Source organism: Schistocerca nitens, chromosome 11 (genome assembly GCF_023898315.1).
Source record: "Schistocerca nitens isolate TAMUIC-IGC-003100 chromosome 11, iqSchNite1.1, whole genome shotgun sequence".
NCBI classification, from domain to species: domain Eukaryota; kingdom Metazoa; phylum Arthropoda; class Insecta; order Orthoptera; family Acrididae; genus Schistocerca; species Schistocerca nitens.
The window spans coordinates 68745301-68817389 of NC_064624.1; the positions used below are offsets into that span (position 1 = coordinate 68745301).

Consider the following 72089-nt stretch of genomic DNA (forward strand, 5'->3'; position numbering starts at 1 on the left):
ACAATTATGTTGCAAAACAGTGATGTAACAAGTAAAAAAGGTACACTGTCCACAGTTGAGGAACTCAGTACTGAAGCTGTTGGGAAAATTACCAGGGAATGTGTGGTGTATCTACCTGCAGAGCGGATTGTATTTTCATAAATTTTAATTGTTACTAAGAATGCTGTTACTGGAAACTACAGTCAAATGAAGTGCACCTCAGGAATTCTGCACTAATGACACTAACAAGATCTTCATTGTTTCCATCATAATAGTTGCAATTGGAAGGTAGTGAATGGTGTTATCACTATTCTTCTTACTTTCATACTTAAATTTCCATACCTCTACCAAAATGGATACCTTTCTTGCTACAAAGATTTGTAATGTTTGATCAGAAAATGTAATGTCATGTTAACCTTAAATGCTGTGCTGTGTTTCTCTCAACAAAACAGATGACTGATACCTTATCACATGAGCAGAGCATCACACATAATGTTTAATTTAAATTAATCTTATGTTAGACATCTCTGACAGAGTTTGGAGCTGTTGAAAGTAAGATATATTCTAAATATTTTGTTAACACAATTTGGACATTTAAACTTAGTAACAAAGTTTCCCTGTAAGTCAAATTTTCAGGAACATTCAACAATGCATTTTCGAAAATATTCTGCATATAAAATTAAAAATTTATTCCCACAAACACATCTCAAATGAGAATGTAGTGATACTCTTCCAGAATCTATTGATCCCACTTCCACCTTTGTACACTGATTAGTATGCAAATTTGAGTGTGTTCAATGAAATCTCAGATCATGCGAACAGTCAGGGAAGAATTAAGCAACTTCGTTTTGCATCTCCATGTGTTCCTGCTCTAGTGTAAATCCCAAAGTAATTGTGAGGAGAGTATACATCACATGCCTCAGTTTTAATTTTACTGGAGATTGTGATTTTACACAATCATTTTCACAATTTCAAAGTTACTGATGTACTAATGCTATAGTGCTTTACATTCAGCTGTCGCTTGTACCCATGTGTCAACAGTTCTCAATGGTGGCAAACATGAAATTCAGTATGAAGTGGCACACACTGCATTACTCCGGAAGGAAGAACCACCACATCTGTTTCCTCGGATAATGCTCTACAAACTTTCATACATGCTACAGACAACCTTTTTAGCTCTGGAATTTGCCATGACTGTGCCAAGCACAGATTGTCCCATTCAATATATCACTGTTAATGTCTCAAGTATTATGTTGAATGCACTTGGACAACGACAACGATGTTTTTCAACACACTCACAGTGCTGTGCAATCATTGTCTGTGAGTACTGTGATCTTTAAGAAATGGATTCCTTATTCTCTCATCATCTCTCCCAAATGTGTCTCATAATAAATGTGTGATTATAGTCCATATCCCTGCCTATTACTATCTGATTCTTTGTACACCTACATCTACACTAGACTGGTCACCTAATGGTGCATGCCAGAGGGTACTTCTGATACCACTACATCCATTACTTTACCATTTCCTATTGTAATTGAAGGTGGTGTTTGGGGAGAACAACTGCAAGGAAGCATCTATATTAGCTCTAATGCCTCCTATTTTGTTGCCACAATTATTTTGCAAGATATACCCATCAAAAAAGCACTTCTTTATCTACTAGTTTAGAGTTGCCAGTGCTTGATGAGGCTCCACAATTGACTACATAACAAGATTAACTACACTCCATTTAAAGTTGCTATATGATGTGTGTAATAGTAGCATTTTTCCCCAAGTGAGAAAGAAACATCTGACTAGTTTACTACCTCATGTCTTAACACTTATCCTATCATCCTGTCCTTTCTTTTCGTCAGCATTTTCTGTACATTTCTTTCCTCGACTGTTCTGCTGAGGACTCCATATTCCCTCTAAGTTCACTTAATTTTCAGCAGCATTCTCTAATCCCACATCTGAAATGTGAGAGTTCTGTTCTTTTTCATTTTCCAATCACATCTACCCAGTAAAAATTCTAATACTCACCGCAACTGAACTTAGTCCACAGCGCTGGTTACCGTTAATAAAAATAGATTTCTACTAAGTATTACAAATTTTTGTAAATAGCATTACATTTAACTGTAGGCTTTCCCAGCGTAAACTGTTCATGAAGGTTTCTCGGGTCCCCAGTCGGGTGGTAGCATTGATATCTTGCAATGTTTTTGACAAAAAAGAAGATGAATGACACCAGAGCCATGGTCAATTTGACTGGAAAAGAACTGGCTGCTGCCGCAATCACAGTCTTCAAGAAAGGACTGAATTTTGCCCCCATCCCCAGAACAAACTCGAAATGAGACATTATCAGTGGCGTGGAAGGCTTCCCAAGGAGGAAGCAGAGGAAGTCACATGGGAAACTTCCAGAATAATCGACAGATTTCAATTGCCTAAAAATAACATCTGCGGAAGAACGAGCAGCTCTTTGGTCCCTTAGAGATGACCATGAAATAACGATCCTACCAGCAGACAAATGGAATGCTACAGTGCTATTAAGCACTGCCGAATACCAGCAGAAAACCTGCTGCAACAAGATGAGGCCTACAAGAGGCTGAAGATGGATCCAACCCTGACGATAAGTAGAAAGACGATAGCTCTGCTTAAGAAATCTGACTTACCTGGGCCAATGAAGAAGCGCCTGTACTCCAGAGCACCAGCAATACCAAGCCTCTATGGACTCCCTAAGATCCATAAGGAAGGGGTACGTCTGGACCAATTGTTGACTCCAACTCTCACTGTTACGGACTTGCTAAACGCCTAGAAACACTGCTCAAACCCCTTGTGGGGGACTGCAGCCACCATGTGAGAAACTCAGCCAAATTCGTAAAAATACTCAGGGACTTATGACTACAAATGGAGGACCTACTCGTTAGCTTCAATGTGACGTCGCTTTTCACAAAAGATCCCCTTCAACACTCCTTGGCAGTTTTAGCCCAGCACTTTGACCCACAAACAGTCAGGCTCTTCAAACAAGCACTAACAACCACCTACTTTCAGTGCCATGGGGAATTCTTCAAACAGATCGATGGTGTGGCCATGGGCTCCCCACAGGCTCCTGTTATTGCAAACCTCTATATAGAACATTTCGAGGTGGTGGCCCTTCAAACTGCCAAACAGAAACCAAAGCACTTCTTCGGCTATGTTGTTGACACTTCTGTCATGTGGGGACATGGCAAACAGGTGCTAGATGAGTTTCTGCAACACCTCAACAGCATCCATCCGGACATCAAATTTACAATGGAAATGGAGGAAAATGGCTGGCTCTCCATCCTTGATATTTTAATTAAGAGGAAGGCAGATGGTTCACTAGGCCATGCAGTACATAGGAAGAAGACACACAGACCTATACCTTCGTGTAACAAGCTGCCACCATCCTGCACAAAGACAAACAGTACTGACCATCCTGGTACACAGGGTGCATGCCATCTGTGACAAAGACAGCCTACCATCTGAGCATTAACACCTGAGGGAAGTCCTTCACCAAAATGGCTACAGTCAAACAAAGATCAACAGAGCACTTCAAAGGAAGAAGGGAGCAGTGAGAACCCCAGAAAAAGATGATGAAGAAGGAGGAGACTGTGTCGCATTCCTTCTGTACACGGTTCCGCTCCTGGTCAAAATTGCACAACTTTTGGGCAAATACAATATCAAAAGCATTCTCCGACCACTATCAAAGACCAGGGAGCTCCTAGGTTCTACCAAAGATCCGCTGAACCTTAACACACCAGGAGTATATATAGCATACCATGCGAATGCGGAAAACAATACATTGGGCAAACACAGCACTGTATATCTAAATGCCGGAGAGATCATATCAGATGTGTGCGACTAGGCCACACAGAAAAATCAGCCACAGCAGAACACACCTTCAACTTCGAAAACACGAAAGTACTGTGCTGAACATCTGGCTTCTGGGAAAGCATTATCAAACAATCCACAGAAATAAGGATTCACGACAATCTGGTCAACAGATATGATGGATAGCAACTCAGCGCACCATGGAACCCTGCGATAGTGGCAATCCATCGGGAGCACGACCGTCAACGCCCTCCGCTGTGGACACAGACATAATGCTTACACCGATAACCGAATGCGGCCACCATCCCCACCACTCCAGCCACCCGAGGTCTAGTGGAGGGGGATGCTGGCACATATAAATGGCCCATTCCCCACGAATCTCGACACTACGCCAGAAGATGGGTAATATGACTTCCTGAAACATCGCATTATACTAATGCTACCATGTGGCTGGAGATCTGACAAACCTTCGTCAGCATTAAATTTAGTACACTATGGTGATAGTTAATCAAATTAATATGGAATTTCACAGACTATCAGCATAATGTACTAAATTTAATGCGGTTTACAAAAATTCTTGCTATCACGTTTTCTCTTTGCAAGCAGTTTGGGATAAGCAATGTTCCATTACACTGCAAATTTTTGCCATACTTATTGGATAAACCCATTGTCTTTACACAGAGCAAACACAATTCCGGCAATGCAGTTGGTTTTTCATTAAATACTTCAGTGAAAAGAAATAGTATGACTAACACAATACTTATCTGATAACATACTGCTTACAGTTGTTTGCTTTACCTCTTACATCTTACATCTTTTCTATTATAGAACTCTGAAGAGACAAATAAATTGACAGCTGCTGCAAGGAAGTCATCTTTGGTACATTTGTTCCAAGAACGAATTTGAGGCATTCATTATTTACATGTACAATAAAATTACCATGGGTTACAGTTAGTAAACTTATGTTTCCTACAAGTTTCATTCAAATACCATTACACACAACCGAACAATATACCTACAGTCAATTGAAATTCTATGAACATTCTGGAGGAGTGCTAGTATCCTAGGTTTTAATGTTTCATCATTTATGATCACTGAAATTTACTGCACCCAATGCATTTCATGATATCCAAACAGTACTTCATGCACAATGCATCACCGATGTGAAAACTTACATCACGCTCAATGCCATCCTGTTTCAGTTCTAGGTCTTGCTTTATATGAAGACTAGGTGTTACAATCTTTAGCGGACCTTCAAGAAACTGAAAAAAGAAAGAATGGCATATTCAAAGCTTCTGTCCCTTGCCCTTGATTGGTGGTTACACATCATGTGGGGCTAAAAACCTATTGGTCATATGTATTCACTTACTGGCATTAGGTAACAAGAAACTGTGTCACGTTAAATTAGATTTACTTTCATTCCAATTGATCCACACATTTGAAATCAAGACTCTGTTTAATTTGGAGATACACACATCAGACATCAACCAAAGAACAAATTATTTCATCCTTGCCAAGCAGCTACTCCTATTACACACACACACACACACACACACACACACACACACACACACACACACACACACACACACACACACTATTTTTCTCAACTAAAATTTTGCTCATTTTGCAAGGGAGACATGTTGTTGTGGGTAGCTGGCTCAAAGAAAATTGCACTAATGCAATACCATCTCATTTCATGGAAAAAATTACACACGCCATGTAAAATATAATGGTAATTTTCTCCTTTTCACCAGTACCACTGTCATCCCATTTCATTCATTATTTAAACATTTAGATAGTGTGCAATCATTGTAATTTGATTTGAGGCAACTCTGCCAGGGATGGTCCCAGTCACCAGTATTGACGCAAGGCACTGAGCATATCAGGATTTGCGTAAGCAGGCAGACATTTCTGGTTATCATTAAGCAAATCATACTATGTGACAAATCTTAGAATTTCTACTGTTTTACTGCAACATTTATTCATTATTGTGAGGAATTGAATAAATTTATCTGCACAGAAATGCACTGTATTTGCTAATGAATGGAAGATGTTGATTACTCACAGTGTTTATGTAGGTGCCAACATCAATTATTATTATTATTATTTCTTTACTTTCTCAGACGTTAAGTCTGGTTGAGAATGGAAAGTGACACGGACCTTGATCAAGCGTCACTTCCTATTAACTGTACGGTATGTGTTATATTGCATTTAGGAACTTTCGGGTAATTGAACATGTATCAATAATTACGGATTTCTGTAGTTGTATATATGTGTTTGGATGTAGCTGTATTGCATTGATGTACTGGTGGATATTGTGTGGTATGACTCCTGTAGTTGATACTATAATTGGTATGATGTCAACTTTATCCTGATGCCACATGTCCTTGACTTCCTCAGCCAGTTGGATGTATTTTTCAATTTTTTCTCCTGTTTTCTTTTGTATATTTGTTGTATTGGGTATGGATATTTCGATTAGTTGTGTTAATTTCTTCTTTTTATTGGTGAGTATGATGTCAGGTTTGTTATGTGGCGTTGTTTTATCTGTTATAATGGTTCTGTTCCAGTATAATTTGTATTCATCATTCTCCAGTACATTTTGTGGTGCATACTTGTATGTAGGAACTTGTTGTTTTAAAAGTTTATGTTGTAAGGCAAGCTGTTGATGTATTATTTTTGCGACATTGTCATGTCTTCTGGGGTATTCTGTATTTGCTAGTATTGTACATCTGCTTGTGATGTGATCTACTGTTTCTATTTGTTGTTTACAAAGTCTGCATTTATCTGTTGTGGTATTGGGATCTTTAATAATATGCTTGCTGTAATACCTGGTGTTTATTGTTTGATCCTGTATTGCAATCATGAATCCTTCTGTCTCACTGTATATATTGCCTTTTCTTAGCCATGTGTTGGATGCGTCTTGATCGATGTGTGGCTGTGTTAGATGATACGGGTGCTTGCCATGAAGTGTTTTCTTTTTCCAATTTACTTTCTTCATATCTGTTGATGTTATGTGGTCTAAAGGGTTGTAGAGATGGTTATGAAATTGTAGTGGTGTAGCCGATGTATTTATATGAGTGATTGCTTTGTGTATTTTGCTAGTTTCTGCTCGTTCTATAAAGAATTTTCTTAAATTGTCTACCTGTCCATAATGTAGGTTTTTTATATCGATAAATCCCCTTCCTCCTTCCTTTCTGCTTAATGTGAATCTTTCTGTTGCTGAATGTATGTGATGTATTCTATATTTATGGCATTGTGATCGTGTAAGTGTATTGAGTGCTTCTAGGTCTGTGTTACTCCATTTCACTACTCCAAATGAGTAGGTCAATATTGGTATGGCATAAGTATCTATAGCTTTGGTCTTGTTTCTTGCTGTCAATTCTGTTTTCAGTATTTTTGTTAGTCTTTGTCTATATTTTTCTTTTAGTTCTTCTTTAATATTTGTATTATCTATTCCTATTTTTTGTCTGTATCCTAGATATTTATAGGCATCCGTTTTTTCCATCGCTTCTATGCAGTCGCTGTGGTTATCCAATATGTAATCATCTTGTTTAGTGTGTTTTCCCTTGACTATGCTATTTTTCTTACATTTGTCTGTTCCAAAAGCCATACTTATATCATTGCTGAATACTTCTGTTATCTTTAGTAATTGGTTGAGTTGTTGATTTGTTGCTGCCAGTAGTTTTAGATCATCCATGTATAGCAAATGTGTGATTTTGTGTGGGTATGTTCCAGTAATATTGTATCCATAATTTGTATTATTTAGCATGTTGGATAGTGGGTTCAGAGCAAGGCAGAACCAGAAAGGACTTAATGAGTCTCCTTGGTATATTCCACACTTAATCTGTATTGGCTGTGATGTGCTATTATTTGAATTTGTTTGGATATTAAGTGTGGTTTTCCAATTTTTCATTACTATGTTTAGGAACTGTATCAATTTAGGATCTACTTTGTATATTTCCAATATTTGTAGTAACCATGAGTGGGGTACACTATCAAAAGCTTTTTGGTAATCAATGTATGCGTAGTGTAGCGACCTTTGTTTAGTTTTAGCTTGATATGTCACCTCTGCATCTATTATCAGTTGCTCTTTACATCCTCGTGCTCCTTTGCAACAGCCTTTTTGTTCTTCATTTATAATTTTGTTCTGTGTTGTATGTGTCATTAATTTCTGTTTAATGATTGAAGTTAATATTTTGTATATTGTTGGTAGGCATGTTATGGGGTGATATTTAGCTGGGTTCGCTGTGTCTGCTTGATCTTTAGGTTTCAGATAAGTTATTCCATGTGTAAGTGTATCAGGGAATGTGTATGGGTCTGCAATGTAACTGTTAAATAATTTAGTTAGATGTGAATGTGTTGAGGTGAACTTCTTTAACCAGAAATTTGCTATTTTATCATTTCCAGCGGCTTTCCAATTGTGAGTAGAATTAATTGCTTGGGTGACTTCATGTTGCAAAATTATCACTTCAGGCATTTGTGGTATCATCTTGTATGTGTCTGTTTCTGCTTGTATCATTATTATTATTATTATTATTATTATTATTATTATTATTATTATTATTATTATTATTATTATCATTATCATTATTATTATATTTGCAATTGCATGACTTGAGAAACTCCAGTAACATTACTAAACTGAACTGTGTGCTGTATGAATGAAGCCAAATAGAGAACCTTTTGCGTTTGAAGTGTGCAGGAGTAGGAAAAACTGGTCAATTGCCTGCAAAATGCTTGGTGAAGTGTGATGTGGTCAATGGCTTCAAGCTTGTAATACAATTCTATTGAGCTCTCCACTCTCTTCATAAGTCCAAGATCAACTGCAAGCTCTCTTATTACATGTAAAATACTGGTTCAGATGCTAACTCCTTTATAAAGTAAAACACAAAATTTTACAAAACAAAAGTTAGATTTATGTAACCTAAGCTTTCTGTTATAGTATTTGATTAGCTTTAAATTCTACTCCTCTACCCTGCTATTTAACTTATTTTTACTGTGTAATGCAAATATTCACTTTTTGTTTCCTTTTTAGATACTGGACCCGATATTACTAATATTTATTGGAAGTCAGAAATATGACTTGTTCAAATGGAATTCACACTGAATCACTTGACACACCACAATAGCATTTTTAATTTTTATTTTGGAATTTAAGTTAATTTTATTTTTGGATGGTTCCAGTCCTTCCTGCCCCCTTTCAGCCTATTTCAATCAATATATTACAAATAGAATCTGCAAGAAAATAGAACTGGCCATTTCTGAGAAACTCCAAATATAATTTGGGCATTTGAATGTATCCATTACTATCGGCTGACAGCAGAACTTTCAATTACATGAAACGTAATTTGGTTCATATGACATTATAATTATGACATAGTGGTCTTTATACACCATGGAATAATGTCACAAACCACCACAATAAGGAAACTACTGTTGACAGTAGTGTGGGGTGAGTCATGGCACCATGTAGATGACTGCATTAAGTACATGCCTTGACAGCCACAAGTTTGAAGAAGGTACTTTGGATTTGCCCTGTGTGAATGTGGAAACACTGATGCAGCAAGCTAGTTAATACAATGCATCTAACTACTATTTTGCACATGGAAGCCACATAAGTTCTTTGCAAAGTTCTTTTTATTTGTAAAGTTAAAAAACCTCAGACAGGAAATGAAGTTATGCATCTGCAAGCCTGGAGGAAAATATGACCATCCAAGTTAAGCTGGTACAACTTTTTCATGGGCCATCCCCTTTCCAACGCCTAAGTGTATATTGGTAACACCTGTTGCAGGCTGTAATGGGAAGTTATGATGGCTGAACAGCCGATTTGTGTAGCCAATGACATTTTTTTAATTCAATGGAAAGACAAACACAGTGTTTAATCTAACAACTACCTTGACATATCAGATGTTAGAGTGGGATCAAAGCGAATTTTCAGGGAAAAAGCCTGTTTGCAGTGGCCAAACAAAAAAAAAACATGTAACACTTAATGTAAAACTGGGTTTTCATGATTTATTTTTGCACTCTTCTTACCGATATTGATTTGTATCCAGCAGGACTGTGGACAAAAACAGGAAATAAGGGCAAAGTGTCAGTTTTGAGGCTAACCTAAACCTCAGGGAAGGCTATATATCAAGTCTGCCACAACATAGATCCATCTCTGAGAGAAAGCTGTTAATAGTATTTGAAGAGAGGCAGTGAAACACTGCTCTACACCCCAATACAAGAACCTCTTGTAAGCAGCAGAAGAACACGAAGATACGACTATGCAGACAATACCACTCACCAAAACCAGGATTGTATATCAGATAAAATTAATAAAATTTCAAAATCAAAGTTGCACATGTGTTCTGTATACACACATATATGATTATATTACATGAACAGAATTGTCAACATGTATCAAAAGCATGCTGTGAAGTAAAGGCCATCCACAAATGATTAGTTTGTATCTTAATGGCAGGACTGAGATGGTTAACAGCTGTGCATTGTCTATGATGTAATATACTCCCATTGGCTGCCAACAAACCGGTCCAGAGACATGATGGAAATATCTACTTTCTACCATAAACTAGTGCAGTACGTGGAGCACTGTTTGTGAAGTTTAGCTAATAAACCTGTCCACAGGAGTTGTTGACTTGAGGAACTATGTTATTAATGGGGGCACATAAAAGCTATTTCAAGGTAACGTATGTCCATCTAAAGTACCTGCACTTATCAGGTCTCCATGGCAAGGACTAAGGAATGACAGAAGCCCCTGGTTCCAGTCAAGAAGCCACAGGCTCATAAGCTTTCCAGTGTTCTTGACTTTGCTGCTTTGTCTTCAGTCAAAAGGAAAGGGAGGGTACTGGCTCCATGATGTGCAGAGTACTGTTGATTGGACACCCAAACCAATGCAACTCGCTTATTTGGGCCTGAAGAATGCCTCACTGCAGCATCCAACCAAGCAGTGAGGGGTTGCTCTTCACTGTGAAATTCCATGTCAGAACAGTGAGACTCAGACACACAGCAGCCTTGTGTAGTATACACACCACTATGAAGAAATGTGGTGACACATACCACTGTGGAGAAGTTGATGCATATCCCTACATCATCTTTCCAACGAATGATACTAGCAACTCTGAGTTATTTATGTAACAAGATTAGAAAAATAAAATAATGATTTGAGTATAAAAGTACAAGGAATAAGATGCATGTCAACATCTTGTGTTCACCAAAATTCCATCTGAGATGTGGTATTCTGATGGTGAGTTTGAGTAATGTATAGTACAATTACTGGAATTTCTGATCCACCTGTTACGGAAACTTTTTGTTTATAAATGCCCAAAAATGGTTCACCATTTTTCTGCCATCATCAGTGAGTACTTTTATTCAGCTACATGTTTCAAGATCTCATAACAATTCATGTCTTTTCACTATTACCCAATTTTTGTATATTTCTAGTTTATATATGATCCTCTATATCTTTCTACGTACTGGTAGATTATCATCTGCAACTAAATTATGTTCCTGTGAGTTTGGTTGGCTAATCACCAAATCATTACCTATGAAGCAATTTTGTTGCACCACAAAATTTCATGTCCATTTCGTTGAACTCCACTCACAAGCTATAATTCTTTTCTTTACTGAGAACAATGTTTATATTCCTGTGTCAATCACTATTTATGATCACTTGGGTTTGACACTAATTTGGAACTTCTCTCTCTCTCCTCTGCCTGTGCCACAGTGAAGGCTCCAATAAGAATATTTTTTTATTTTATGATGATCTCAGCTCCCTATTTTCTGACCTGTGTTATTCAGTGGAAGATGATAGGGTACCTCTGCAAAGCCCATGAGGGCACTATGGTCAAGAAGGAACTAAACAAGTAGCAGGTTATAAGCAGAACGCATTTTTTAGATTATAAAACCACCCCTAAAGACAATAAGCAGGTAAATGCAGATCTAAGTGTGGGTCACGTAAGTTTGGTACCCAGGAAAATACATCTCAAATGTCACCAAAACTAATGCAAACCCAATGTAAAAATCAAGCTTTCAACAACTTGGAGGTAGTTGTGTGATTGGATTGAAGAGTTCTTAGATAACAAAACACATCACGTCATTCTCAATGGAGAGAAGTCTTCCGAAGTAAGAGCAATTTCAGGTGTGCCACAGGGGAGTGTTGTAGGACTGTTGCTTTTTCACAGTATACATAAATGACCTTGTGGATAACATGGGAAGATCCCTGAGGCTTTTTGCGGATGATACTGTAGTATATCGAGAGGTTCTAACAATGGAAAATTGTACTGAAATGCAGGAGGATGTGCAACGAATTGATGCATGGTGCAGGGAATGGCAATTGAATCTCAATGTCGACAAGTGAAATGTGCCGCGAATACATAGAGGATCCTTCATCATTGAGCTACAATACAGCAGGTCAGCAACTGGAAGCAGTTAATTCCATAAATTATCTGGGAGTAGGCATTAGGAGTGATTTAAAATGGAATGACCAGATAAAATTGATCGTCGGTAAAGCAGATGCCAGACAGATTCATTGGAAGAATCCTAAGGAAATGCAGTCCAAAAACAAAGTAAGTAGCTTACAACATACTTTTTCGCCCACTGCTTGAATACTGCTCACCGGCGTGGGATCCGTACCAGATAGGGTTGATAGAAGAGATAGAGAAGATCCAACGGAGAGCAGCACGCTTCGTTACAGGATCATTTAGTAATCGTGCAAGCGTTACGGAGATAACAGATAAACTTCAGTGGAAGACTCTGCAAGAGAGATGCTCAGTAGCTCGGTACAGGCTTTTGTTGATGTTTCGAGAACGTATCTTCAGGAGGAGTCAAGCAGGAAATTGCTTCCTCCTATGTATATCTCGTGAAGAGACCATGGGGATAGTATTAGAGAGATTAGAGCCCACACAGAGGCATACCGACAATCTTTCTTTCCACGAACAATACGAGACTGGAATAGAAGGGAGAACTGATAGAGGTACTCAAAGTACCCTCCGCCACACACCATCAGGTGGATTGTGGAGTATGGATGTAGAAGTAGAAGTAGTTATTGACATCTTAGTGCTCTATTAGGCATTGTCTTACTGGATGTGGTATGCCACTGGCTTCCTCCAACTTCTGAACTCACTGACATAGTAAGTTACATGAAGACCTAGAGCTTCACACTGGAATGGAAACTGTCATTTTCCACATAGAAAAAGTGACAGATGATGCTTGGGACTGAACCCAAAACACTTGAATTTGTAGCCTCACACCCATTCAAGAAGCAATCCTCGTACTCTTAGAAAAGTATGTAAGCATTCAAGACAAGATCCAGAGTTTCATTAACTAACAGTGGCATTATACACACAATGCTGGAAGGAAAACTAGAAATGATTAGCTACAAAATCTGATATTCCATACAAAGGACCCATTAGAAAGATGCACCACAGAATGTAGGCACTAATAGCTTTATTATCATGAAAAATCAGTACTGTACAATGAAATAAATCTGCATTTATCTCATTGCATGTTACTGAAGTTTGAAATCTGCATAAAGATAAGTATCAAATGTGAGGAAAAAATAATTTTAAAGTGTCAAATGTGATGTGGGGGGAAAAAAAGAACATTTGAGTTCCAACATCCATCCATCATAGTAGATTAATGCTTAAGATACAGTCTGGTAAATATTGTATACAATCGAATTTCTCTATCATACTGTAGTGACAGGATATATATACTTCTCAACTACATAACTGAAGATGCATGCCTTTAGATGGGGAGAAAGATGTGGAGGAAAATTACATCAATAAAGTACAACATGACATGAGGTTGGGCAAATATAGACAACATGAGCCATGTCATTTTATCAGGAGCTGTCCATCCACTTCTTTGAAGAAATTTAGAGAATCCATGGAAAACGTAGATCTAAATTTCCAGAGGACAATCTGAACTCATTCATCTCAAAATCACATCCTGTGACATTAGCTCAGCTGTGAGAACAAAAATTACTGTGAAAGTCTACAAAACATGTTTTCCAAAACATTAGCCTGTGCAACTGTTTAGAAAACACACACAACAGGAAAATATTTATTCTGTTAGCAAGAAACATGCCCAAAATAATAAATTCTCTAAATACAGAGATTGGAACATAAGCACTGGACTACTGAAGCATCACAGATTGCTACTGTTAAAAACAAATTCTGAAAGATAGGAACATACTTCTGCCTAACAAACCTGGTAAGGTGATCAAACATGATGTAACAGCCAATACACCCAGTATGGGAAATGTTGTGGAATACAGTGAGGACCTGCAAATGTTAACAACATTACATAGTTACATGACAGCAGAGATCTGTACAGCAAATTCAAATGAAGCTAAATCCCCTGAATCCCCATGGCCAACCAGAAGTTGAACATATGAGACCCACCAAGACAGCCTATATAAGAAGACTTCCATTAATTTATAAGCAAGATCATATCTTACAAAACATGAAACAAAAAACGAAAACCCCAGAACTTCTGAACAAAAATGTTAGAAAAGGGATCAAAGACAACTCTACAAGGGAAAGTTGACAATGATGCATGTGGTAGCAAAACAGATGACAGTAACAGAAAAGTTTCTCCATTACAGAACATAAAAATGTATTTCACATTTTTGGCTGCAGCATGGATACTAAAATGACAGATACATGATTGAGTAAGGTGGGGACCGGAGGGAGAAGGAAAAACCTAACTTTTTCTACACAGTAGACCACTAGACCTGACCTGGCAGTCATCAGATTAAATAAAACAAGTGGATTTGCAGAACTACCTCTAGCAATTTAAGTGTTACTCTATGGAACAGTGGCTTTTCATGGGAATAGAAAAATGCACAGGTCATTTCAGTTTGTAAGAAGAGACACAGGAAACTGTTTGGAGCTAAAGACCTGAACAGCAGATAATTTTGTTCTCCTATATGATGTTGGAAAGAAACCAGTTCCTCTGCAAGAATAAAAATGGATCCAACAGTCATTGATCAATTAAAATCAGTTGCTCTATTCACTCACAATTCTGCTGCAATGCAGTCAGCCAATACAATTTTGAATACCAGATAAATTATGCTAATCAGAAACATGCACAATTTGATCCAATGACTGCCTAATATTAGTGAATTGTCTATGAAACAGACGTAAAAATTAATTTTGGCTGCACTGATGAGTTAAACCTGGATTTCTTGCATTTTATGGGCTGTCACCTTAACCATTATGGACACATCCCTGCAATAATAAGAACTTGACTGAAAATGGTATCTTGCAAATCATCCTCTTCAATTTCCTTCAGATTTAGAGTATTCAGAGTTCAGTTCTGGAACATCAATTTCCTAAAGCAGCACTATGCAGTTACCATACAACTAAAAAAATTTCACTTTGATGATCAGAAGATTTCTGAGTGCTGTCAACTAAAAAATATTTCCTAATTATTAACACAATTGCTGGTAATTGAGACTATAGCACAAAAGTGCCTTAATGAAAAAGCTGCTGGTTCGAATCTTCTAGTTGGAACTACTAATTTTTGAAAACTTCCATGTCTACTAACAACTCGGAAATTTAACAAATACTGAATTGTAACGGTTTAGTAAAAATTACATTTTTTTCAACATTTGACATATTGAAACAAAAATTTTGATACATTTCCGCGAGATTTCTTTATTTTCAATTTGATGCTCTCCATTTTTGTACCAAATTGTAATTTTTCAACAATACTTGCATTTTATGTATAAATTTAAAAATAACTTTTTAATAAAGTACGGTTCAGCATGAATTAAAATTACCATTTGTTTTACATATGGAATGTAAATAAAACTAAAAGAACTGGTAGCAATCAGTGTTATCTGAACCACCAATTTTATGATTATTATATTGTTATCCTATGCACTCATCTACAGACAACTGTATAATAATTTTGTTATGTTTACCAGCACTCACAAATCACCCAACTGCCAAATGCATTTCTTGTTTCTACTTCTATGGAGAACTGTGTCATACTGCTTTACAAAATTATTGGCTGGTCGCTGACCTTAAAATCATGAACATAAGATGAAAATCTATGAGGACACGAAAGTGACATCCCCTTGGCAGCCCTGGAGGCATGCTTGGTTAGGGTAATTGTTAAAGTAACTGGTCCTGCAACCAGGAGTTACAGCCACAAATCTGAGACATAGCAATAGTTTTCATCTGTGGGTTTGTATGTGTACCAACGCAGTCTCACAGAATTGTTATTTGTGTTCATACAGATAATGAAGTAATTGTACAAATATACATGCTAAGACTATTTCTTCTGCTCCCAGACAGCACTTTAAACAATAGTGCACAGCCCCCACACCAAATGAACCATGGACACTGCCAAGGTAGGTTTGCTGGCATGTCAACGATACTGAAAACAGTTGAGTGCAAACACAAATAAGTATTATCTGAGTAGAAATCAAGCTAACACATGGTTCCTCAACAGAGGCAAAATCCTTTTCAGCAGTTGCAGGAGCAGTGGTCTGTATGATCAACTGACCTGGCCTTGTAGCATTAACCAACTTCCTGTGCCAATACTGCAAGTAGATGAAAGCAAAGGGAAACCGCAGCTATGTTTGTTTTTTTCTTCTCTAGAGGATGCAGCTCTACTGTACAAAATTATCTTAGGCAAAATATTCTGGAGGTAAAATAATCCCCCATTCAGATCTACAGGTGGAGGCTACTAAGTAGTATGTTATCAGGAAAAGCAGGACAGGCACTCTATATGTCTGAGTGTGGAGTATTACATACCTTAGTAGGGTAAGTATATATCACTAGGGGTAAGATAGATACTGCCTACAGGAAAATTAGAGAGACCTTTAGAGAAAAGAGAAGCACTTGGATGAATATCAAGAGCTCAGACAGAAAACCAGTTCTAAGCAAAGAAGAGAAAGCACAAATGTGGAAGGATTATATAGAGTGTCTATAGAAGGGTAATGTACTGGGGGGCAATATATGGAAATACAGCAGGATGTAGATGAAGATGAAATGGGAGAAATGATACCGTGTGACAAGTTTGACAAAGCCATGAGAGACCCAAGTCGAAACAAGGCCCTGCAAGTATACAACATTCCATTAGAACTACTGATAGACTTCGAAGAGCCAGACCTGACAGAACTCTACCATGTGGTGCATAGGATGTAAGAGATAGGTGAAATACCCTCAGACTTGAAGAAGAATATAATAATTCCAATCCCAAAGAAATAAGGTGTTGACAGACGTGAAAATTACCAAACTATCAGTTTGGTAAGTCATGGCTGCAAAGTACTAACATGAATACATTACAGATGAATGGAGAAACTGGTAGAAACTGACCCTGGCAAAAATCAGTTTGGATTCCATAGAAATGTTTGAAAACATGAGGCAATACTGACCCTACAACCTGTCTTAGAACACTGACTAAGGAAAGGCAAACCTACATTTCTAGCATTTGTAGAGTTAGAGAAACCTTTTGACAAAGTTGACTTGAATACTCTCTATCAAATTCTGAAGGTTGCAGAGGTCAAACACAGGGAAAAAAGGCTATTTACAATTTGTACAGTAACCAGATGGCAGTTATAAGAGTCAAAGGGCATGAAAGGGAAAGAGCGGCTGCGAAGGGAGTGAGACAGGGTTGTAGCCTATCCCTGATGGTATTGAATCTGTATACTGAGCAAGCAGTTCAAAAAACAAAAGAAAAATTTGAAGCAGAAATTGAAATCCATGGAGAAGAAATAAAAACTTTGAGGTTCGCTGATGACATTTTAATTCTGTCAGAGACAGTGTCTTGAAAGGAGAATAGAAGATGAACATCAACAAAAGCAAAATGAGGATAATGGAATGTAGTCGAATTAAATTAGTGATGCTGAGGGATTAAGATTAGGAAATAGGACACAAAGTAGTACATGAGTTTTCCTATTTGGGGAGCAAAAAAACTGATGATGGTCAATGTAGGACAGGATATAAAATGTAGGGTGGCAATGGCAAGTAATGCTTTCCTTGAGAAGACAAATTTGTTAACATTGAGTATAGATTTAAGTGTCAGTAAGTCTTTTCTGAAAGTATTTGTATGGAGTGCAGTCTTGTATGGAAGTGGACAACATGGACGACAAACAGTTTAAACACGAAGAGAATAGAAGCAAACATCAAACAATGGAAAATCCAGGATGGAATGTAACAATACCAGAGATGAAAAGTTGCTACTCACCATATAGCAGAGATGCTAAGTAGCGATAGGCACAATAAAAAGATTGACACAATTAAGGCTTTCAGCCATTAATTAAGGCCTTTGTCAGCAGTAGACACGTGCACCCTCTGCGCTCGCACGCACGCTCGCACACTCACACGATCGCAGTCTCAGCTCTCTGCATGTACGTACGTGTGTGTGTGTGTGTGTGTGTGTGTGTGTGTGTGTGTGTGTGTGTGTGTGTGTGTGTGTGTGTGTGTGTGTGTGTGTGTGCGCGCGCGCGCTCGCGCAAGAGAATAGAAGTTTTTGAAATGTGGTGCTGCTGAAGATTAGATGGGTAGATCATGTAACTAATGAGGAGGTACTGAATAGAATTGGGGAGATGAATTTATGGCACAACTTGACTAGAAGAAGGGATCTGTTGGTAGGACATGTTCTGAGGCATCAATGGATCCCCAATTTAGTATAGGAGGGCTGTGTGGAGTGTAAAAGTCAAAGAGGGTGACCAAGCAGATTCAGAAGGACGTAGACTGCAGTACATACTTTGAGATGAAGAAACTTGCACAGGATAGGGTAGTATGGAGAGTTGCACGAAACCAGTCTCTGGACTGAAAACAACAACAACAGCCTAGGAAGGTTAGAGACTTTAAATAGGAAAATTGGATAGGTTGTATTCAGTTGTAGTACGAACTGAAGTGCAGTGGCAGAAAGGACAGGACTTCTGGTCAGGCCAGTACAGGATTATCAGCAAAAAATCAAATAGGGGTCATGCAGGGAGAGCCCTAGTAATGAGCAAGAAAATAGGCACTCGAGTAAGCTGTTGTCAACAGCAATGTCACTGAATTACCATAGCTGAAATAAGCATGAAGAAAATACAACAGTGGTAGATATTTGTATGGCAACCAGACCAGCAGAGGAATGGAATAGGAAAAAGTTTGATGAGTAATTATTCAATAGCTAAGGAAGATGACAGCCAGTTCTAGAAGGTAATTAAATTAATAGTAGGAATAGGATGTAAAATAGTTAAGAGAACATCCAATGGCACAAATTACTGAAAGGGTGAAGCCGCCTGGTATAATTTTGCACATTGCATGAATTAGTCACTGCAAACACTTTTTTCAAGTATCATGAAAGAAGCTTGTGTATGTGGAATAACATGGAGAAACCAAAAGGTTTCAAACAGATTATGTAATGTCAAAAACAAAGATTTCGAAACAGGAATGTAAACTACAAAACATTTCCAGTGCTAGATGTGGACTCTGGCTAGAGTTGCTTTTATTAACTGCAGAGTAATGTTGAAGAAATGGTAAAAGTAGAATTTAAGTACATGGGATTTGGATGAACTTACATGAACCGAAACTCATTGATGGTTTGAAAATGAGCATTAGGCAACAAGTGATAAATAGAGGGTAAGTATACACTGGGTGATGAATAGGCAGCTTTGAGATGAAACAGTGAAGGCAGGACGAAACATAGGTAAAAAGTAAGGCCTAGTAGGAATACCTTCACAACTCATGAGATACTGAATTTAATTGATGAGAAGAGAAAATACAAATATGTAGCTATTTAAGCAGACAAAAGGGAATAGAGACATTACTGGAATGATGTTGACAGAACATGCAATATGGCTAAACAAGAATGGTTGTAAGGCAAAGGGGAACAAACTTGCGCAAGAAAGGGGAAAGGAAGTAGTTGTAGACAAGACTGGAAATATCATAATATGACCAGAATTTGATACAGCACTAAAAGAGCGAAGTAGTAACAAGGCCACTGCAGTTGATGACATTCCCTCAGAATGATTGGGATACATGGGAAAGCCATCCATGACAAAATTATTCCACGTTTGTGCAAGATATGAGATGGTTGACATCCAGTCATACATCAACCAGAATGTAATAATTCAAATTTGAAGAAAGGCAGGTGCTAACAGGTGTGAATATTATCAGATTAATATGACATGCTTGCAAGAATGGAAAAGCTTTTAGAGGGTTAACCTTACATAAGATCACTTTGGGTACCAGAAACATGTCACTGCTACTATGGCTTACCTTAGAAGAGGAGTTAAATGAAAACAAAATTGTGTTTACAGCTTTTGCAGATTTACTGAAATGCTTTTGAAAATGTGGAGTTGACTGCACTCTCTGGAATTTGGGCAGCAGCAGAATAAATAGACAGGAAACAAAAGTTTGTTTGCAACTTTCACAGAAACCAGGCACCAGTTGTAAGACTTTAAAGAAATGGAAGGGAAGCATTGAGTAGGAAATGAGACAGGCTTGTAGCCTCCATCTGATATGCACTCTGTATGACGAAGACACGAAGGAAATCTGGAAAAAAGTAAAGCAAACTGTGTGTTTACCAATGACAATGTAATTCTATCAAACGAAACAGGCATCTTGAAACTGTCAATGAAGGGATGTGTGGGAGGTAAAACTCTGAAGAGTACAATTGGATATCATCACTAAAGGAGATTGTATGACAAACATCAATAAAAGCAATGGAATCTAGCTGAAATAAATCAGGCTATGTTGAGTTTCGACTACAAAATGAGACATTAAAAGTAGTAGACAACTTTTGCTATTTGGGCATCGAAGTAACTGACAATGGCCGAAGTACAAAAGAAATAAAGTGAAGACTAGCAATATCAATGAACATGTGCCTAATAAAGAGGACTGTTCACATCTAATATAAATTTAAGTGTTAGGGAGTCTTTTCTGAAGATATTTGCATTGCAGCCCTGTATGGAAGTCAAACATAGATGATAGGCAATTCAGACAAGAAGAGAATGGAAGCATCTGAAATGTGATACAGAAGAATGCTGAAGATTTGATGGGTAAACGAAACAACAAATGAGGGAGGAACATAGGGACCAATTTCACTAACACAAGGAACCTGTTAATAGCACAAATTCTGAGGCTTTTAGGGATAGTCAAGTTGGTAATGGAGGGATATGTGAGGGTAAAAAGTGTGGAGGGAGACTATGGCATGAAGACAAGAAGCAAGTTCGAATGGATGTAGTAGGTGACTGTCATCAGAGAGTAAGAGGTTTGTGAAGGGTAGTCTAGCATGGTCAAGTGCATAAAGCCAATCTATATAATATTCACCAAAATTGAGCCATTACATAACACTGCTTAATTTCATACAGACACACAAATTCTAGAATTACCTGTTGATTCACTTGCTCATCCATTTAAAAAATCTGCCAGGAGTTCTTTTAAGAAGACAACTTTAGATATATTACAAAAAATTGTCACATATTTTAAGTCTATGACACTTCTAAAGAATAAATGACTCATTCTTTTCAGAGTGGCCTTCTCAGTGACAGTCAGTAAGGTGCATTTCAATGGTAGTGATCTAAAAGTTATATGAACGATCAGTGAAAAGAAATTTGAAAATTTCTTAGCATCTTGCACTTCATTTTCCTATGCTGCTACTTTGAATCATATTTCCTACTCCCATAATCTTTATTTACTTGTCGGTAACTATTTTATACGAAATGCGCTTGATCATATAAAAAAAAACAATAGTGTAGTGAAATCAGTGGGTACAACCAGTATCTTTAATATTGAAATCAACAATACCCACACCATACAACTAATTGTAACATGGATTTTCTATTAGCCAATCACACAGTTTTATTTTGAAATTTTAATATGATGTGGATGAAGCAGGGAGGGAATAATAAATAAAACTTTTGAGGTCATTCACTTTGTGAGACTTTCCTGTTCTTGCTAGTCCATGCCTTGGGATGTGGATGTTTGCAGTACTTACAGTATCTTGATTGTAAACTGCGTCCTGGCAACACATTCCTTACCATTCTTCCTGATGCCAACAGCAGAGTCATAGAGATATCAAAAACTATTAGTATTCTAAGCCTGGTAAACAAATACAGGCACCACTATATGCTCTGCCTAACATATTCCACAGATTTTTTTATGCCACTGATATCAGCAGAATAAACAGGTATCTGACAAAGGAACCAAAATATGACATACAGAGTGTGTTACAACCAAACACTACTCTCAGTTTACACATAAGGTACAACAATCTTGAGGGATTTTCTTCCAGATTTGGTTGTTGTGTTTTCCCCAGTTCACTTTCCCATCAACATGAAATTTGGCACATTTACTTTCTATACTGACTCACAGACATGTACAATGAAAGAGTGTTAAAAATTGAGATTCTGGACAAAGCCCTTCTTCTGAAATAGAAAACACACACACACACACACACACACACACACACACACACACACACGCACGCACACAGAGCCACTGTCTCTAAGAACTGAGACATGACCATCTGCTTTTGGCATGAGCAACAATCTGTTAGGGTGGGTTGTGAGGTGTGAGGTGGCACGGGGCAGGGAGAGAGGGATAGCAATGTAAAGGTGGGAGGAGGGGTGGGGGGGAAGATAACGTGTTCTCTGTGACACCATGCAAGGAAGTGGCAGAGATAGTATGGGTTGCTAATGGCAGTTTTCGGAAGCTGTACTGTGGGAGGGGAAGGGGAGGAGAGAAACTGAGAAAGGGAAAATAATAAGTGCACAGCAGTGCACTGGGAGTGTGTGTGTGTGTGTTTTTTTTTGGGTTTTTAATTGTATTTTCGTGTTAGTGGTCATGTTTACATACTGACGTCATAGGCGCCATATTGGAGTCTTAGTGTATGGTTGCTTCTGCCATATTTGTGATGTCATGGATCAAAGTAGATGGGTGTAATTGGACACTTCTGTATTTGTGACTGACAAGACAAGGCATGGGAGATCTGTTTCTGGGATAATGCTTGAAAGGAAATTTTAGGCTGTGCAGGCCTCAGTGTGACCCTTAGTATATTCCTTGCAACCACATTGTTTCCCAATATTCTTAGCTGGTGGAGTCTCCTTACATTTCCTTTCCCCATAACACACTGTATCAGAAAAAAATCTACCTTGCACTCCAAATTCTTTCATCACCACCACTACTAGCACCACTAGTGGTATCAACTGCAGTAGTAGAAGTACTGCCAGTATTAACTTTTAGTTCATAGTATTATTCACTGACATTGCTAATTGAGACACCCAAATCATTGTAATACTATTTGTCATATCAAAACTTAGTTTCAGGAAAATATGATATAAAAAGGATACAGTATTTGTGAAACCGTGGTCCAATTTAATAGAGGGCCTGATGGAACTAATCAGATCAGGTTCAATAAAAAAACCAATAAGATCATAAAAATGTCATCAACGAATCTTGATCTGGTTAAGGGTGTGTGATTCTGGATGGTTAGAAAGGAATCCTCTAGGTGGCATATGAATGAACTGGCAGAACATGGTTCCATACAAATGCCCTTTGATGTGCTGTAGATTTGTTTGTAGGCGGTGCCTTCAATGGAGAATTGTGGGTGAGAATCTAGTTGGTCATGGCGACCAGGAAGGGGCTGTAGGTTAGGAGAGAGTCAGACACTAGGAAAGGTACTGTTCAGTAACAGAAAGCCATGGGTGTTGGGGGATGTAATCGTAGAGGGTGATAGCACTGACAATGATGAGCAGCGTGCCAAATGGTAAAGGAGCGGGGACTGTGAAGCTCAGTGAAGGAAATGATTGGTGTCTTTTGTGGCAGGGTAGGTTGAAGATGAGCAAAGATTCCATCTTTGGGAGCACATTAAAAAAAACGCACGCATGTAACAAGCTTTTCTAAATTGCGCAAATGGAAACTCTTCGTACAACGTTCACTAGTCTGTATGCTCCACCCCACCTATTCCCTACCCTGCTCTCATTCTAGCACTGCACACACCTATCCCACAACTCCACCCGCCCCCCATGCCCCACACAGCATCCCAACACTGCACCTAGCAACCCTATTCTGTCCCCCCATGTCCTTGACCAATACCACAGGCAGCACAGCATCACCTCTACCCCTACCCTGATATCCCTCACTTCCCACCCCACAGCACCTCTTTACCTCTCACTCCAACAGATTTCTACTCACATTAGATGTGTTCATGGCCTAGTGTTGTTCTGTATTTCATATGAATTACTTTGTCCAAAAGCTTAAATATTTAGCAGTCAATTCATTCTACCTACCTGCAACCTAAAGTCTCCTCAATGTGTTGAGTTGGAACGCATGCTTTGTATATCATTACTCTATCCTGACATTTTCCGTGTTTGATTTTAATTTCTCTGTTCTTTGGAAAACACAACTGAAGCAACTGAGTTTTGCTTGTCACCATTGGTCCAGTTCAGATACAACCTCACATGAAAAGCTTGAACAGCAATTGCTCAGTTACACAGCTTTGAGCTAATGGAAAAACAGATACATTTACAATACAGTTGTAACACATGATATGAAGGTGCAATATAGTCCTCACTTCCATAGTTCCAAAAAGAAGTGATAAGAAGAATGGTACAGTGAAGGCATGTGTGCTATATCTACAACTACTTTCCTTTACCAACTGCTGACATTTTGATATCAATGCACGACTACACTACCACTAGAAGAATGAACAACCTGAATATGAGCACGACACTACACACACCGAGTTCATAGAAAGAAAGGTAAGTGATAAATTCGAAGCACAAAGGTTTTCTTCTTTTTTTGGGGGGGGGGGGGGAGGAAGGTCCTACTTGACGCAGACTTTGGCAGCTGACGCTAACAAAAACCTGACAAGGCTACTTTTATAACATGACATTGTCTAGCACGAGTGTACATTTGTGTTTTCACTGCTTCTAGAGAAACTCTCAAGATGAATGATTCAGAGCAGATGACATCTTTACAGTGTCACAGGAGTGTTTTGATCTAGCTACATGAAACAAATTACAGCACTTTGATGAAGAAAGAAATGAAGGAGATATTTTCAAAACCAGCTTGATGAGGAGTGAATTTTCCATAAAATGTTGATGGCCACACACTGGAAAATTCAAAATCCTGCTAATCTCAGAAAAAATGAATCAAGGAGTGAGCTCTAACAGTAACTTCAGCATGTTTTAATTTGCCTGAAGCTGACAGTGACATTCTGCTATAATTACTTGTTTTATGATCACTAAACCTGTAAGCATATGTTGTATGTTACAGGCGTGTCATACTTGAGCCCACACAGTTTATATTCAGATTTAAGTAATTTATTTGATACTAAATATTTAGAGTGGTAATGTGAAGATCTACTGGTTAAAGAGCACTGCAAACATTCCAACATTCTGTAGTTAAAACTATAACACTCCTTTTTTCCTTTTAGTTTCAGCATTACCACCATTTCTTTTTAGGGTTGTACATTACACTACCAACTGCTGTTTCATTTAATAGTATTTAAGCTCTTCAAAGGATTTCAACAACTCTTGGTCCCCTACCATTTCCCTATATTTAACAGATTCTGAATACCTACTGACAAAACAAAAACAGATCAAGAACGGTAGTATTGCTAACAATAACTTTGAGGGTATAAAACCAATTAGATGAACAACAGCAAAAATTATACACCAGGAAAGAAATATTGTAGGTCGTGAGTTTAGATTTCTCCATCAGGCACCATGACGAATAGACTGCCAAATATTGTCTTTACTATAAATCCACCTATATATTCCTCTTGTCTGAGAAAGCAACTCTGGCCACCTTTAAAATTAACTACAAATATAGCATATGATCAATTCGTCCAGCAAACCATACAACTGATCTACAGTAGTAGCTAAATCATCTGCACTCTAGTAAGTGGAGTCCACTCGTATATTACATTATCATATCCATTAATAATACCTCTTTCTAAAAAAGGAAGAGATCTAGACATTAACAACACACCGAACTAAATCTCAAAGCAGGAAATTTATTTGTAACAAGTGACTGCTAATGTCACAACTCAAGAACATTTGACAATTTCCTAGTAGACAGCAAACGTGATCATTGACTACTGGGATGCCAACATCACACTAGCAATAAGCTGCAGAAATTTTGAAACATATTAAATATTAGAGAGCAGAATCATATACTACAAGACACAAATCCATTGCAAATATGTTGCACAGCCAACACTCACAACTTCGTTTGGTCAAGAAGCAAAACCAACAACCAATACCAAATTTTTCATCTGACAAACAACAGGACATGTAATCTGCTTGTTTACACACCACACTGCACAAAGAAATTAATGAAACAATGGTAAAAAATACAAAAAGCTATTTACCAAGGATTCTGGTTCAGCATATATTTCATTCTTCTCTTTTTTCACCCAACTAATTCCCTTGCAGTCCATGATTGCCCTCCTAAGCCACTGAAAAACAAGAAAGCCAAAGTTATGTGTTTACATTGTTATTATTCAACATAGTGCACAGGCAGTATTTTCTGGCTGCAGCAAATGAGTCGATGCATATGAAAAATTTAAAAATGGCCGAGGGACAAAGAACCTGAAAAAATGAACTGATTTACAACTTGCTGGTTATGAGGACTCTGAATCCTCAGTGTCATTAATGGAAAACAAAACTCAATGTGAGAGAAAACGAAAATCCCCACACAATGGAAACAAATGACTTTCAGTTACTGCTGTTAGTAGCATTTGCTTGTGGTAATCAGTCTTTTTCTGAATATGGTAGCTGACTTTCTTTTTCCACATAAATTTCTAAGTGTTATGTGAAGCAACTAAGATAAAGTGAATTTACCAGACAAATCTATTTACTGTAGACAATTTTACATATGAAGAATAAAAGATTAAAATGAGTCTTGAGCTATATCGAAGCCTGTTAATGTATCCTGCAAATTCCTTAATATATAAAATAATGTAAGAGGTTTATAATTATGTTCTTAACAACGTATGCAAGAACAGAAAAGAATTATTTTTCAATCATACTGGCTGCATTTTCAATCAATCTATAAACCCATATTTGCTCATGGTATTCACAAAAGCAGAACATGAAAATCCACCCATACAGACAGAACTTTCTTCTTTTCAGTCAGTTTAGTATGTATTTTTAACAACTGTTTCCTTATACAGTAATCTATATTCAACGTTATCAACTCAATATAGAGCAATGCTGCAATCTTTACCCAGTCACTAAAAAACACACACTGCTGCCTGCACGTTGCATAGAAAAATAAATGATTCTTGACTGTCAAGATTTAACAACGATTAAATTCCTCTAACAAGACTTAGTGAAATTACTTTCTCATAAGCGTACCCATGACAATGTTCTGTGGTTTTCGGATGCTTTTGTCGGTGGCAATTACACATACCCCTTAGGCCTTACAGAGTCAATTACATTCCCATATCCTTCCATAGATTGAAACGTGCACATTACTACAAACAGCAGTTAACACTATTTACTAAACTATGGAGCACATAGGCACATTGAAAATCCATGGAAAACGCTACACAATGAATTACCTCTACAGCATTCTCTTTCATACCAACATAACCAATCCCTGATACTCTGTATTAACGTATGCTAACGAATCTGATGTATCGGCAGTACAACTGTTTGCGCTATAACCCGGGCGAACTACAGATCAGATTACAGTGAACTCTTACTGTCCCTATGCCTTCCTTCACAAATATTGTTACCGAACTTCGCATGCACAACACAAGTAAATAAAACAATACGAATGCAGCGTGTGTGTGAACTTCATGAGGGCCTTTTTTCGTCCATGACAAAGTATTTCACATTGACCTTCACTTTCTCTAACCATCACAGCATATAGACACTTTTCCCGTAATTACAGACAACACATCAAAATATCTGGCGGTTCTTTTGCTAAATCACGGGAAACATTTAGCAATTTTATCGGACAGTACGAAAACAGCAAGCACATTACATACCCACGCGTCGATCTGGTATTCTTCGTAATTGCCATACAGCACAGGTACGTAATGTGCGCTAATATGTTTGTCTAAACACTAGTCACCTCCTGCTCGCAATGCGGAAACACAAGCTCACTGAAAATAACAAGTGTTTGGTTCTGATACACATAACCCGAAATAATTACTTACGAAGTTCTAAGGCTATCTCAAACCATAACCAGAAGCGCCAAGGATGATACAAGAATTAAATGTGGAACAAACTTATCGTTCAAATGTGCCCAATAAATGAAATTAAACTAATTTAGTAATTGTACAAACAGTTACTATAGCATCAATACAAGGCATTGGCAAACTACTTCATTCGAGGCAGTTAGCTGTAATGATAATAAAAATTAAGTATTGTCTTAATACCACACTCAATATGTGTCTTTCCGTGATTTCCTGTCTCCACCATCAAATCACTTGCATATTACACACAAAACGCAACACAATACCGTACAAACGCATGACACGAACTACTAAACTCTACAGTCGTCTGCTGCTGTGGTCAAAGTCAATCAATGCGGAAGAAGGTACCTACCAAGGAGGTCGTTCTAAAAATCTTGGAAAATTGCCATCATGGTTGCTTTGAGTTTTTTGTCTATTGCAACGAATTTCTCATTAGCCTATTCTTTCGATATACTCTTAAATTTTCCCAAGAAATCTCACTGCCATTATTTTCAGGCTCAGCCATCTATAATTTAAGCAACCTATTTGTCTAAATTTCTGTATTTTTGGTGATGGTTCTTGTACTTCCAGAAAAAGAACGTTCCCTACAGCTAAGGATCTGTAATAATGCTGCTAACAACAGGTCTTTAAACGTTTTTGGTACTCCAGAATCTGCTAGGAAAAAAATTAAAGTCGTTTGTTGGTTAATTTGGGGGAGGGGACCAAACAGTGAGGTCATCGGTCCCGTTGCTGAAGGAAGTCGGCCGTGCCTTTTCAAAAGAAATGTCCTGGCATTTGCGTGAAGCGATTTAGGGAAGTCACTGAAAACCCAATCAGGAAGCCTGGACTCGGGTTTGAACCGTGGTCCTCCGGAATGCGAGTACATTATGCTATAACTGCGCCACCTCACTGTTTCATGAAAGTTGTACGGGAAACTATGTGCTTTTTACTAATTTTTTTTCGTAGTTGCAGGTATGGTTTCGAAATCTACAAATAATTCTACAGTATTTATGGATACTATGGTCACACAAATTAAAAAAAGAAAACATTGTTCACCCAATCGGCTATATAACAAAGCTTCAACTAAAACAATATTGCGAAAAATATATGCTGTACTTATTAAATTTTAAAAATAATACTACTGACGAAAACAGAGACTCTCATGGCTTGAAGTGTAATGTGGAATGTATGATTTGTCAGCTTAATACTGTCATAAGGAACCATCTACCAGATTTTAAACAAATTTAAATAAAGCAATGCTTTATACAAGTTTAGCATTCAGAGAATCCCTCATCCCTAACTTCAGAGCATATCAACATCAACAAAAGTGCATGTCTGAGAGTTTTCTTAAGTTAATAGTGCTGTACGTGAAATAGTTTGTAGTAAATCTTCGTTCATGAATTAAGCCCAGTGCACATGTGCAACTAATATGACACCCCAGATCATGGAATACTGGAATGACACCACAGTTAAATAAGTAAAGACACAGTTTTCAGTTACATCACAAAAATTAAGCAACATTTATCTTGCGACATAAAGTTCAACTCGAATCTACTTTGTGACTCCACTTACCATTCCCACCAGTGAATTGCGTCATTTGGCTGCGTCCTTTTGACCGAATTTCAAAGCACCATCACTGTAATTTGGTTTCCATTTCATAAAATTGTCTTGTGTATGATTCGCATTCTAGAGTACCAAAAACGTTTAAAGACCTGTTGTTAACAGCATTATTACAGATCCTTAGCTGTAGGGAACGTTCTTTTTCTGGAAGTACAAGAACCATCACCAGAAATACAGAAATTTAGACAAATAGGTTGCTTAAATTATAGATGGCTGAGCCTGAAAATTATGGCAGTGAGATTTCTGGGGAAAATTTAAGAGTATATCGAAAGAATAGGCTAATGAGAAATTCGTTGCAATAGACAAAAAACTCAAAGCCACCATGATGGCAATTGAAGCTGCATGTGAGAATGTTTCGCTTCAATGACAGTTTACAAATCGTACTGTACTCATTGGGGGAACTTTAGTAATTCAACAATTAATTAGGAACATTACAGTTTTGTTAGTGATGGGTGTGGTAAGACACCCTGTGAGACATTACTAAATGGCTTCTCTGAAAACTACCTAGAACAGACAGTTAGGAACCTCTCTCATGAGGAAAATATATTGTTTCTAATGGCAACAAGAAACAGACCTGACCTCTTTGAGGATGTCCATATCAGTGAACATGATATCGTTGTGACAGCAATGACTTTTTTTAATTTATTATTATTTTTTAATTTATCTGTTGTTCCAGTGATCCATGTTGTGACACTATCACAGGACATGGAATGTATCAATTTTATATGCTTTTGGCCAGAATTTATGGAAATACACAAAACAAAACAAAAACAGTGAACAGTCACTTAGGTACCACTACAAAAAAAATACATTTTAGAGATAGAGATTACAAATGAAAAACAGTAAACATTAACTTAAGTCCTACTACAAAAAATACATTTTAGAGACAGATAAAGATTACAAAATAATAAGTGTTACAGAGAAATAGATATTACAAAATATATGTTTGCAATAAAAATATTCGGTATTACAAATACAAATTTGGGCATACATTTGCAATTTACAGTACAAGAAATGTTAAACACTGTAGTTCAATGACTCTTCTATTGTATAAAATGATCCTTGCAATAGGAACTGCCTTAAGGTTTTTTGAACAAGAGATCTTCATCTACCAAACACTTAATTCTTGAAGGGAGGGCATTAAAAAATCTTACAGCAACAGAAATGGACTCCTTTCTGCACAATACTTAGATTTAGTTGTTCATAGTGGATATCATGTTTCTTTCTAGTATTGTGACTGTGATATGCACTATTCAGCTTAACAGAGTACTAACAAAGTAGAAAGAATAACTGAAACGAGCATATATGTACACTGCTTGTGTCTGTGTATATGCGGATGGATATGTGTGTGTGTGTGCGAGTGTATACCTGTCGTTTTTCCCCCCTAAGGTAAGTCTTTCCGCTCCCGGGATTGGAATGACTCCTTACCATCTCCCTTAAAACCCACGTCCTTTCGTATTTCCATCTCCTTCCCTCTTTCCTGATGAAGCAACCGTTTGTTGCGAAAGCTTGAATTTTGTGTGTATGTTTGTGTTTGTTTGTGTGTCTATCGACCTGCCAGCACTTTCGTTTGGTAAGTCACATCATCTTTGTTTTTAGATATATTTTTCCCACGTGGAATGTTTCCCTCTATATATATATATATATATATATATATATATATATATATATATATATATATATATATATATATATATATATATATATATGTATGTATGTGTGTGTGTGTGTGTGTGTGTTCAGTAAACTAGATAAAAAATCAATAGTGTCATATCTCAATGAGGAACTGAAAGTATAAGCACAGGGCAGCAGCATGTAGAGGAACACTGGCCCAAGTTTAAAAGAATAGCTGAGCATGCACTGGATAGATATGTACCCAATAGAACAGTTCATAATAGGAGGCACTCTCTACAGTATACAGTTACTGTAAAGAAACTGCTAAACAAACAGAGACTACTGTGTAATAGATGTAAAACAAAGCATAGAGCTATAGCTAGGGAATTGCCGAATAAAACGCATTTGTCTGTCAAGAGATCAATGTGTGAGGCTTTCAATGGCTGCCATAGCAGAACATTGTCAAGTGTTCTGTCAGCTGCCCACGTCGAATATCGATGCTGTGAGGCCGGCCGAAGTGGCCGTGCGGTTAAAGGCACTGCAGTCTGGAACCGCAGGACCGCTACGGTCGCAGGTTCGAATCCTGCCTCGGGCATGGATGTTTGTGATGTCCTTAGGTTAGTTAGGTTTAACTAGTTCTAAGTTCTAGGGGACTAATGACCTCAGCAGTTGAGTCCCATAGTGCTCAGAGCCATTTTTGATGCTGTGACTCTGAAGTGGAGCTGTGAAGGAATAAACATAGCTGAACCCAGACCAGGCAGACCTCACGTACTGATGGACAGGAATTACCAGGCATTGTTGTCAAATAATATTTCACAAAACCCAAAGCAATTCTGGTGGTATGTAAAGGCTGTTAGTGGCACAAAAGTTAGTGTCCAGTCCCTAGTGAATGAAACAAGAACTGAAACAGAGAGTAGCAAACCAAATTCTGAAATGCTTAACTTTGTTTTCAGATTTTCCATTGCAAAGAAAAACCAAGGAGAAATGCCCCAATTTACTCCTCATATCACTGGAAAGATGAGGGAATAAGTACTAGTGTCAGTGGTGCTGATAAATAGCTGAAATAGTTATACTTGAATAAAGCTCGAGGGTCCAATGGAATCCCTGCCAGATTCTATACCGAATTTACAGCTGAGTTAGCCCCACTTCTAACTAAAATCTGTTGCAGATGCCTCAAACAAAACATGGTGCTTTAATAGTTGGAAGAAAGCACAGGACACACCCTCTATAAGAGGCTGGTAGAAGTGAACCAGAAAATTACAGTCTCCAGTATTCTTGACATCGATTTGTTGTAGAATTTTAGAACATATTTTGAGCTCAAACAGGATGAGGTGTCTCTAACAGAATTACCTCCTCCATGCCAGCCAGTAATGATTCCAAAAATATCAGTCATGTGAAACCCAACTCATTCTTTTCTCACATAACATACTAAAATCTTTGAATCAAGGCAGTCAGGTAGATGCAGTATTTATTGATTTTCGAAAAGCATCAGACTCAGTACCGCACCTGTGCTTGTTATCAAAAGTACGTTTGTATGGGGTAAAAATTGAATTTTGCAACTGGATTGAAGAATTTGTGGTAGGGAGCGTGCAGCATGTTATTTGGATGGAGAGTCGTCGTTACGTGTAGTAATAACTTCACATGTGCCCCAGGAAAGTGTGTTAGGATCTTGCTGTTCATAGCGTATATTAATGACCTTGCAGACAATATTAACAGTAACTTCAGACTTTTTTCAGATAATGCAGTTATCCATAATGAAGTACTGCCTGAAAGAAGCTGCGTAAATTTTCAGTCAGACTTGCTTTAAATGATCAGAAACATAAAACTGTGCACTTCAACATGAAAAAGCGTAATACCCTATTACTATAATACCAGTGAGTCACAGTTAGAATAGGTAAACCATAAAAATACCTGGGTGTAACACTTTGTAGCGATATGAGATGGCTTAGTCGTTGGGAAACCAGAGGGTAGACTACAGTTTATTAGTAGAATACTGGGGAAGTGCAATCAGTCTACAAATGAAATTGCTTACACATCAGTCATGTGATCGGTTCTAGCATATTGGTCAAGTGTGTGGGACCCATACCAGATAGGACTAACAGGAGATATTGGAAGTACACAGAAAACAGCAGCACAAATGGTCACAGGTTTGTTTGATCTTTGTGAGAGTTTCACAGAAATACTGAAGAAGCTGAACTGCACATTTTGAAGATAGACATAAACTATCCTGAAAAAGGCTACTAACAAAGTGTCATGAACCGACTTTGAATGATGACTCTGTGAATACATTACAACCCCTTATGCATCGCTCACATAGGTATACTGAGGGCAAGATTACAATAATTACAGCACATGCAGAGGCGTTCAAACAGTCATGCTTCTCAAGATTCATGGGAATGAAATGGGAAGAAACACTAATAACTGGTATTTGGACATACCCTGTGCCACTGACTTCAGGCTGCCTTACAGAGCATAGATGTAGATGTAGGTGCACAGGAACTGTCTACAGTTGTCATTTACTTGTGCCAAAAGCTAAAATAAGAATTAATCACTATGTCTAAATCAATTAACATAAGAAATTGTTAAAATCTCAGAAGAGTGGCGTGTGTACAGATTTATCTGGCACCTAAAAAGATTGTTTTCTGAAAATGTTTGGCACTACATGAAAAAAATTATACTTTAGAAACCTGTTATTTTATTTTATGTGTGTTTACAAAAGCTGCTCACGGAAATTGGTAGGTTGGGTACAAGGTGAGTACGCAGCAATTCATACAACATGATCTGTGTGTTCTTAGTTAAATTATTTCAATAGAAGCATACATCAATTTCCTACTTTCGAAGCTGTTCATAGTCAAAGTTTTTGAGATAGCAGATATGAGCACAAATGGTTAATATATGTGGTGGAAATGTATCGTATCCATGCTCTCTGGTACATGGGTAGGTTCTGGTTGTGTGTAAATATGTGAAATTGAGTAATTAGTGGAAGGCGATTTGTAGTTTTACTGCAGCTCATTGAATTCTACAAATGTTGAAAATCAATGCAATATTGGAAAATGTATTCAGATCATAGTACTGGCGACATACATTTGAGCATCTATCCAGTGAATTTCAGAAAGGAAGCAACAAAGGTTACTGATGGCAATATATTTTCAACTTGACTCTAGCTTTTAATACAGCAACATGGATATTCAATGTTCAATTATATTATAGTGCACTTAAACAAAGCATAACTCCAAAATTTATTATAGAGTAACATTAATGTTTTGTCATTTTTAACTTACATTGGGTGCAAGGATGAAAAAATATTAGCTTTCAAATGTGTCTTCTGGTCATAGTAAACAGCATCCAACAGAACATGCTGGAATTAAAAAATTTGTATTTGGGGACATGATGTAAATATTGGGGAGATGACAGGTAAATGCCACATGTGAAATATCGAAGTGTCATTTGCAGTTTCACTAGAACTTATAATGCATCTTTAATATGAGTATCTGATTTTTAAATAGTGTCCAATATGCAGCTCCACAACTATGCAACATTTTTTCTTGTTATTCGAAATTGGTTCACAGATAGAAATTTTATTATGATTGCTACATCTGTAAACAGCATCCTTCATCTCATATAAGTACCCTAAAACTGTATTTCTGAGGACACTGTAGATGCACTATAACGCTGACATGCCAGTATCTATCACCTGCAGTTTCAGGCAAATTGGGTTTGCATCCAAATTTTGTGTTCCTCATCTTTAAATGGAGCTTGATACATGATTCAAGAAGTACTCAAAATTTGTTTTTGTAGTTCAGAAATGATTTATAAAACAGTTTTCATGTTTGAATGGCAATACTTTTAATGGTGAATTTGTAATTTCCATTTAATTCCTGTCTGAAATCTGTTTTGGTATCCTTTGCATATTCTTTCATGTGTAATTAATTCTTGACTCAATCAATTCGAATGCCACGCTCTGTACTACTACAAACCTATCTAAATAATTTCAGTTGACACTGATGCTATATAGAAAACTGTGTAACTACGCAGAACTTGTAGCACCCCAATTACTGTGGCATCACTTAAGTGAAGCCACTTTTAACTATGTCATAAAAGAGAAAGTCGTTTTAACTATTTGTCACTACTTTCCTTCACCCACACTAATTAGTGTCAGAAGTAAATCGAGCAATTGCCATTATGGTTTCAGTGGTTCTGAAGCTAGTATGCAGTATTGGTAGCTTTGATATTTATACCAGTGTATTAGGATAATATGCAGATTCAGTTTTACACCATACCAAAGATCTCTACAAAAAGTGTCGGTTTTAGTACTGTTTGTTGTGCTACAGCCACAGGAAGTGGTGTGTCTGCCAGTCCAACTGGCACTTACAAAGACTGATTTCTAAACATTATGTTACAACTGTATAGTTGCAAATAAGTTATATTATAGCCTACTTAAAGAAGGTACTAGTTAATTTTATGTGCATTTAAAAAAATATCCTAGATATTCTTTGAAATGCAGAGAGATAGTTGTGAAAGTTTGATCACAATAATAATGTTACTGTACTTACGCAAGAAAAAGGAAAAGAGATGTGGAGCATGATTTCATTATTGGTGAGTACCAAGTAACTTTGACAACATCATGGGTGCTTTTATTCCAAACAGCATGTGCCCTGACTGTGACTATATGGTGTGTATTTTAACAGCAATATAACATTAACTTTCTACATTTGGGGTTGCTAGCAATGGAACATTTGACCACTGCAGTTGTGGGCATGTCATTGTTATTTTATACTGTCTATGATGTTCCATTATATGATGCACAGTTAAGATTTCTGTCTGAGTAAGTAAGTATTATTGTATAATTAATGGAATGTGATTTGTAGTTGCACATTAGCCCACTCATTTCTACAAATGGTGAAACTAAATACAGAACTGGCAGTATATTCGGATTTTAGGTTTGGCAGCTTCAATGCTCTCAATCCTTCCCACTCCAATGGCCAGTGGCGCTCGATATTCCAAATATTGCTTTTCATAGCTCTTACATGCGCCATTCTCGAACCTGATTGCTTCCCATTGAGGGAAGTCTGTGTCAACTCAGTGTCGAACTATAGCCATAATGTTGAGAGAAAAGTTGTAATTACCATGTTCAAGTAAGTAGGTGTGAAATGGCTAACTCTTCATATACATTCCTTTCTGAGGTAGAGATTGTAGAGCTTTTACAGAAATCTTAAAGTGAAAACTAGAACAACAACGATTTCCATGACAATAGTCTATATAATGACAGTGATTCATCTGAGAACAATTCGAGTGAAATGATAATGGAAACAGACCACCCTGAAGAGATTCAAAAAATATCACACAATGAAAAGTTTTGGATTAGATGCTGATGTAAATATGCTTGCAAGAAAGTGCACTTCTTGTTTTAATGTATATCCTAATTGTTGGTCAGTGACCTTATTGTTTCCACAAAGAGTGCAATTCCCTGTGGCATACTCGCCACCAGGTGATGGCGATTTAAATATGAGTGTACACAGATGCCCTATGTCTCCATTACAGAGTACAAAGCGTTAGACACTGACCTAGTGGATTTGAGGAAGGAAGGAAGGAGGTTTCTGGTGACAGTATAACTTCAGATCAAGTATACTTTTTAATAAAGGAAATGAATGATATTCGAGAGATTAATCCACTTTCAAAAGTTTCCTTATGTTTAAAAGGTTTCTACAGCCAGTTATCGATTTCTACGTAAATACATATCAAGCAGGTGTACAAAATTTTTGTTTTGTTTGTTCACAAAATTTGTTTTCTGATGGCACTTTTGTGATACTTCACCACACGTTTCCAGTAACCTGCTCATTATACATCATTTCCCTAAGCTTAAACTGGCACATTACTTCTCTGAAGTTTCTTATAATGAGAAATGAGAATCATAGATCTCTACGTACTTTAAAGAAATAGTCTATAGGCAAGATTTCGATCTAACCTGTTCTTTATTTACTAGTTTCAACAGCTAAGTTTGTCACCTTCAGATCATTAAAAACTTGTTCGGGTCTACATCATGTTCCATTGTGCATTCATCACTCATGTGATATTCACGTTTGAGTAGAGATCGGATTGCACATTCCACACAAACTTGACAAAAAGTTCATTGCAGATAGATTTACCACAAGTAAAAACATACACAACTAAAATTCACCTTGTGGAACTTGTCTACACAGCACTCTTTGGCTGCTAATCAGTTGTTAAAATCCATAATGTTTAGCAAAAGTGCACATTTACGCCACTGTTTACATTTACGTAAAGAATGAAGGACATGTTGGAACCTTTTGACTCGAAATTCATAGATCTGTTTAGCATCTCTGGCTGCTTGTGGTAAACATGTCACAACTAGTTCACTTGGTCTCTGCCACATGCCACTCAGGGGAACACGTCTTCTCCTCAATCGCACTTTAGGAAAATGAAAGAATAAAAATGTGTTAGCTTCATATTAGCTCGAGCTGCTCAAAGTAATTTGCAGTACCCTAAGGTTGTCTAGTTCTAGAGTACATCATTTACTGGTGTCATGCTGCTCATGACTAATACTCGTGTGAAATTTTTCAGTGTCAGATATACACATCATCTACTATGTATTTACTATCAGATAGGAATACAGAGAAATTTTTATCACTGTGCAGCATACAAGCCCAATCCATTTTTTAAATTGGTTTCTCACGTTCTTTCATGTCAGTCTTAGGAAGAGTTCAGTGCATTTCTCATCCTTCTGAAGAACTGGATGTAGTGGACTGACAAGGCAGCTAGTCCAAAGTGACTGGTAGCCGAAAGGGCACACGTACACACACGCCGACTGGCGCGAAGTCTGGAACAGGATTCGTAATGAATGTGATAAAGAACAGAACGTAGCTACTAGAACACTTAACTTTTATATCGTCCTTCGGTATACAGCATTCTTGATGATACAAGTGAGACTATCTTGAGATACATGCAATGGTACAAATGGCGCCTTGCTAGGTCGTAGCCATTAACTGAGCTGAAGGCTATTCTAACTGTCTCTCGGCAAATGAGAGAAAGGCTTCGTCAGTGTAGTCGCTAGCAACGTCGTCGTACAACTGGGGCGAGTGCTAGTCAGTCTCTCGAGACCTGCCGTGTGGTGGCGCTCGATCTGCGATCGTGACGGTGGCGACACCCGGGTCCGACATGTACTAATGGACCGCGGCCGATTTAAGCTACCACCTAGCAAGTGTGGTGTCTGGCGGTGACACCACATTCCTCCCCCGCAAATTGGCGAACGGTCATGTGATAGGACTTCCGCCCGCCGTGGGGAGGACCCCATGTTGACGTATGCGATGGGGTGGGGAGCCTAACAACAGGCGCGGCCGTGCCACCCGCACCCTGCCATTCGGTCCAAGGAGAGCGAGGAAACGCCTGAAAACCTAGTCCAGGGTGCACGCCAACATGCGGTGTATGCGCCCGTAATGAGACAGGAGGGGCCGACGGTTCGACCTCCATTGCGTCGGGGCATCCGACGCGCGATGACGCCATGTGGTCCGGAGCGGGCAAATGTTCCATGGCAGAAGACATCTGGTCACGGGAAGCTATCGGTGGCGCGTGACCCAGGTAGGCGCCAGGCGGTTGCAGCGAAGCGTCCACTGCGGGCGGCGCCGGCGGCGGCTGCGGCGGCCGCGGCGGCGGCGCGACGCCATGGGGCAAAATGGAAGGCATCGTCGGTAACACCTGGGGATGAGGCGAGCCAGTAGATGGGTCCCCAGGGCGCTGACAGCACGGCACTGTCGCTGAAAGCAGATGGGGAGCGGCAGAACCCAGGCGACGGCAGAGGCGCAGCTGATTGAGATGCCGACGCACCTCACCAGAGGCCCCCAAAACCAAATACATCGCGCGGCCGAGGCAGTGAAGAATGCGCCCTGCGAGCCAACGCCGTGAACCGCGATAGTTGCGATAATAGACAACGTCGCCTAGAGCAAAAGCAGGAGTCTGCCGCTGCACAGGAACCGGATGCGGCGGATGCAGCAAAGACATCAAGGTTCAATGAGGATGACCATGGAGCAACTCAGCCGGCGAGCGACCATCTCGGGGCTGAGAGCGATACGAGGACAAAAAGAGCAACAATGCATCCTCCCGAGAATGCGACTCTTTCAACTTCAACATCTGTGACTTGAAAGTCCGGACCAATCGTTCAGCGGCACCGTTCGACTGAGGCGAAAACGGCGTGGATGTCAGATGTTGAATACCATTGGCCTTGCAGAATGACTGAAATTCTGCGGACATGAATTGTGGGCCATTGTCGGAAACAATAGTCTGCGGAAGACCTTCAATGCAAAAAATAGCAGATAACACTTGGATTGTGGCTGAAGACGTCGTGGAAGACATCCGGACAACAAAAGGAAAATTACTGAAAGAATCGACCACAACCAACCATCGAGCATTCCAGAATGGACCGGCAAAATCTATGTGCAAGCGTTGCCAAGGGGAAGTGGCTTTCGGCCATGCAAAGAATTTCCGCGGCGGTGTGGATTGTTGTTCGGCACACGCCATGCAAGAAGAGCACATATTCATTATCGCAGCATCGATTCCGAACCAAGTACAGTGCTGACGAGCAAGTTGTTTCGTGCGCACTATACCCCAATGTCCTTGGTGAAGAAGCCGTAAGACAGAGGACTGTAACGAACGCGGGACCACTACTCTGGACTCATCATGATCAGAACGCAGCAACAAAACACCACGTCGTACAAAAAGTCTCTCCTTGTGAGCAAAAAATCGGCGAACCAATGGATCCTCGATCCGTGACGTCGACAAGGGCCATTGCGTAGCAACAAAACGCAAAACGGTAGCAAGGACAGGGTCAGCAGCTGTGGCTGTAGCTACACGACGAAAATCAACCGGAAACGAGTCGACCACGTCATCGGTTTCCGAATCAATGAACATGCAAGCAAGTTCGGAAGAATCGAATGCTTTATCCTCAGCAACTGGCAAACGGGACAACGCATCAGCGTTGCCGTGCTTAGCAGTGGACCGATACAAGATATCGTAGCGGTACTGCGAGAGAAAAATAGACCAGCGAATGAATTTCTGGGCTGTATGTGGAGGTACAGGCTTGTGCGGATGAAAAAGCGATGTCAAAGGTTTGTGGTCGGTGATGATGGTAAAGTGACGACCATACAAGAAATCATGAAACTTTGTAACACCAAATACGAGAGCCAAAGCTTCTTTCTCTATCTGTGAATAATTTCTTTGCGCCGACGACAGCAATGTGGACGCAAAGGCAATAGGGCGATCATGGGAACCATCTTTGTGCGCAAAGCACAGCACCGATCCCGAAATCCGATGCATCGACCATCAACAAAAGTGGTTTCTGGGGATCGACTGGCGTAAGGCAAGTATTAGAAAGCAACGCCGATTTCAACTGGCGAAAGGCGCCTTCGCATTCCGTCGTCCAGACAAACGGAACACCTTTATGGCGCAAGCGATGAAGCGGAGCTGAAATGGAAGAGGCATTGCGCAGAAAGCGATGATAAAAGTTAATTTTTCCCAACACACTCTGTAGCTGCTTCACATTCTGTGGCGAAGGCAAGTCCTGTATGGCACGGAGGTGCTCTGGACTCGGATGTATGCGTTGGGCATTGATTACATGTCCCAAATATGGTAAGTCACGAGCAAAAAACACACATTTGTCCTTCCTCAAGCGAAGACCATTTTGTCGCAATACCTGAAATAATGTTCGTAGGTTGGCTAAATGTTCGGCTTCTGTCTTGCCGGAGATCACAATATCGTCCAGATAGTTTGCTGCAGTAGGGACCGACGCACAAACAGTTTGTAAATATTGCTGAAACAATGCAGGGGCGGATGCACACCCGAATGGCAGTCTTTTGAATCGGTACAATCCAAGATGCGTGTTAACCACCAATACTCGCTGTGATTCTTCGTCCACCGGTATTTGCAAGTACGCATCTGCTAGGTCCCACTTTGAAAAATACGTTCCCGGGCACAGTTTGTCAAAAAGATCTTCCGGGCGGGGCAAAGGAAAAGTAGCAGTCACAAGTTGTGGATTCACAGTTGCCTTGAAGTCCACGCAAAGTCTCAATTTTCCGGAAGGTTGTTGCAAAATAACTAAGGGTGATGCCCAGAGAGAAGCTTGCACACGTTCAATTACACCTTGCGATTCTAAATCGTTTAATATTCTGGCGACCTCATCACGCAATGCGTGGGGAACATTGCGCGCTCTGAAAAATTTCGGTTGCGCGTTCACTTTTAGTTCCAAATGTGCTTCATAGTTCTTAGCGCAACCAAGGCCCGGTGCAAAAATGTCTGCAAATTCTTCACATAGACTAGAAACACTGGCTGAAGGCACAGTCTGGTTCACTGATAGGACCTGATTTACGATTGACAAGTTAAACAACTGAAATAAATCTAAACCAAACAAGTTCACTGCCGAAGAAGAACGAAGAACGTAAAAAGACACAAGTTTTGTTTGTTCCTTGTATGTAGCAAGAAGAGTGCACTGTCCTAACACAGGGATAGCTTGTCCGGAATAACTATTTAACTGAACACGTGCAGCACGCAACGGTGGTGCGCCCGGTTGTTTGTACGTGGCGTGATTGAGCAATGAAACTGCAGCTCCGGTATCGAGCTGGAACGGTATCACTAGTCCGGCAAAGTCCAAATCCACAAAAAGTTTACTGTCCCGCTGACGACAAGAGCGACTCTTTTGTGCAACGTGAACGGATACAGGTACAGAAGCACTTGCGACTTGATGGGATTTCCGGCGACGTCGACGCACACTTTTTGTGGGACGAACACAGTCACTGTTAGCGAGAGGAACACTGGGCGGAGTGGCATGAACGACATGAATGTCCATGGGCAAAGGTTCACGAGCCTGAGTGTCCTTGGTTCGATGCCGGCGTGAAGCAAAGGGCTGGGAATGGTTGCGATTGTCTGATCTGAGCTTTTTCTGGCAAACACTTTGAACATGTCCTTTCTTGTTACAGAAAAAGCAAATAGCCTGGCGTGACGGGCAATTCTCACGTGAATGTCTAGTTGCACACTGCGGGCATGATTTCACTGCATTTGCTTGCTTGCGCGGGACACGTGGCTGCGCGGACGTGCGCGAGGGCAGGTTAGCGTTCCATGCAGCTGGCGGGGCGGGCCCGGCGGGCCGGTTAATGTGACACACGGCTGGCGAAGTTGCAAATGATTCCTGAGCAAAGTCAAGTGTGTCTTGCCTATCCAATATGTCTATCACTTGTTGAAGGGAGGGATTGACGAGTTTCAAAATCTGTTCCCGTATGCGAACATCAGAAACGTTCTGTGCTATTGCATCACGCACCATAGTATCTGAATAAGGGAGTCCACAGTCACATTCAAATGCACAATCCCTAGTAAGTCCTTGCAAAGTTGCAACCCACTCCCTATTAGTCTGACCGGCCGTACGTTTTGTACGAAAGAACGTATACCGTTTTGCAACGACATTGACTGTTTCCTTGAAATAGGCATCTAAAGCTGACAAAATTTATTCGTAGGACAGAGTTGCTACGTCGCGTCGAAGAAACAATTTCACTATCACACGGTAGGTGGACACACCTACACACGAAAGCTCATTACCTTGAATTCTGTAGGCGGCGTGATGAAATCCAAATTGTCGGGACCATTCCGGCCATGTCTCGTTGGCCGCCTCGTAGGGCCTAAATTGAGGTGCAACAGCATGGTGTGGCTGCGGTAGCGATGAAGCGGCGGCGGACGCATCGTTTTGCAGCGCACGTTGACCCTGGACGAGCTGTCCAAGGGCATCCAATAAGGCCTGCGTCTGCTGATTCTGCAAGCGATAAAATTCGGACAGTACATCTGGAGAATGTGGCGAAGCCATGACACATACAACTTAGTGCTATACGAACGCTAAAGTCCCTTTTTAGACTCGTCGCCAATGTAGTGGACTGACAAGGCAGCCAGTCCACAGCCGAAAGGGCACACGTACACACACGCCGACTGGCGCGAAGTCTGGAACAGGATTCGTAATGAATGTGATAAAGAACAGAACGTAGCTACTAGAACACTTAACTTTAATATCGTCCTTTGGTATACAGCATTCTTGATGATACAAGTGAGACTATCTTGAGATACATGCAATGGTACAAATGGCGCCCTGCTAGGTCGTAGCCATTAACTGAGCTGAAGGCTATTCTAACTGTCTCTCGGCAAATGAGAGAAAGGCTTCGTCAGTGTAGTCGCTAGCAACGTCGTCGTACAACTGGGGCGAGTGCTAGTCAGTCTCTCGAGACCTGCCGTGTGGTGGCGCTCGATCTGCGATCCTGACAGTGGCGACACGCGGGTCCGACATGTACTAATGAACCGCGGCCGATTTAAGCTACCACCTAGCAAGTGTGGTGTCTGGCGGTGACACCACACTGGAAACTGAATTTTCTATTTTATCCATAATGTTATGTTCTCTGTGCTTCTAAATCTGTCCAAGGCCGTTTCTCTGTCCAAGGCAGTTTTACATTGTCAGGGACCACATTAGTCCTTCCTTTCAACTCTTCCAAATTAAGTGGCAATGGAAGCAGGAATGTGGTGATCATTGGCTTAACCCCATAAGAAGAAATCAAATTAAGCTAAGAGAGGTGACCCTGGGGGCCACTGGAGAAGAGGGTCACGATGGGAACCATATGCATTTCGACACTGAGGCAGTTCGGCATCGAGATAACCATAAATGTCTGAAAGAAAGTAAGGTGGAGCATCGTCTTGTTGCAAAATGAACTCTTCACTTGCTTGCTGTACTTCAGGGCATAAGCCACAGCTGCAGTGTGTGTAGGTACACGAAACCACAGTTTTCTCCAGGAAGAAAAGTGGTCTGTAAACTTTTGAAGAGGACATGGATCAGAAGACGTTAATGTTAGGTGAACCACGAAATTCTTCTATAATGCCGTTTGGATGATTCACCTTTTGAGACACACAAAATGTGGCTTAATCGCTGAAAACCAACATTGTCAGAAACTGTCTTCCACTTGTAGTCGCTTAAAGTCGTCGCTTGTAGGTGGTATGGTTTTAAGCCTGTATTACATGATGTACCTAATATGTAGTAGTAAGCCTATGCAGCAGAGCCCCAAGCGTGCATGTTTGGAACTGCACATTGGTTAACGTCACTTAATTACATGATGCAGACAGAATAGTCCTAGTGTAAGTCCAGGCACTTACACTAGATGGTAATTATGTGCAAATCTTGAGGTGGGCTGTCTGATTTCTTGTCAAGGTGTTCATTCAAATTAAAAATGTCTGAGAACTCGAAGTTTCTATTTATTAAGTAATTGTTTGCATTTCTTGTTATTATTATTTATTAAGTAATTGTTGTTCTCTTATGTAACTGTCATGGAACTATATATTTCTGTTCTGAATTATGGGCTACACTGTTTGTTTTAAGTTATGACATATGGCATCACAAGAATATGTTTGTCTGAACTGCACTGTTACAGCATTATGCACATGGAGGATGCAGTTGTTTTTCGAACTACTGGACAGGCAGTGTTTGTCACTCTTAGGATTACGGGAGTATAATGAAGAGCACAAGCCAGATATTGTTAGGTTCACACCAGGCTGGGAAAAAGGGAGGAAGGTGATGGCATGTATTCCCTATTGATGAGGGAACTGACGCACATCTGCCGGAATTCTGGAACTTCGTGAGAATGGGGTGGCTTATTTCTACAAGCGGCTGTCGATAAAGGAAGTAATTCACTCAACTGATACAGTAATGTTAGAGACACTTTCATCTAGACAGAAGTAAGACTTAAAACAGTAAATCATTTTTTACTCATTTTGTAGTTGAGCACTCTCACCTACTCTTGGCAGTTTCTCCTTCCTGGCATGTTGAAATATACCAAAAGATGAAATCAAATCAAACGTGACCTTTCAGCAATTATGGCACTACATATAGAAATCTAAAGTGCAGATATAATGTTATACACTTAATTACTCAGAACTAAACGTTTGCCGACGACTTTAATATGATACAGTGGTTTGGGATGACCATACAGACACGATTCTTCACCAAACACATGATTTATACCGCTAGATGCTTGTTTATTTCTTTCTATTTGTAGGATACGAAACAATCAGTACAAAGGCTGATTTCTTGAAAAAATTTGTCTAAAATAAAGTTTGTTGGCAAAATATCGCTTTTGTTTAATTATTACATTTATGAAAATTTAATCACTGAAAACTGTGGTAAATTTACACTATGGACACCTGAAGTTTAGGTGCGTTTAAAATAACTGGCGACTCTCGACACTTCACTACAGAGCGAGTGGAGGGAAGTGCAGTCTGCCAGTGTGTGCTGGGCGGGTGAGCAGGTGACCACAGTGTAATGCCAGTACAGACCTACTCGGCGCAGAACCAGTCAGGCTCGCTTAACTGCCGCTGAAGCCGGCCAATCTGCGATCTTTCTGAAACGATTTTAAAGAAACTATTCGGTAGTAAATGCTCATTCTCGCGCATCTCATAGCTTAATTCGCCAGCTTCATGATGAACCATCTAGCATTTCGTTAATGCTTATATTTATTGTGGTATTTCGCTAGTAGGTAAACTATTCAAGAAATTCTTAGTTTGCAGTGAAAAATTGGTACCGCTATGAATCTGTGTTTGGTTCGTGCCAGATTACATGTTGCTGTGTATTAAATGTAGATAATATATTGAATCATTCTTTAAACTTGGAAGTATATCGCTGTCTGTTTCCAATCTCGAGATAATAGAATGTATGTAAAGCGCTCCATAACGAACTCGTGTGTCAGTGAAAAACTAGAACGACATATTCAAAATTTCCTCGTACGTCATTAATGGTCTGAGATATCGAAACAAGATTTTGGCAAATGATAGCACGAGAGTGTTTTGGCAAATGATTAATACGTAAAATTCAATGTCTGCCTCGATATTCAAGCGACTCCAGGCTTTTTGAATGAAATAATGTAATTATTGAGAACCATAGATGTCTTATGAAATGAGAACTGCTGTAGGTTTTATAATAGTAGATGTAAAGTGTTTACAAGTTTATTTCTATACTGAGACTCGGCTGTTTCACAAACTATTGACCTGACTTGCACTTAGTTGTTAGTTTAATAAGCCAATTGTTCATTATTCTGCAATTTCAACTGTATTAGTCCATAACGGGGTTTGTTTGCTTGCAAAAGCTGAGATAGAATATTTAATTTTTTTCATCTTTTGCATATAGTTGAGAGCATGTAGAATCCAAAACCCTCAGGACAATTTTTGTGGACAGAAAACCACAAAATTTGGGTACTTTTCTCGGGTTTTTACCTATTACTCGGTCACAGTGCATCCTACTCAGAATTTCACTACTGGCAAAATGAAGGAGCATTAAATTTTGCATCTGATTATTACGTAAATGCCAATATCGGTGTAGCCATCTGGCTGCAATGAGTTGTCAAAGTTCGTTCATTTTTAGCAACTTGTCTAAAAAATCGTCTTCCACTCCTGTAACTCAAAAATGTCTACTCCAAATGGAAAACGTAATCAAAGTTGTAGAACATGAAATTTCATGTTACGAAAGCATATAGTTTTTCAGTTTTAGGCACTATAAATTGTTCATACTATTGAAACCAATGGTATCTATTTTTCTTTTTACAAGCAAAGTTATTGAATAAAATGAATTTCCAGTGGGAAGACGGCTCTCTAATGAGCACATATGTGTTTCTATGTACATCTTTCCATGTTTCTTCATACGTGTGTATTTTTATTCATTTTTATGCATCGCTTTATTGGTGATAGTGGATCGCTAAAATGAAAACCAAGTACATAGTAATGGCCAGTATGAGTTTATGTACGAGTAATACACAAGTATGTACAAACTGCAACGTAACCTTCCAGTACTGATGGTTGTATAAGTCCACCTAAGTAGGTAGATTACCGTCGCTTTGGCATGTCCTACCGCTCCTGCAAGCTACCGTCTGCAGTAAGTGGTTTCTTAAATTCGTGTGGTCCACGAAATTACTGGCCCCTGCGAGTTATTGCTGGGTATTAATAATTTCTAGCGCAAGGTTTTAACGAACCGGTAGAAATTTGAACGCAACAGATAACGCATTTTTTGAACCACTACAGAACGCACCTATACAGCGCGTAATAGGCATTATATAGCTTTTATTTGCTTTGATTACCCAGAATTCGACTGTGGTACTGACTGCCACCTATTCTTTATGATGGATGGAGTAAATGATCAGTCGAGGGTAGAGATTAATTGATATTTATTCAGTACCGATGGTATTTCAACAACTAGTCGTGTTTCTCTTGCAATGTACATCATCATAACCGGTCTCTAGCTAACATGGTTCAGTTTCGCCACGTAATTACGGAATGGGACAGAGGAGCGCAGACCTGCCTACAATGTAATTCTATACAACCACACAATTATACCTATACCATCAGATATTATATTCAGTTACTATAGATTACTCAGAACAAGTTCCACAAAGACAATGCAAGCAAAACTAGGTCAGGGTGGAAGAGTATTTCGCAAATCTTTATCAAATCAGTGGGCATTAAAATCCGATACTTTTCCTAGTGGCACGTGCATTTTACTTAACGCACAACATCGCCAACAAATCAACTCGTTATTGGGGTGCACAAAAAATATCACTTCAATGCTGTTCAACCCACATGGCCAAGTTTCAGTAGCCAACAGAAACCCAGAAAAATATGGACCCACACGATTATTCCTATTTTACACTCGCTCACTATCGTATGATTATTCATCGTGTACAATATATTCTCAGACCGAAACTATAATTTATCACTGCGGCGGTTGCTCCAACCAACCACGTGGCGCGAAAGCAAGTTCACAAAGAAAACACATGGAAAATAAATAAAAATCCCCAAAATATTACTGTAAATGGAAGAACAGATTAAAATACATTGAATGAGTGAATTTCCGTTAAGCACAGAGCAATAACGTGACCGTGAGCTTAAGGCACATGGTGCGTTGCCTGAACAAGGCACTAACGCTAGGTCTACTGAAATTCGAGTAAATTAAGAAAATCCATTCCCTTATGGGGTTCAGTGGTCATTTCGCACCTGATTTCAACATCTGGACTATATTACAGAGCAGAGTTCGGACAATCTAATACCTATGTTAACATTACCAAGACGTGAGCTGCGTCTCCATGTCTGTCCAGCACCACGACCCAGGAACAAGTGCTCTTCCAACCGAATTCGCCTAACCGTTCCGCTTACAAACGCGCTGGGGTGGCGCGCCAACCTGACAGAGCCAATACGCGCGCCTGCATGTCATCTTTGCCCTGACCTGCAAACTTGGTCTCTGCTAAACTTGTTCACGCTTGGGGGGTTGGTACTACCCTACCCCAGAACGACCATTCATGCAGTGTTACAATCTGTGCCTAAAGCTTTCTGCTAGTTCACTCACTCACTCATTTATACCATCCAGGCCGCACAAGGGAAAGGAAAATGGGTAACATGGTACACAACAGAAAAATTTCAATAAATAACCCTGTTTAGTCCATTCTCTCCTTTTGGACATCAGCTGGGGTATTACCTGCAAGAGAAGAAACTCTTGCTAATAATTTCTGCGTGCTAGCAATCTAATAAAACATTGGAACGGTACAACAAGTTCCGTTTAACATTATCGTGTTGGAAATTGAATTTGGCGCAATTTTCTAGTGGAGGTAGTCCTGTAACAATAAATAATAATAATAATAAATGATAATGAATGGTAATAAATGACAATGAATGATAATGAATGTTAATAAATGATAATGAATAATAATGAATAGTAATAAACAAAAGTAAGGTTTTGCAGCCATTATCGTGTTGGAATTTGAATTTGGAGGGAATTTTCTAGTGGAGGCAGGTCAATAACAATAAATAATAATAAATTACAATAAATGATAATGAATGACGATGAATGATAATAAATGATCATGAATGATAATAAATAATAATGAATGATAATCAATAATAATGAATAATAATAAATGCAAGTACAGTTTTGCGTGCATTTTCCTGTTGGAATTTGAATTTGGGGCCTATTTTTTCTGGGGGATTAGGTTAGTGGACGTAGCACAATTGGTCTATTTAAATGACAATAAATGATAATTAATGTTAATAAATAATAATCAATAATAACCAATAATAATAATAAAGAGAAGTACGGATTTGCATGCATTACCCTGTTGGAATTCAAACTTGCCGCCATTTTTTCTTCTGGAAGCTTAGGTTAGTGGACATAGCACAATTGGTCTATTTTCCCACCGAAATTCAAAATTCCCGACATTTTTTCTGGAGGTTAGGTTAGTGGACATAGCACAATTGGCCTATTTTCCCACCAAAATCCGCCATATTGGATGACGTCATGGGCTGTTGCCAAGTCTACATGCCGCCATCTTGGATGACGTCAACTCCGCCATCTTGAATAAATTTGGCAACAAAGGAGAGTGGCCTGCAACGAACCTTGCCCTAGTAGTAATGATGTTGATGATGATGATGATGATGATGATGATGATGATGATGAGGTTCCACATAAGGGGATGTACAAAAGTATTATCCACGTGCGTTAAAGCGTTGGCAGCTGCTTCACTGAGCGACCGAAATTACGCTCTTTGTGGTAAGAAGAGTGAGGCGATCGCTGGAGTAAGAACAAAACTTTAGGCGTTTAGGGATGGCCAGAATACATCTGATCGAGTAAGGACCCATCCGTACCGCTGTGCCCAGAGTCACGGGACGCCGTGTCGCCGGCCACTGCTGGTGTCCGGCAGCCTCTGCCGCCGAGTGAGTGGGTGGCTGTGGTCGTAGCTTCCGGTTTCCTGAACAGTTTCTCACACACCGCGTGGACTCGAAGAATACAGACGTGGAATATTAATAACGTTTGTTTCATTTACAGACTTTTAACAACTTCCATGCAAAAAAATCGCAGGCATTACTTTACAGCACGCCCCCGTGGATAAATCTGAGTCAGAGATACAAAAATACGGAGACATGAAGCCCTCTGCAATCCTCTTACATACCTACGGCACAAGAATAATACCATACGGAAACAAACACACGTCATCTATTTCTCCTGGCCTGAGTCTAACTTTATGACATATATTTACAGTTTTAACTACACTGCCTCAAGTCTCAACGTAGGTCAACTACAAGAATTTAATAAGGTACCCGCTGAAAGTTTCCATGTTCATACTGAGGCACCAGAGTGGACAATAAAACAAACACAACGTTTACATGATCCACAAAACTAGCAAGGTGAAAATTTTTATAAACTGGTTAGACGTGCATGGATTTTTTTTATATTGGTGTTACTTTTACACCCTTGGTCTCTGAATGACATTTACCCTGGTTGAATCGAACTTTGCAGTGATGTCATAATAATTTTTTGGAGAGTAGGACAACAGTGGAATCTTACGGAGGTGGAGCATACGGCACAAGAGGTGTGTCCAAAACTCAAAAATACATCAGTCTATGCGTTCGAAGCCGCCTTATTAACCCCCACAGCACCACTGCACCCTGATTATGAGCGTTCTGTAAATAAATGAACTGGTCGCTGGTGGAAGATTATTCGACGCAAGGTTTCCGAGTCCACTTATCGCTGCAAAACCTCCGCCTGAGGAGAGGCACATAAACACTCCTGTACGTTCGGCTGGCATCTGCGATGTCACTAGCCACTGGATGCGTACGACAGCCTCTGCCACTCACTGGGGCGTTGGCTGTGGTCGCGGCAGGTTAGAAATTAGCCAGCGGTGGACGACTCGGAACTGCTACGTGTCAGATCGATTTCTGTGGTGCAGCAAAAATATAATTTCAGTATCTTCCAAATAAATAAAAAATTAAGTGCAATATTTTCAGTTAAATGCAGTAAATACGAGAGTTGTAACTCAAATTGAGGCAACTATTTATTCACAACCGATACAAAAGAGTTACATGTTTTCACCTGATACTGTCCTTCAAAATAGTCACCAGCCTTGTGTAGAACCTTTTTCCAGCAATGTGCAAGGCGTAGCAGAGCCTGTTCTGTTGATGGTACAAATAGAGTGGACTGAAGATATGGTGATTCTCGTTATCCTCCACGGCAGACCGTAAATGCACGGTATTACTGTTCGTTTTTGGAGCATCACCTGCAACCAGCTTTGCGAAAGAAGCGGCGATACTTTCTGCGCAACCCACACATCATTTTGCACGACAATGCGCGGGCGCATACAATGCAAGCTGTGGCTGCTCTGTTCGGTCCATGAGACTGGGAAGTACTGTACCATTCACTGTACTCCCCAGACTTACGTCCTTGTGACTTTGATTTGATTCCGAAGATGGAGGAACCACTTCGTGACATTCGCTTCAGAACTGTTCCAGAGATTCGACAGGCAGTAGACCGCTCCACTCGCATCATCAACAGAAGAGGCTTTGCTGACGGTATACTACGACTTCCACATCGCTGGCAACGGGTTCTACACAACGCTGGTGACTACTTTGAAGGACAATAACAGGTGCAAACATGTAACTCTTTTGTATCGGTTGTGAATAACCAGTTGCCACTATTAAGTTCCAACCCTCGTAATATCTCACCCATTGCAGTAGTCATACATAATCACACCGCATCAAATAACTTTGTCCACATTAACCAACATTTTTGGAAGCAAGAGGGAACGTGACAATGTGGGCATTTATTAACGCGGTTGGGCGTCTCTGTGCGAGCAAATATCGATTGCGGAGCCGGATGTCTTTCATCGGTAACCGCATTTCCAGAATCGATATAACAGTGTCAACATGAACAACAAGTAGCTGTTTTGTGAGATAGATCTATGGAATCGGCCTTTGATAACCCGTCGTAGGACGCACTAAACAAATTGAACTGTGCGTCATTCACAAAAACGATTTCTGGATTACATACACTTAGGTACGTGAGAGTCTTCCTGAGAAGTTAAGGATTCAAATGGTAACAAATAATTCTAGGATAAGAGACGTGTTTGGCTTTTACTGGGACATGGTTTTGAAATAATTGCAGATACCTCTATCTGTTACGGCTTTGTGCTATCGACTATCAAACGCGATTGAGGATCGACATTATACTTGACAAGAGGTTATAATAATGATAACTTTTATTGTTTCGCAATGTCAACAAGACGAGTTTGGGTCTGTTGCTACATACGACAGGACTGTTGAAGAGATCACCGCACCATTTCCGTGCAGGAAATTTAAATGTCATAGCAGTTCAAAAAATGGCTCTGAGCACTATGGGACTTAACATCTGAGGTCATCAGTCTCCTAGAACTTAGAACTACTTAAACCTAACTAACCGAAGGACATCACACACATCCAAGCTCGAGGCAGGATTCGAACCTGCGACCGTAACATTCGCGGGGTTCCGGACTGAAGCGCCTAGAATCGGACAGCCATCGTGGCTGGCTGTCACAGCAGTGTAAACACGTCGTCTACAGGGCCCGCGTGATCCTTTTGCTGAATCAGAAGACAGAGTGACTGATAATTGTATAGTTGGCAGCTGTAACCAGGAGAGTTAAAACCGATCGGGCCGCGCGGGATTAGCCGAGCGGTCTCAGGTTAAGTAGTGTGTAAGCTGAGGGACTGATGACCTTAGCAGTTAAGTCCGATAAGTTTTCACACACATTTGAACATTTTTTAACAAAACCGATCGGAAACATTTCCGCCGTTTGCTTTTTCAAGATGTATCGCGCCTACATTAAAACAAAAATGAGACACACTGGAAAGAAAAATTAAAAAAAAGTTTTTCCATAAACGCATGGAACTTTCAGAGTAGTCATTGTATTACTTTAAGGAGCAGAATGTCAGGGCAGACACACTCGATTACAGGGGTAGCATATGCGCCAGTGCAGGATCGTTAATAATGAATGAGTCGCGAGTGTCGATGTTATGACGCCATCATAGTGTATCAGCAAGAGACGTCCCCCGAGACCAGAATATACGAAACGGAACTGAAGCGAAGGGAACAGTTAATCCTGGGAGGCGCGCCATATTTCCAACGTTTTCCGTCGTTTTCTACTTGGCTTATCTAAGTATAATAATTCAAACTAGTGTTTTAGGCTAAAATATTTACATTACTCTTATCAACGCAAAACCGAGGGATACAGATATTTTTTTTATATCATAAAGAGGCTTTACATTTTCTGTCATCTGAGGACCATATTTCGCAACAATAAATTCAACCTGGACGGCGGCTATTGTCTTAACGTCGAGTGACCACAGAGCAATTGGTAGAGTTTATTTGGTATCCATGTGGGGAAACAGCGTCGCAGACATCGACACCTTATGTGATAGCACGCCACCACAGATAAGGTCCCGGAAAAAAAGGCGATGATCATTTTTGAAATTATCTTGATTTGTTACTGAAATTTGGGGGCAAGAATACGGATAATGTCTGACGCAAGAAAGCCGTCGCGAACAACTCCGTTCCCGAACGGAACTTTCGGCCTACAGCTGTTTTCGCGGCAATTTATAAACACCGCGTCATTTTAATTGCCGATCTATTTGATGCTGACGAATTACAGAGCAGTGAACTGGAAAGAAACGTGATGGTGATGAGATGGAGGCCATTTCTTAGCTATAGTTTATTGTCTTTTCTGTGGATTAAGGGAGGCAACAACACTATGCACTTTCAGTCTGTTCCCCTAAGCGATGAACATCTACATCTACATCCATACTCCGCAAGCCACCTGACGGTGTGTGGCGGAGGGTACCTTGAGTACCTCTATCGGTTCTTCCTTCTATTCCAGTCTCGTATTGTTCATGGAAAGGAGGATTGTCGGTATGCCTCTGTGTGGGTTCTAATCTCTCTGATTTTAACCTCATGGTCTCTTCGCGAGATATACGTAGGAGGGAGCAATATACTGCTTGACTATTCGGTGAAGGTATGTTCTCGAAACTTCAACAAAAGCCCGTACTGAGCTACTGAGCGTCTCTCCTGCAGAGTCTTCCACTGGAGTTTATCTATCATCTCCGCAACACTTTCGCGGTTACTAAATGATCCTTTAATGAAGCGCGCTGCTCCCCGTTGGATCTTCTCTATTTCTTCTATCAACTCTATCTGGTACGGATCCCACACTGCTGAGCAGTTTTCAAGCAGCGGGCGAACAAGCGCACTGTAACCTACTTCCTTTGTTTTCGGATTGCATTTCCTTAGGATTCTTCCAATGATTCTCAGTCTGGCATCTGCTTTACCGACGATCAACTTTATATGTTCATTCCATTTTAAATCAGTCCTAATGCATACTCCCAGATAATTTATGGCATCAACTGCTTCCAGTTGCTGACCTGCTATATTGTAGCTAAATGATAAGGGATCTTTCTTTCTATGTATTCGTAGAACATTACACTTGTTCCATTGAGATTCAATTGCCATTCCCTGCACCATGCTTCAATTCGCTGCAGATCCTCCTGCATTTCAGTACAATTTTCCATTGTTACAACCTCTCGATATACCACAGCATCATCCGCAGAAAGCCTCAGTGAACTTCCGATGTCATCCACAAGGTCATTTATGTATATTGTGAATAGCAACGGTCCTATGACACTCCCCTGCGGCACACCTGAAATCACTCTTACTTCTTTTCCATTGTTACAACCTCTCGATATACCACAGCATCATCCGCAGAAAGCCTCAGTGAACTTCCGATGTCATCCACAAGGTCATTTATGTATATTGTGAATAGCAACGGTCCTATGACACTCCCCTGCGGCACACCTGAAATCACTCTTACTTCGGAAGACTTCTCTCCATTGAGAATGACATGCTGCGTTCTGTTATCTAGGAACTCCTCAATCCAATCACACAATTGGTCTGATAGTCCATATGCTCTTACTTTGTTCATTAAACGACTGTGGGGAACTGTATCGAACGCCTTGCGGAAGTCAAGAAACACGGCATCTACCTGTGAACCCGTGTCTATGGCCCTCTGAGTCTCGTGGACGAATAGCGCGAGCTGGGTTTCACACGACCGTCTTTTTCGAAACCCATGCTGATTCCTACAGAGTAGATTTCTAGTCTCCAGAAAAGTCATTATATTTGAACATAATACGTGTTCCAAAATTCTACAACTGATCGACGTTAGAGATATAGTCTATAGTTCTGCACATCTGTTCGACGTCCCTTCTTGAAAAAGGGGATGACCTGTGCCCTTTTCCAATCCTTTGGAACGCTACGCTCTTCTAGAGACCTACGGTACACCGCTGCAAGAAGGGGGCCAAGTTCCAGCTTGTACTCTGTATAAAATCGAACTGGTATCCCATCAGGTCCAGCGGCCTTTCCTCTTTTGAGCGATTTTAATTGTTTCTCTATCCCTCTGTCGTCTATTTCGATATCTACCATTTTGTCATCTGTGCGACAATCTAGAGAAGGAACTACAGTGCAGACTTCCTCTGCGAAACAGCTTTGGAAAAAGACATTTAGTATTTCGGCCTTTAGTTTGTCATCCTCTGTTTCAGTACCATTTTGGTCGCAAAGTGTCTGGACATTTTGTTTCGATCCACCTACCGCTTTGACATAAGACCAAAATTTCTTAGGATTTTCTGCCAAGTCAGTACATAGAACTTTACTTTCAAATTCATTGAACGCCTTTCGCATAGCCCTCCTCACACTACATTTCGCTTCGCGTAATTTTTGTTTGTCTGCAAGGCTTTGGCTATGTTTTGTGTTTGCTGTGAAGTTCCCTTTGCTTCTGCAGCAGTTTTATAACTCGGTTGTCGTACCACGGTGGCTCTTTTCCATCTCTTACGATCTTGCTTGGCACAATCTCATCTAACGCATATTGTACGATGGTTTTGAACTTTGTCCACTGATCCTCAACACTATCGTACTTGAGACAAAACGTTTCTGTTGAGCCGTCAGGTACTCTGAAATCTGCTTTTTGTCACTTTTGCTAAACAGGAAAATCTTCCTACCTTTTTTAATATTTCTATTTACGGCTGAAATCATCGATGCAGTAACCGCTTTATGATGAATGAAAGTGAAAGGTAGAACATTTGACGAGTTGGTGGAATCACTTCATCGCCTCGCAAGTAAGGGCGACCCGGTTTGATAGCGTCTCTGGTTTGGAAAGAGAGATTCAGCCGTGGGCAAAAGTCTGCGGCCATTACCAACTAGAGGCGCGCCCTTACTTCCCAGATACAGCAATACACACAGCGAGAGCTGAATAACGTACACAAGAATAAACGTGACGAAGTTACTACAATGATTCTATCATTTTTTTCCTGGTCTCAATGTATATCTATGGCACAACAGTAACGTAATTTCGATGACGTTGTGGTCTACGTGGAGAAAGGGTTAAACATAATCTGTCGGAACAAATGGGTGCTCAGTTCCTTACGAACTTATAACAACGTAGCGTCATTTGTTACCAATACTGTCTCCAAACCAGCAGCTACAACATTCGATATTCACATCGAAGCATCGGTCTGAACGAAACAAAAGTAGAATGCGTCGTTCACAGAAATGTTCTGAGTACCGGAGAGGCTTTCCTACGTAAAGTCAGTCTACTAGAGAGAAATTAAAGACGCCAGTAGTACAGAGTACCTTTAGCTTAGCAACTTGCCCTAATTGTGAATTGGTTTCCAAAGATTAGGTACATAGACGATTCGCTCAAACTTCTAATACAGATTTCTGCTATGGACTATTCAGACACGTCGGAGAGCGGACGCCAAATTTCGCACGAGCAGCTACTAGTGACAAATCGTTTCTCTGTCATTATCAAGGCAACTATGATACCAGTTTGATACTTGTCCGGAATGTGTAAAAAATCACAGCACTACTTCTTACAGGATGATGGAACTACAACGTCAAAGTCTCCACTTTCATGGCTTAATAGGACGCGAAACACAACAGTTCCACCACCCGAATATCAGTGTCAGCGAAGTTCATTCTCATAAAAGCACTGTACGTGCCGGTCACAACAAAATCTTGTTGGCGGCACTTTCACAGTCCGGTTTATTTGCCCCTAAAGCTCGCTAGTGGTGAAATAACGTACCCCAGTGGTAAAGCGAATTGTCATTCTCATAGTTCTGTATCAGTGTCTATACAATTTCGGGTTCCTTTAATAAAAACATAGTATCATTTTCCCGCGCACGCTTCAAAAGCGCATCGTCCACCATACCTTCTACTACAAATCCTCTGCTCGACTATCGATATCACTATCGCTATTCCCTGACTACAGATATTTTATCATCATCATAAATCACATAAATCTTTATAAATGTTCTTGACTGCATTTTTCATTATTAATAATGTACCAAAAAAGAAATTTACAAACTTTTCCACAGTCACAAAGCAAGAAACATATTTATTCATTGGCAAACTAAATAATCACAATTACGTCTTCACATCTAAAACCCAAAGTAGTACGTTCCATCATCATAATTACATATGCTGATAGGAACAAAAGAAAATAATAAAAAACGAAAGAAAATCATGGCAAAAATTTTATATGCGTAATTAGCAATGCGATCACAAAGGGAACCAAACTAAGTCACATGTGCGTTCAGAGTGTAACAAACAGTGCTTTTGTTTGTAGGGAACCGAAGTCCTATGCACACCACTCCCCTCGCCCCCCGAACATTTAAAGACTATTTAACAAAACGTATTGGTACATTTCTGTCTAGTCGAGCAAATACAGCTTCACTTCATCGATCACCTGGCGTCAACACACTGTTCACAACAGATGGAGAAGATTTCGAGTCACCTCCCATTTAAATCGACCAGCTGAATCAGTTTCCCTTTGTCGGCAAATTGGAATTAAGCAGCAGAATCGAAACATTACGCCACTAAAACTTTGTACATAGTTTGTGCTTTATTTGGTGAAATTGTACACATGTTGGCTATACAGTTAAAGTGGATACTTGTAATTGCTGCTTTTGTCTGATGTGATAATAATGCCTCTCACTTTTCTTGAGTGCGTGATTTTTGTTTAGTTTCAATTCCAAATTAGTGTGTCTTTGGTGATTTGATTTTGAATTCCTAAATAAAGTTTGTAAATTTAAAGAAGGCAAAGAAAATATTGGACTGTATTGAAATAATTTGACAGTACATACTCAAGCGTTCTTATTTTCTGTTCTTATAAGCATGTTGACTGCTGTTTGGCGGTGATTTAGGTTGCTGTTTTGTATGTCTCATTGGTTTTGATGGATGAAAAGTATAACTAACGACCGTAAATCCACCCAGACATCGAAAACTAAACTGTGGCTGGGGAACGCCAACTATATCATGTGGAAAGGTAAACACGAATTATAAATGTACAAGATGATTTCTAGTTAAATGTTTATTTCTACTCTCATAATACAAAAGGCTCTCTCTCTCTCTCTCTCTCTCTCTCTCATTGCTTATCATGAATGTCCTTCCAAAGCAAAGAGCCTCCACACCTCCACTCAGCTGCATTGGTCAGTGATCTACCACCACAGAGCAACCCCTTTTCCACATTAGATTGGAACACTGGAGGGTGTGGTGTGAAGTTGCCTTTGGGAGGCATGAAGGTTGTTAATTGGCGTCAGTGATTGTTCGACATATGTTGCATACATGTGGTATGGGGATAATCGTGATGGAAGGCCGTACAGGCGACCACAGAGGGAGGGGAGTAGGCTGGCACAGGTTTTTGCACTCTTGGCAATAGAATCTTCTGTAGCTGGCGATTGGTAGGGGTGTGTAACCTGGGTCAGTCAGCTCCTTGGTGTGGTAACTGGCAGAGTGGTAGTTCACCTCCCAGGAAAGTTGTGAAGACACCACCACAAAATTCTCTGTTGTCGGTAGGCAGAAGATCCTAATGAGGGAAGTGGCAATCACCTTGCTAGTGATGTCTGATGTTGCGTGAGTTATTTCCCACTGCTTTGAGCAGGACTACATCTAGTAGAAAGTCTCGTATGTCGACTGTATTTCTCCATCAGTGTGTCGTGATCTAGGCCTATGAGTGGTGAACAGACTGCTGTTGTCCATGCCAGTTTCAGTCTGTTAAAGAGGACCATTGTAGGGTTGCTGTTGACATCAGTATCGAAAGTGAGGCTGCCGCATTTTATCACTCAGGATGGTCCATTGTAGAGAGGCTACAAAGCTGCTGCATGGTGTCATCACAGACCATCATGTATGTGCAGACCACGAGTCTCTCATGTACGAACGGTTTTACAGGCGAGTGTGCTGATTACTCAGCTGGCAGTCTGAGCATCTTGCCATAAAAAATTCTCCATGAGTGAGGCTTGTAAGTGATCTTTAAATGCCTTGTGGATGCTTAGCAGCACCCAAAGAAGGAACTCACTCCAATCCCTCTGTGGCACATGAGAGTCTTCATCATATGGTGCCATTGTTCCATGAGACCATTATTCTGGGGACAGTAAGCTACTGTGTGATGCCAGGAGAAGCCACAGATGCTGCAGAGGGTGATGAATAGCGCTAATTCGAATTAGCGCCCCTGATGTGTGGTGATGGCATCTGGTAAGCAAAGCGTGGTATCCAAGTTGGTATGAAAGCCATGCCCATGGATTCCATGGTGACATCTGGACCATGGATTTACTTTCAAAATCTTTTCTTAAAGAATTTACTTTATTTACTACCGATTCATCAACAACATTAACACATTTAATCACACTATGTGAGCGTGGAACTAGTTGCCAGTGGGTAACTGATGAAAACAAATTTCTTTCAACAAAAGGAAATTTTATTCCTAGAAACCGTTTCATTAAAAAAAACAGATTTAAAAATTATAATCAGAAAGCACCCTCTAAATATCAAGTTACAATTTATTCAGAGGCAGAAATAACAATTTTTTTGTTGACAGTATGAGCTTTCGGCCGTAGTCATGACCGCTCACAACAACCTCTGAAAGACTACAGTGGTTCAAATCTACAGCACACCAGATTACTTTAAACTAAAAATTTTAACAACTCACACAAACACGTAAACTATGCACCCCGTAGGAGGGATGGAAATGGTACAAAACACTCACATTAAAAAAAATTACTCGCCACCGAAAGTGCAACTTGTTTTTAAAAGAAAACTCTTACGATGGGAGGGTGACAACTTTACATACTAAAATGACCATTTAAGTAAAAAAAAACATGAAATGCAGTCTTACATAAAATGTAGAAACATGCTCTACATTACACATATACCGCCTCTCAAGATGATAGGAAAGATAAAAACATATTTCAGGAATTCCGCCTTTACACCTTAAGAAATAAAGTCGTTGGCACCGAATCCGACAAACATGACAGAGGCAGCTTTTATCGTATGGCAGATTGTCAGGGGGTTTACTGAACATCCCGTACCGCAGATTGCTCTAACCAGCCCCTATTCCACAAGTGAAAAACGGACCACCCAATTCATAAATAACCACCTTCCCGCAGGTGGGCAAACGGAGAAGAATGGTGTGACGACCCCAAAACAAAGCAGCTGGTGACCTCACCAAGAAAACAAGTAGAATTTAACAAGTAAATGAAACAACATATCTCCAATCACTTAACTTCTAATGAACTACGATTTCTGACGAAGACCTGACGCAGCACCCCCAACGCTCTTCCGAACCGTCCGCTGCCAGCCGCTTCAACGGACGCAGGAAGGCGCGCCGATCTCCCGTCTCACGGCGTCGCAGCCCGCGCCGGCCAGACCGATGTCGTGGGTTGACTCCTGTTGCTCACGTGTCGACTGCGAAGCCACTACCCTTCGCTATACGGCGCGGCCCACTGGACTCACGTGGGGACCTCACATGCGCCGACACTCAAGGCGGACAAGTCATCTCGTGTCTCAGTGCACGATCGACCAACCGATCGATCGAACCGCCAATGACCGTTGCCCGAGCCACTCGAGCAGACTGGCGGCGTCATGCGGAGACTCAGATGCAGGAACTCAGCCCCGACCGGCGACCACTAGCTGAGTTCTGTTACTAGCGGAGTGGCAAGAATCTCATTTTATGGCTTTAAGTTTGATCCAAACGACAGACATACTAGCACTCCGACGACAGACAGACACTAACTGCCGCGCAAATGCGAGTGATTGACAGACCAGCAACTGGTGACGCGAGACCTGCCCAGCCTCACTCCGACTGACCAACTGCCCAGACCCCCCCCCTGGTGAGCTCATAGCGCCCCTTAATTGCACGTGAACAGGCAACCTTTCCCCTTTTCCACTAGAGGGAGACACCTAAGCTTCGATTGCCACAGCGGCGCCATCGCCAGAAACGGAGGGCGACTACTTCACACTACGCTCTTCAAAACAGCAATTTTTACCACGGTTCAACATCTATGACGGGAGCTGCTATTAAAAAATGTATAACCTAGTTAAATGTGTAGAGAAGGTATTGCAGCCTTCCAACTCAGGCAGAGGTTTCACGAGTCTCATTGTACGTGACAGAAGGTGCATACATTGCATTTCAAAATTGCCACAGCACGTCTGCATGTGTCTGCCCACCTTGGTTTGCTGACAACTGAGGCAGACGAATGTCCACTCACAGCAGTTGCACCTGACACTCAACTGAACAACGCATTTAAGAACTAGCAGGGTTATTGGTCAAGCAGATAGGTCCATTAGATTGTGTAGACTTTTGATGATAGTGGATCACATAGACATGGGTACGATCAGTCGGATCTCCTGTTCTGACACAATGTAAGGGACCACCAACTTCTGACCCTAGGCTCAATTGTTATTCGATTTTGAGGTCGGAAGAATAGTATGTGAGTAAAGATCAAACTGTTGGGTCCCACTGCGAGGGACACCTCATGTATTCACCAACACAAGTCATCGTTGGCACAGCATAGTTGCTGTGAATCGACACAAGTCTGGTAGAGTAATTCTCGTGTCGCGTTGATGATTTCTATGGCTATAACACACTGTTGTAGAAGTAGACTGCAGTCAGCGAAGGCTGTGATGTAGGTCATAGATCGGAGTAAGCAATTGTGGTGCAGTTGGGGCAAAAAGACCTGGGACGGATTTTAATGTGGCATCGTGGAATAAAGCACCATGGTAGAGGTCTGCTGAGAGTTTGAACTTGTGAAGGATGTCGACCACTATTATGGGTTCAGCAATGTCAGCTATGTAAAAGCTACAAATGCAATATAGGTCGTCCATAAGTTGTATGGCTAGTTGCACAGTGCCATGTACATGGACGCTGGCTCTGTTAACCATGAGTAGTGGAAGTCTGGGGCTTTGAGCATGCAGTTAAAACATTAGACGAGGCACTCTGCATACATTTGGTCCTTTGTTGAAATGAAAAAAAAAACATGTATGTTTAGTGGTCATCTATATATAGACACCCCTCATGAGAAGCCACTGTGGCAGAGCAGAGACGGTTTAGTGTTGTGGTGCGAGCTGGTCCGCCCACCACATTCCGCAATATTTGTTCGGCTACGAGCCGTGGCATACAACTGTGCTGCATGTGATACGAGCTGTGTTGTAACCTGGGTGAGTCGAGATAAGGTGGTGTACAGTTACCTGTGCACAATGCGGTGCCATGTTCAGTCCACTATTCAGCACTTGCACAGGGACCTGTGACATCAGCTTTGTGTGAGGTCAGGGGCGTCGACGTTGTTCGGATTGCATGCTGTCCGACTGGGCGGTGGCGCCAGGGGTGGCCAGTTTGAAGTGCTGCCTTTTGTGTACCATAGAATGCAATCTGTCCACTAGGGCAAGTTTTTATCTTATAGTTCTACCTAGTAATCATTGCAAGCCCTAGCTGAGGTGAGAGTCTGATGATCCACAATGTCCAGAGGGTCGGGCATGGATGTGGTGTCCACTAGTGAACATAATGGACTCTATAACCGCGAAGGAGAAACCTCAGTGAGCTGCTCCTCGTATATCGCCTGTCCCACTTGCTGCTGAGCTGTGAGCAGTTGAGGCGCCCTGCGAAACATGCAGAACAGGACAAGTAGTAGGAATTATGGAAGGGGCCCAGAGTGAGCGGCTGTCAGTTACACTCCAAATATAACACTTTATTTAGTTGTCCAAACATTACAGCGCAACTTCTATGCTTGACTATCAACAGAAAACGTCTTTAATTCTAACACAGCTGAAGGCCCATGAATTAAATGCAACTGCTATAAATATTTAATTTAATTTAATTTTTTTTTTTTTTGGGACAGAAGACTCTAGACTTTAACATTAAATAGTATTTAAGCCCAAGTGATATAAGACTTGATAAGTAAGAATCCAAAATTGTAAAGCAGCTGGACGCCCATAATTTTAAGAACAATACAACTATGAGAAATTTTCAACAGGCAGAAGGCCCACAGCTTTGTCTCGAAAGAATGTAATACTTGATAAGTAAAAACTTTAAAACTTAAAGCGTCTGAGGGCACAGTGCTTTAAAAAAATATACAACTACATTAAATTTTGAACAGGCAGAAAGCCCACAGCTTTATCTTTCGAAAGGTAATACTTGAGAAGTAAGATCCTTAAAACTTAAGCAGCTGAATGCATATGCTTTCCAACAATACAATAAATTGTCAACAGGCAGAAGGCCCAAATTTTATCTTTAGACAATGCAAGACTTGCCCAATTTAGAAAAATTTACTTTTAAACGGCTGAAGGCCATTGATTTTAAAAACACAATTACAGGCTTAGAAATTCCAACCATCGGCTATGAGCCATTAAAAATACACAAGTAAACGCCAACAAGAAAGGCAGTATAGGCAACGGCGCTCAGAAGTTTCCAGGGGGCTCGGTCTGCCCTAGAAATCTTAACGTTTACTTAGGTGAGACAAGAAGTCGGCCCAACTATACTCGATCCCCCAGCAACGCTACCGAGAGACGGTCAGGGACCCACTGACAAGACAACTTGCTAACCACCGACCAGTATACGAGAATTCCAAAGCCAACAGACATAACCACCCACTACCAAAAATACATTTAGCTGTCAAAGACCACACACCATGTTGGACAGCGGCAACAGATGAGGAAAGGACACTGCCTAAATTTACGTCAGCGACCAGGGCAGGTAACTGGAACACTAACGGCCAGAAGGCAGAAAATTCCGCTGGTGCCCTTACATTTCAAACCGACCAATATAGTTAATCCCACCACAGGGTGGCTAAATCTTCACCAACTCGAACACTTGCTTTTGCTCCCGGCAATACCACCAACAGTGAACCACCAACCAAGGGGACAACGTGAACAGACATGGCTTCGGTGATTAAATCACCTTCCGCAGCTCGTGGTCGTGTAGTAGCGTTCTCGCTTCCCACGCCCAGGTTCCCGGTTTCTCTGCCTCGTGATGACTGGGTGTTGTGTGATGTCCTTAGGTTAGTTAGGTTTAATTAGTTCTAAGTTCTAGGGGACTGATGACCATAGATATTAAGTCCCATAGTGCTGAGAGCCATTTGAACCATTTGATTAAATCACCACTCAACTTTCATCTCCTGGGTCAGTGAGCCACGAACCTCTTAGCATTCGGAGCTGCCCCCACACGCTCCCACACTGCATAGAGACCGCCAGCGGGCCCGGCCGACTGCGCTGCGTGGAGACTTGCTTGATGATCTGCTCCAACCGACCGACGCACTGCCAGTATGCAAATGGCTCTAAGCACTGTGGGACTTAACATCTGAAGTCATGGGTCCCTACAACTTAGAACTACTTAAATCTAACTAACCTAAGGACATCACACACATCCATGCCCGAGGCAGGATTCGAACCTGCGACCGTAGCTGTCGTGCGGTTCCAGACTGAAGCGCCTAGAACTGCTCGGCCACATTGGCTGGCTGCCAGTATGCCGACAACATGAAAAAGAAGTTGTCAGTGGAAATGACACCAACTACACACACAGTTTGAAAAACACTTGCACGAGGACTTGAACAACACTCAGCAGTGGCTGTCCAATCACGAAGACAAATCGGGAGTTGATACACACACACACACACACACACACACACACACACACACACACACAGCCAACACATAAACGATCGGCGAGCCAATGCACGTCGTCCAGTAGGACAACCGACCGACGATCCACGAAGACCGTCCCCGGCTCAAGTGATGCGTGGCGGCAATGGATACCCAGGCCTCACTGCTGTTCCAACCCGATTGAACTAGTGGCGCTTTCCAACTCCACAACTGGCAGGTCCGAACTGTCCTCCTGGCACGTTCCAACTCACTCCACGATAGACAACAACTGGGAAGTAATAGTAGAGCTGCAAAGATAACACCTGAGGGCTATATCGATAGGCGCTGCAGCTGCCACTGACGGGCAAACAAAGCAGCAACTCAGTGACAACAGGAATTGAAACTAACATAACGAGGTGGCAACACGATAAAAACAGGATGTAAATCAAGAGGTGGCACGAGCGCGAGCCACGCACGGCTCAGCAGTTAGTTGTGGTGACGCTGATTTTGCTGCATACTACTTATTGTGTGGCAGCAGGGATAAGACAGTGTCACTGCCTACATCCATGTACTCTGCGAGATGGCAGAGCCTTAAAAATTTTTATTTGTCATGTGAAATGCTTAACTAAACGAATACACACTCGGCAGTGGCGAAACATAACGTGACTTGATCAGGAGCAAAGGTGGGAGTTTTTTATGTAGTGTAGCTTTTCATCGTGCCTTGAAGCCTGAGAACGGTTGCACCGCCAGAGCCTAATAGGCACAGCCGGTGCTGTAGCCACCATCTGCGGCGTGGGTGGAGCACAGAACATGGCTCCAGTGTTGTCCAGCAGGTTTGGGTATTAAGTGGCAGCGTCGAATGTCGGCGACCACGGCGCGCGCAGAAGACTGTTGGCGCCATATCCGTTTGCACGAAAACCGAAGCTTGTCGGTGTGGGTTTGGCATGTAAGTTCAAGAAATAAAGGCCCTGATGGCGGTCATAGTGTGTCTTGTGAGGCGACGTTCGTGCAAGCTTTTCGTTCCGTATTAGACACTGTTCGTCCGCGAAAGCAATGAGAACACTGGGCCGTACCCACTGTCGATGGGTTCGAAGCAGTGGAGCTGCAAGAATCAGTGGATGAAGTGAATTTCATGTCCATTGTTCATGCGCAATAAAGGGATGCCAAACAGTATTTCGCGAATAAATCAGTGTCCCTTGCAGTCGTGGTCACCAATGTAGATGCTTTCAAACACAATAAGGAATTTACTGTTTCAGAAAAACTAAGCGATGCCTTTAAGGAATTTTAGACTCAAGTTGCTTTTCGAACAAATAACAAACCCCTACATGTGCCGCTGGACCCACAGCACCAGATACGAATCTACAAAATTAAATGTTCTGCATTTGGCAAACTCGGGGAAATTTTAAGATACGATTCAGAGAACGTAGATATGCAAGTAACAATAGTCATTTGAAAGAACGGAACCAAAAACTCACGACAGTTGAAAAGAGCCCATCTGTATCACATTCGAACAAAAGGTAATTTTTTATATATTCTAAAGGAGCTTGAAATCAATACCACAGTCGGCTAGCTCCCATCCTTATAATTCATGAGTAAGCCTCTATTAGTCAGAAGAGGTTGTTAGGGTATTTGACGAACTGCGTGTGAATAAAAGGGAAATCTCTATGTACATACTCGTCTGCTAAAATTATTTCCTTGACCTGCGTATTTCGCTTTTCTTCTTATAAGATTGTAAGAGAGTATAGTTATAGAGAAATACTAGCCCTGTTATTTTATATTAATCACATTATGTGTAGTTTTTATTTATACAAAAAAATTAAACTGTAGAACTTCCTTTTAGTTATAGTTGCTATGCCTAATAGGTTAGCATGAATAGCTCTAAAAATTTATAAACGCATAAATTATTTCATACAACAGTTTTAACACAAACTTTTGCTATGTACAAATACGTAACTAATGATAACGATAAAATAATGCCGAAAAGCAGCTCCGCTGTAGTCATGCCACCTGTTGACAGATTGTTTATTTTGCAGACACAGGACGCTATTCCTGTCATTCCGCTGTAAGTTTTGTCTGTGTTAGGTCACCGTATCTAGTTACTGCCGCTATTTTGTTTAGCTTCATCGATTTCCTGGCGGTTTTTGATGCACTTCTCAAAGTTATTTTTAACGCTTATTACAAATAATATGTATATGTCACCCAAAAATTTCTTATATAAGACACAACTTAATATTCTTACTGTATTTTTACCATGTCACCTGAAGATGGGCAGGGCCTGAAACACATTTTGAGGAATGAAATAGAGGGGCCTAAAACATGTAGTATCTGTTTCTCCACGACCATGGAAAGTATTTAGATTCCTTCGGGTGTTTGGGATTATAATGGTTCACACACTTCTACAAAGACTTTCAGACAAATTAACAATAAATGTGTGGTGTGGACTATCATCTAGGGGCTTAGTAGGACGTTCAAAAGTAATTCAGTTAATATTGTTGTGGCACCGACATCTTATCAGTTTGCAAGAACATGTACCAAAGAAGCTAAATATTCTTCTGTCTATGCAAGTTCACCCCACAAGCACACGTAAAATACCTAGGAATTCACGTAGACGAACTATTAGACTGGCAGAAGAACAAAATAAGAGATCAGAGAATTGAGTCAGCCGAGTACGACTAGTGAAGTACGCAATTATCAGCCAATGTCATAGTTTACACATAAAATATTCGTTCATCCAATACTTGTACATGCAGTGTTGGCATGACCAATGACCCGCAGTCCCACTAAACAGATCATATCTAACAACAAGAGCATCCTACGAATAGCTGAAAACCTAGCATACGGCTTTGCTTGTGTCTCACTGCACGAAACTTTCAGTACAAAGAAAATAAAGGGGAAAGGCGCCAGATATAGGCTCAGTAGATTAAAATACACTGGTACTAGAAACCTCTCCTTCAGCACCAACCTGTGACCTTCAGTTACCTATGCTTCAAATATGTATATACAATGTGCGTCTGAAAAATTCGATGAACGGCTTCAGAAAATAGAGGTACCAAGAGTTAGAAACAAAATACGTTTACTGGCCTTCAAGGTATTCACCATTAGCTGTAAGACACTCCAGACATCGTTTGTGAAGGTGTTGTAAACTGTCAGCAATCGCTTTTTGTTGCATGACTCGAAGCGTCATGGTAGCTCGTTGTTGGATATCCACATCATTAAAGGTAATGAAACCCGGTCCTGCCTCTACGATCCGAAGATCAAGCGACAGTCACTCGCGTGGTGTTCATCGTGCTCCCTGCTTCCCTCGTGTAGAAATGTAGACGCATCAAGCCCTGGCTGTCGGAGAAGGTGGTCAACATCGTATTAAACTTGGATTTTCTCATATGACCGTTTTTGGGAGGCAAAGAAGACGATGAGCACAGTGCTAATGACTGTCGCTTTGTCTCCGAGTCGTATTGGTTGCATTTTCTGTAATCATGCGGATGTCCAACAACGCGTGACCCTGGTGCTTTGAGCGATTCCAGAAAACGCGTTGACTGGCAGCTTCAATAGCTTCACAACCGACATCGCAAGTATGTTGTGGCTGAAGTTGATCCCAGTGAAGCTGCTTCGTTTGTAACTCTTGTTTCCTTTATTTTCTGAGACCATTCATCCAACATTTCAGACGCACCCTACATTCCCCACAAGTCATCCTCGAAGCTACATCAGACATATTCTGCCAGTCAGTTATAAACACTGAAGAACTAAACGAGGTTCTTCATAAATCAGCTACACCAATCAGAACATGAGATGATACAGCACAGTGAGATGTTGTCGTTGTTGTTGCCTTGAGTCCAAAACTGGTTTGCTGCAGCTCTCCAAGCTACTCTATTCTGTGCAAGCCCCTTCATCTCCGAATACCTACTGCAACATGTATCCTTCTGAGTCGGTTTTCTGTATTCACCTATTGGTCGGCCTCCACGTAACTCCAATACTAAATTGGTGATACCTAGATATCTCAGAAATGACCCATCATCAGATTTCTTCTTTTGGTCAAGTAGTGCAAAAAGTTGTTGTCTGCCCAATTCTATTCAGTACCTCCTCATTAATTACGTGAACTACCCATCTAAACTTCAACATTCTTCCGTAGCTCTACATTTCGAAAGCCTCTATTCTCATTCTGTCTAAACTATTTACCGTCCACGTTTCACTTCCATATATGACGAACTCCGTTAAAATACCTTCAGAAAAGACTACCTAACGCCTAAATATACACTCCTGGAAATGGAAAAAAGAACACATTGACACCGGTGTGTCAGACCCACCATACTTGCTCCGGACACTGCGAGAGGGCTGTACAAGCAATGATCACACGCACGGCACAGCGGACACACCAGGAACCGCAGTGTTGGCCGTCGAATGGCGCTAGCTGCGCAGCATTAGTGCACCGCCGCCGTCAGTGTCAGCCAGTTTGCCGTGGCATACGGAGCTCCATCGCAGTCTTTAACACTGGTAGCATGCCGCGACAGCGTGGACGTGAACCGTATGTGCAGTTGACGGACTTTGAACGAGGGCGTATAGTGGGCATGCGGGAGGCCGGGTGGACGTACCGCCGAATTGCTCAACACGTGGGGCGTGATGTCTCCACAGTACATCGATGTTGTCGCCAGTGGTCGGCGGAAGGTGCACGTGCCCGTCGACCTGGGACCGGACCGCAGCGACGCACGGATGCACGCCAAGACCGTAGGATCCTACGCAGTGCCGTAGGGGACCGCACCGCCACTTCCCAGCAAATTAGGGACACTGTAGCTCCTGGGGTATCGGCGAGGACCATTCGCAACCGTCTCCATGAAGCTGGGCTACGGTCCCGCACACCGTTAGGCCGTCTTCCGCTCACGCCCCAACATCGTGCAGCCCGCCTCCAGTGGTGTCGCGACAGGCGTGAATGGAGGGACGAATGGAGACGTGTCGTCTTCAGCGATGAGAGTCGCTTCTGCCTTGGTGCCAATGATGGTCGTATGCGTGTTTGGCGCCGTGCAGGTGAGCGCCACAATCAGGACTGCATACGACCGAGGCACACAGGGCCAACACCCGGCATCATGGTGTGGGGAGCGATCTCCTACATTGACCGTACACCACTGGTGATCGTCGAGGGGACACTGAATAGTGCACGGTACATCCAAACCGTCATCGAACCCATCGTTCTACCATTCCTAGACCGGCAAGGGAACTTGCTGTTCCAACAGGACAATGCACGTCCGCATGTATCCCGTGCCACCCAACGTGCTCTAGAAGGTGTAAGTCAACTATCCTGGCCAGCAAGATCTCCGGATCTGTCCCCCATTGAGCATGTTAGGGACTGGATGAAGCGTCGTCTCACGCGGTCTGCACGTCCAGCACGAACGCTGGTCCAACTGAGGCGCCAGGTGGAAATGGCATGGCAAGCCGTTCCACAGGACTACATGCAGCATCTCTACGATCGTCTCCATGGGAGAATAGCAGCCTGCATTGCTGCGAAAGGTGGATATACACTGTACTAGTGCCGACATTGTGCATGCTCTGTTGCCTGTGTCTATGTGCCTGTGGTTCTGTCAGTGTGATCATGTGATGTATCTGACCCCAGGAATGTGTCAATAAAGTTTCCCCTTCCTGGGACAATGAATTCACGGTGTTCTTATTTCAATTTCCAGGAGTGTAGATTCGATGTTAACAAATTTCTCTTCTTCAGAAACGCTTTTCTTGCCATTGCCAGTCTACATTGTCTCTACCTCTGCCATTATCAGTCAGTTTACTGCTCGAATAGCAAAACCTCATCTACTACCTTAAGTGCCTCGTTTGCTAATCAAATTTCCTTAGCGCCACCTGATTAAATTCTACCACATTCTATTATCCATCTTTTGCTTTTGTTGCTGTTCATCTTACATCCTCGTTTCAAGATACTGTCCATTCCATTCAACTGCTTTTCCTAGTCTTTTTCTGTCTCTGACAGATTTACAATGACACTGGCAAACCTCACAATTTTTATTCCTTCTCCATGAACTTTAATTCCTACTTTGGTTTCCTTTACGGCTTGTTCAATATACAGATTGAATGACAGCGGGAATAGTCTACAACGCTGTCTCACTCCCTTCTCAACCACTACTACTTCCCTTTCATGCTCCTTAACTCTTAGAACTGCCGTCTGGTTTCTGCACAAGTTGTAACTAGCTTGTTGTTACCTTCAGAGTTTCAGTGTCAGTATTTCTGTCAATATTTTCAAGAGCTGCCTGTAAGTCTACAAATGCTGTAAACGTAGGTTCGCCTTACCTTAACCTATCTTCTCGGATAAGTCATATGGGCAATAAAGCCTTTCGTGTTCTTACATTACTACGAAATTCAAACTGATCTACCCTGAGGTCAGAATATACCTGTTCTTACACTCATCTACATCTACATCTACATATATACTCCGCAATCCACCATACGGTGCGTGGCGGAGCGTACCTCGTACCACAATTAACATCATCTCTCCCTGTTCCACTCCCAAACAGAACGAGGGAAAAATGACTGCCTATATGCCCCTGTACGAGCCCTAATCTCTCTTATCTTATCTTTGTGGTCTTTCCGCGAAATGTAAGTTGCCGGCAGTAAAATTGTACTGCAGTCAGCCTCAAATGCTGGTTCTCTAAATTTCCTCAGTAGCGATTGACGAATAGAACGCCTCCTTTCCTCTAGAGACTCCCACCCGAGTTCCTGAAGCATTTCCGTAACACTCGCATGATGATCAAACCTACCAGTAACAAATCTAGCAGCCCGCCTCTGAATTGCTTCTATGTCCTCCCTCAATCCGACCTGATAGGGATCCCAAACGCTCGAGGAGTATTCAAGAATAGATCGTATTAGTGTTTTGTAAGCGGTCTCCTTTACAGATGAACCACATCTTCCCAAAATTCTACCAATGAACCGAAGACGCCTATCCGCCCTCCCCACAACTGCCATTACATGCTTGTCCCGCTTCATATCGCTCTGCAATGTTACGCCAAAATATTTAATCGACGTGACTGTGTCAAGCGCTACACTACTAATGGAGTATTCAAACATTACGGAATTCTTTTTCTTATTCATCTGCATTAATTTA

General features: G+C 40.8%; 1 long non-coding RNA gene across 1 annotated transcript; it reads right to left on the reverse strand.

Annotated features, from left to right (window-relative positions):
* Positions 1-4674: 4674 nt before the first annotated feature.
* LOC126213239 (uncharacterized) lies at positions 4675-28288 on the reverse strand. Its single transcript, XR_007541112.1, has 3 exons — positions 28159-28288; positions 26140-26226; positions 4675-5066 (listed from the first exon to the last, which is right to left on the reverse strand). It is a non-coding gene; the product is annotated as an uncharacterized LOC126213239 (long non-coding RNA).
* Positions 28289-72089: the final 43801 nt, after the last annotated feature.